This window comes from Microcebus murinus, chromosome X (genome assembly GCF_040939455.1).
Source record: "Microcebus murinus isolate Inina chromosome X, M.murinus_Inina_mat1.0, whole genome shotgun sequence".
Lineage (NCBI taxonomy): Eukaryota > Metazoa > Chordata > Mammalia > Primates > Cheirogaleidae > Microcebus > Microcebus murinus.
This window is the reverse complement of record NC_134136.1, coordinates 124,290,053-124,362,141: the sequence shown is the minus strand read 5'-3', so window position 1 is coordinate 124,362,141 and position 72,089 is coordinate 124,290,053. Positions and strand designations below refer to the sequence as shown.

Here is a 72,089-nt window from a genome sequence, read left to right as displayed (position 1 = left end):
TTGTTGGCGTATATGAATGCCTCTGATTTCTGTGTATTGATTTTGTATCCTGAGACTTTACTAAATTCATTGATCAGTTCCAGGAGTTTCTTGGTTGAATCCTTGGGGTTTTCTAGATACAATATCATATCATCAGCCAACAGTGAAAGTTTGATCTCTTCTGCCCCTATTTGGATACCTTTGATTCCATTTTCCAGTCTGATTGCTGTAGCCAAGACTTCCAGTACTATGTTGAACAGAAGTGGAGATAGTGGGCAGCCTTGTCTGGTTCCAGTTCTAAGTGTGAATGATTTCAATTTTTCTCCATTCAGTATGATGTTGGCTATGGGTCTGTCATATATGGCTTGTATCATTTTTAGGTATGTCCCTTCTATACCTATTTTCTTAAGTGTTCGTATCATGAAAGGGTGTTGAATTTTGTCAAAAGCTTTTTCTGCATCTATTGAAAGAATCATGTGGTCTTTGTTTTTGCTTCTGTTTATGTGGTGAATTGCATTTTTAGATTTACGTATGTTAAACCATCCCTGCATCCCTGGGATGAAGCCCACTTGGTCGTGGTGGATTATTTTTTTGATAAGTGTCTGGATTCGGTTAACTAAGATTTTGTTGAAAATTTTTGCATCTATATTCATTAGGGATATTGGTCTGTAGTTTTCTTTTTTTGTTGCATCCTTTCCTGGTTTTGGTATCAGAGTAATATTCGCTTCATAAAAGGTGTCGGGGAGGTTTCCATTTTTCTCGATGGTGTGGAATAGTTTGTGCAAGATACGTACTAGTTCTTCTTTGTAAGTGTGGTAAAATTCAGGTGTGAAGCCATCTGGACCGGGACTTTTCTTTTTAGGGAGATTTTTAATTGCTGTTTCTATTTCAGCTGTTGAGATTGGTCTGTTCAGGGAATCTATTTCTTCCTGGTTGAGCCTAGGGAGGCTGTGTGTTTCTAGAAATTTGTCCATTTCCTCCACATTTTCCAGTTTGTGTGCATAAAGATTTTTGTAATATTCATAAATTGTATCTTGTATCTCTTTGGGATCAGTTGTGATATCTCCTTTGTTATTCCTGATGGAGCTTATTAGGGATTTCTCTTTTTTGCTTTTCGTTAGCTTAGCCAATGGTGTGTCAATTTTGTTTATTTTTTCAAAGAACCAACTTTTTGTTTTATTAGTCTCCTGGATAGCTTCCCTGTTTTCAATTTCATTTAGTTCTGATTTGATCTTGTTGATTTCACTTCTTCTGCTGGGTTTGGGTTTGTCTGTTCTTCTTTTTCCAGCTCTTTGAGTCGTTTCATTAGATTGTCTATTTGTGATCTTCTTGTTTTTTGGTTATAGTCATTTATGGAGATAAACTTTCCTCTCAGAACTGCTTTAGCTGTGTCCCAGAGGAGTTGATAACTTGTCTCTCCATTGTCGTTTTCTTCATAGATCTTTTTTATTTCTGTCTTGATTTCTTCATTTACGAAGTAATCATTTAGTAGGAGGTTGTTTAATTTCCACGTTTTTTTTGTAAAAATGTGAGTTTCTGTTAGGGTTGATTTCTAGTTTTAGTCCACTGTGATCTGAGAAGGTACATGGTATGATTTCTATTTTTTTAAATTTCTTGAGATTTTCTTTGTGTCCTAAGATATGGTCAGTCTTAGAGAATGTCCCGTGAGCTGATGAGAAGAACGTATATTCAGTGGATTTTGGGTAGAATGTTCTGTAGATGTCTGTCAGACCCAATTGTTCTAGAGTTTTGTTTAAGTCCATTATTTCTTTATTAATTTTCTGTTTGGAGGATCTGTCTCGTGCCATCAGTGGGGTGTTGAAATCTCCGGTGGTTATGGAGTTGCTATTAATCCATTTGCTCAGCTCCAGTAAGGTTTGCTTTATGAATCTGGGTGCACCTAAGTTGGGTGCATATATATTTAAAATTGTTATCTCTTCTTGTTGAACTGTGCCCTTCACCATTATATAATGACCCTCTTTGTCTTTCACTACTTTTTTTGGTTTGAAAACTAAATCGTCTGAAATTAGAACTGCCACACCAGCCTTCTTTTGGCTTCCATTTGCTTGGAATATTGATCTCCACCCTTTTATTTTTAGACTATATGCATCCTTGCAGGTTAGATGTGTTTCCTGAAGACAGCATGTACTTGGCCTGTATTTTCTTATCCATTCAGCCAGCCTATGTCTCTTGAGTGGAGAGTATAAGCCATTCACATTTATTGAGAGAACTGATAGGGAAGGTAGATTACTGATCATTTTGTTGGGTTGGATGTTGTTGCTATGATTTCTGTCTTGAGCCATTGTAATATCTGGCCTTTAATATCTTTGGGTTTTGGTTGTTTTTATATTCGTGGGTTATTATTATGATGTTCCATGCGTAACACTGTTTTAAGTACTTCTTGTATGGCTGGTCTTTTCTTGGTGAATTCTCTGAGCCTTTGCTTGTCTGAGAATGTTTTTATTTCTCCTTTACATAAGAAGCTTAGTTTTGCAGGGAATAATATTCTAGGCTGGGCATTGTTTTGTTTCAAAAGAGTGAGAATGGGGCCCCAGTCTCTCCTTGCTTGTACAGTCTCATTAGAGAAGTCTGATGTTATTCGAATTGGCTTTCCCTTGTATGTTACTTGCTTCTTTTGTCTTACAGCTCTTAGAAGGGCCTCTTTAATTGAATCTTTGGTCAGTCTGATGACTGCATGTCGTGACGTCTTCCTGTTTACATTGAATCTCCCAGGGGTCCTCTGAGCTTCTTGAACTTGTTTATCAAGATTTTGAGCAAGGCCTGGGAAATTTTCCTCTATTATATCTTCAAACAGCTTGTCCAACCCTTGAGTGTTGTCTTCTTCACCTTCTGGTAACCCTATGACCCTCACATTAGGTTTTTTCACATAATCCCACAGCTCTTGTAGGCTTTGCTCTTTTCTCTTGTTTCTCTGCTCTATTTCTGTGACTGATTTATTTAATTGGTGGATGTTATCTTCAAGATCTGAGATTCTTTCTTCTGTTTGATCTACCCTTTTCTTGAGACTTTCCACTGTATTTTTTAGTTCCTTGAATTGATTCTTCATTTCCAGGAGTTTGGTTACACTTTTCTTCATTGTGTCTATTTCTTTTTCCATATCCTGGAGACTTTTTGTGGTTTCTTTGTGTTGGTTATTGAGTTGTTGTTGCAGCTGGGTGAGTGTTCTTATGATCCACATACGAAATTCCTCTTCTGTCATATTGGTTGCCTGATTTTGGTTGGTGTCTGTTTTTAGGGGGCTGGTGCTCCTCTTGGGGGTGTGTTTTCCGTTTGGTTCTTCATATTTCCTGATTTCTTTCGCTGATTTCTTCCCATGTCAATCAGTTGTTGTTTCTTTCCTTTAGGTTTTTGTTTGAGTATTCACACACCTTGTTTAGTTTCTGAGGCATTAGGTGGTGTCTGTGTGTGAGATTGGACCACTCCCTGTATATTGAGTCAGTGGGTGCCGTGGAAAGGCTGTGCAAGATGCCGTCCCTGTCAGTAGGTGGCGTTTGCTTGGAGGAACAGGCTATGCTGTTGATTTTGTGTCATGTTATCAGCTCTTGTTCTGTGCGGAGCTTGGTTGGGTAAGCCTGCCCTCAGGCTGTTAGCAGGGGTCAAGGTTCTGTTCTCTGCTTCCCGGAAAATCTGTCAGGGCGGGGCTGCAATGGTCCTGCTCAGCCACAAAGTCTGGGTGTGGGGGTGGGGCTGTCTTAGATCCGCATCCATTTCACAGTCTGCAGCGAGCCTCCCTTCTTTCCACCCTCCCATCCTCCGCAGCTACTCCTGGGCCTCTGCCAGCAGGTCAGACCACAAGCCACCAGGCCTCCCCGTACTGTGATGGTGGCGGGGAGTTTCCCTACGCATGAACACCACCTGGGCTGGGCGCACGGCCGCCTTTTGGGAGTAGGGTTGCCCTCTAGGATGCTGATCCGCCCCTGGAGGCACACACACCTCAGTAGGCTGTTCACATATAACCCTTCTGTGCCCCGGGCAGTGCTAGCCCTCGGTGCAGGGGATCTGGTCTGCAGGTCCGACTTCTGGGTCCCAGAGTTCAAACTGTATCCCTACCAGGGAGAGGATTTCCAGTCCCAATTCACCCACAGGGAGCCCAAGCTGGGTCTATGTCTCTCAGCCTCTGAGTCGGCACCGTTCTCCTGGGACACCGTGCCAGCAGCACCTGGGAGAGCTGGCGTGTAGGGAGCTCGCAGTCTGAGTTCCCCTGAGTCAGCTGTAGGGTCCCAAAAGGGAAGGTCCCATTTCCTGGAGGTGCCTCTGGCTGGTGGCTGTATTGTCTCTCTGAGCCGCCGCGGGTATGGTCTGCAGAGGGGAGGAGGAGGCAATATGGCACCTGCTGTGGGGCTCGGGTCTGTGCACATGGAGGTGCCCGGAGGAAGTTGGGAACCTGGTGCCACGTGTGCTACAGGCTCACTGCTGGCTGGCGGCAGCCGTCTCTGGGCTGGTGTCCGCAAGTCTCTCCACCTGCTGGGGAGCCCACCAGCAGTCCCAAATGCAGTGGAGTGGAAACAGCAAATCCACCTACCCTTCCCGGTGGTCTCCGGGCTGCTCCGGTGGTCTCAGCCTCCAGTTCTCCTCCGCAGCCTCCTCCTGTGGAGTCTCCCGGGGTCTCAGGTACCCCTCCTTCCGGCTCTCGACCACTGTATGCTCGTCTTCTTGCTTCTTTTTTCTAATTTCTGCTAGAATCTGTCTTTTCTACAATGACACTCTGTCTGGCAGTGTTTCTCGTCCGCCATCTTGCTCCACCCCCCATGTATAGGTTTTTAATTTCTTTGCATATTTCCTTTGAGAAGGTTAGTATGAGAATAACAATTTGTTTACATTTAGAATATACATATGTTTGATTCATCAGAGGTTTTACCTCCAGGGTTCTCTTGTGGTGGAATCCACCAGACACTACCAGAAAGTGTTTTATCAGTATTTTCTTGATAATTCTTTTCTTGATAAGCTAGCTGATGTACTGTATTTAGTGTACTTTAAATGTTTTTGGGCAAACGGCGCTATGAGAAGTGGAAGTCCCTATGATGACCGTACTAAAACATGACATTTTTACAAGATAGAGCTTGATATGATAGAAACTACATTGGGAGCTTGAAGTTAGACAGACCTAATTCCAGTTCTTACTCTAACTTCAGCCATGGTATTTGTCTGATGCTCAGTTTTTAAAAATCTGTAGTTGGAGATATAGATACTTCATAAGCATCTCCTATGAGAAGTCTTTCCTGACCACCTGGATTAAGAACCCTCTCCTATATCATGGTTTTCATACTTTATTGTACCTATGGCCACTAGACCACAAACTCTTTGGTGGGTGGGAACCAGCCTGAATTATTTCCATGAGCCTAGAGTCTAACAGGGGTCCTGAAACTTTTTAAACGGGGCCATTTCACTGTCCCTCAGACCGTTGGAGGGCCGTTGGAGAGTGCGGTGCACATTTCACACATGCGCACTGTGGGCCCGGGACGAGTTGGCTGCTAAGCAGGACAGGCAGCAGTGGCAAAAACACCCTGCGGGCCTGATAAATGTCCTCGGCGGGCCGTGTGTGGCCTTCAGCTGTAGTTTGAGGACCCCTGGTCTAGAACGTGGAATTTAGGATTTTTTTAAATGACTTAAATTCTCACTTCCCTTTTGCAAAATTACTGGTATCACTGCTTTCCTGACTTTTTTGTGTCATGATATATGTTGGCCTGTAATTCCCTCAGCTGTTCATCCAGACTCACACTGCACCTGTATTAGATGATTCTGTGACTTGCTTGATGTGAAGTAATTGATGCATATAATAAGCCCTCAGTAAATTTGTCAGAGGATTTGTTACTATAAGCCTGCTAATTTTATGTTGATTTGTTTCTCTAGATGAACAGCAAAGATGTTTGGGATTGCTCGAAAAGAATCATTGGTGTGAACCTAGTGATCAATGGAATTGTCAAGTACAGGTGAGCACTTCTGTGTTCCCAAGAAGACAGCTCATCTGGTTTTCCTCCTGTGTTGTGGGACATTCCTTCCCTGTCTATTCCACTGGCTCCTCTTGCTCTGGTTGTTGTACTGTTGTACGTGAACAGACTCTTAATTCAGCACCTATAGCCTTTTGTTGTGCTTTTTTGATGTGTCTGCCTTCATTGGACTATACTATCTTTGAAAGCAAAGACTGTTTTTCCTTACTTTTTGCATATCCTGCGTTTTAGACACTACTTGAAATATGGTTGGCATCACTGAAGGTTTTTTGATTGAGTTAATATTTTGTAATCACTGTGTGGCAAAACATTCCTCTTCTAATCTGGTGCTAGTAGAGTATATGCTGTCTTGGCACCATGTGTATCAGATGTTTCAGAAACATTTCAAGGCAGTTGTAAGATGTTTCAGGACAAGAATTATTACTCATATTTCTATGTCATACTACACAGTGGCTAGCACAGTTTTAAGATTATGCCATCACTTAGGGCAATGTTTTGTAGAATCAGTCCTTCATATAACAACTTTAGTGTTTTTGTACTGTTGATAATTTGCTTAAAATTTTAGTCAAAAAATACTGCTTGCTATAAAGTTGATTGTAAAAATAAATACAACAAACTTAAAATTGTGAGTTTTTATAAAAATAAATTTTGAAATGATATATAAATAATAGATTGCTTTGGCAATGCCCTAACCACTTCTTACATGTCATCTTAACATCTCTTTGAGGAAAACACTGCTTTTCTCATTTTAAATTCAATATCCTGTATTATTTGATGCCAGAGCCAACAAAGACTGCACTATTGGCAGTTTCCAAAGTTAATTATTTCATTTAGTTTGCCTGCGTTTCTTTTGCTTCTGTTATGGATTCAGTTGGCTACAGTTTTTATCCCTTTTCCAGAACACTCATTAGTGCCTCGTCCCACCTGGTTTCTGCATGTGAGAATGCAGAGAACTGAGAGAGAGCTAAATTTTTGTCACTTAGGAAGCATTTGGGAAAGAGGCCGCTGTAAGAGGAGAACACAAAATGAAGGATTTAAAAAGAGAGGACTTGGGTCAGCCTCCTCCATGAGAACAACTTCTTAAAGTTCTTTTTAAAGTCCTTAGAAAGGACGAAGATGTTTAGAGGAAATTTTATGGAGTTTTGCCATGGGGTGTATGATGTTAGCAGTCTTCCCCAGCTCCTAACAAAGTGCCCCAATTGGCTTTAATATGGTAGTTTGTTTTATTTTTCTTTTGCATTATAAAGCAATTATATCAGAAACAGCTTGGACTCCATTCTCATGTTAAACCCTTCTTCATGGTATCAGTGAAATCTATTGATTGTGCTCCTAAATCTTACATAATTTGAAATAAAAATACATCTTTCCAATTTATTGTATTTTAGGAGTGATATGGTACTTTGGTTATGTTTTTTGAAAAATTCTTATCTTTTAGAGAAACGTACTAAAAAATTTACAGGTGAGATGATATGCTACTAGTATTTGCTTCAAAATAACCTGAGGTGGGGTATGTGAATACATAGATAAAACAAGAGTGACTATTAATTGATCATTGTTGAAGCTGCGTGATGGATATTTGAGAATTCATTATACTCTTCACTGTACTTTTGTATATGTTTGAAATTTTCCATAATAAAAATTGAAAAAAGTGTTCTTCAGAGTTTACTTGTAGGCTCCATTTTTGTCTAGATTTAAGTATAGAAAGCTGGTCAGAAGAAAAATTCACAACTTAGAAAGGCTCATTCCTCCTCTCCAAAAACCTAGCTTTTGTTCCTGAGCCAAATTTATTGGCAGACTGCTTTTCTCTTAGTGTGAATTTCTTCTTGGAAACCCCCCAGTTCCACATGCAAAAAGACTTCATATACGTCATACATGACCAGAAAACTTTAAACCCTAGTGTTGGATATAAGTTTAGGTTCCAGATAGGACAACACACCTCTACAATTTATCTTTTAAAAAAAAAAAAAAAAAAAACCAAAATATTTTTTCTGACTACACAGTTAATACATTTTAATTTCATAAAATTTTGAAAATTTCAAAACAATGAATAAAAAATCACATATGATCCCTCTATTCAGAGATAACCAAGTTTGAGATATATATAATTTCCAGTCTTTTTTCTTTGCACATATAAACATATTACTCAAACAATGGTGGCACAGATGAGTCCCATCCACTAGAATATTTCCAAAAAATCTGTGACCTTTCATATACCATGCAGGCACCTTACCGTTCCTTAGAATTTTTTAGGCTAATGCTCAGGGCCATTATGGAGTTTGTGCTGCTTCTGCCTTGCACAAGTACAGAAAGCATAGAAAACTTGGGTCGGAAATCTACACCAGCTCTACTCACCTAATCCTGGTGTGGGGTGGTATAGGCCTGTTTTGTTTTTTGTTTTTGTTTCCTAATTCCCACACAACTTTTTGCTCACCAAACACTGAGGCTGGGAGTGAGGCATCAGTTCAGAGGGGATGCTCTTCTTAAAATCACACAATTGCAATGTATTGGCTAAAAGTAGGCCTGCTGGAAAAAAATCAGAAAAAAATTTGGTGTGTTTTTAAAAAAATAAATTGTAGAATGAGGAGTATTGCCTATCTGGAACCTGTTTTCTGGAAAGCTCCCTGTATCATCTCTGGCTCCTCAGCAAGCTACCATTGTATTATTTTTCTGTAGCCTCTGACCCCTATGAGGTTGCTGCTCCTCTGGGCACAGTGGTTTCCAACAGGTAAAAGGTTGCCACCACTCTGGACTCAAGGAAGGGGATTCTGCTCTCCTCCTTTTTTACCCCATATTGTGCCCTCACCCTTCCCTAATTTCCTACAGCACATCAGAGACCAGGCCATAATTTCTAATGAGATTTTTATGGAAGATTACCAGGTTATATGAGAGAAATGTAATACAAGGAACACAATTTACACCTGCTGCCCAGTATGTACTGGAAGGATCAGACCCTTTCTAGGTTCCATTGCTAGACTAGTTCCCTAATACAGGGTGACTCCAAATGGCCTAGAGAAATTCCTCTATCTGTGCCAGCCCCTATCACTACCAAAAACTGAAAGCGTGCAGTTTCAAGTTACGAACACCACGATTCCCATATTCAGGGAGGGGGAAAGCTGCTCCATCAACTCAATATCCAAGTAGCACTTGAGGTATCTCAAATTTATATTCCCACAATCAAGGATACAAACCTAAAATCAATGAAATGAATCAAAGGGCTAGAGTGTGGTAGGTTGGAGATGGAAATTCAGTTTTATCTTACCCCAAAGTTAATGCTCTTTAGGTTAAGATGAAGAGAAGAACGAGGCATTATAAGACTATCTTATAGTGAATTCAGGGCTGCTCCTCTTTCCGGGATGGTAGACATGGGGAACCAAAAAGCCCATCCATGGTCCAAGAAGATGCATTAACACTGGGCCCTGTGTAAGCCTTCATAGCAATGTGAGGAAGCAGATCAGGACCTCTGGGAGTTTAGATTTCTTTGCGACCAATACTGAAAGGATAGAGGGCTAAGGGTAGAGTTGGTAACAATTCTCTCTTCCTTTTGTCTATTTACTCAAAATTAGACCTCATTTCTTGGGTGTTTGAAGAGAAACAGTAGACTGCAAAGTCATTTTTAGATGGTTCTAGTGGTGGTATCACACTCCTTAGTGGACATTTTAGGAATTAGCTCAGTACTAATGTATTCATTTTTATTTTGAAAAAAATTATAACACTATTTTATATAAATTATTTGGTCTCAAAGTCAGATGGGGGTAGGTGGGGGAGATTCCATTAGTCCCAATTCAGATGAGAAAATTGAGGCTCGGCAAGTTTAAGTAAAATGATTTAGTTTACACTTCCATTAAGGAACAGAACTGGGATTAGATACCAGGTATGCAGAATGCTGTTGTTAACACACACATACACACACACAGCAGCTCTTGTCACAAAAATAAAAATAAGGTAACTGAGATGATGGATATTATAATTTGTTTCATTATAGTAACATTTTATCATCTTCGTGTATCCCATAATATGTATGCCTTACATATACACAATAAAAGTATTTATTTTATAGAGTCTTTATCACTATAAAATTTATTTTAAAAAAATAAAAAATATACTGATGTATTCTGTTTAGAGCAAGGAAATCTTTCCCAGGAACACCTGTTATCCAAGACTATTTGCAAGTAATTTTTTTGAATTCTGAATTAAATCTTAGTATAATTGATATATGAAGAGCCTTTATCATGTTTCATATGATAATTCTTCTGTCAATGAATGAAAATTTAGGAAATTTTTGAGTTTGTTAAGCTGTGTTTTCTCACCTAGCTTTAACCTGATAGATAAATAGGAAAGTATTTGCATTTATCTACTGTCTCCAACCTTATAACTGAGCTTTAGCTGTGATAAAGTTATTCAGAACTTTAGGCCAAGAATTCTGCTACCTCTAGGGGTATATGGGTTAAGCAAATCAGACATGGCCTCTGTCTTCATGGAGGTCTCAGTGTATTGAAGAGATATAATAAAACAAGAAATTCCAAGAGAATGTACTAAGTTTGTATATTATTATTATTATTTTTTGAGACAGGGTCTCACTCTATCACCTGGGCTAGAGTGCAATAGTGTCATCATAGCTCACTGCAACCTCAAGCTCTTGGGCTCAAACCATCCTCCTGCCTCAGCCTTCTGAGTAGATGGGACTATAGGCGTGCATCACCACACCTGGCTAATTTTTCTATTTTTTGTAGAGACAGGGTCTCGCTCTTGCTCAGGCTGTTCTCGAACTCTTGGCCTCAAGCAATCCTCCTGTCTCCCCCTCCCAAAGTGTTAGGATTACAGGTGTGAGCCACTGTGCCTTGCCATAGGTATTTTTTAAGATAGTAGGGAGGGATTTCAGTAGGCTCTGCTAGGTCATAGTAGGGGGAACTAACCTAATTGGGGGGAGGGGGAAGAGAAAAAGCTTCTTGGAGAAAATGCAATAATTTGACACCTGAAGAATAAATAGGACTTAGCCATGAGAAATAGCAAAAGGGTGTTCCACAAAGAGGAAAAAACAGGAAGCTAGATAAAGTATGGTGCTTTCAGGAATAAGAACTTGTTCATTATGTGTAGGATATATTCTGAGGATATAAAGAAGGTGGGATTTTCTAGAGATGAAGCTGGAGTAAGAAAAAGCCAGACTGTAGAGGGTCTGATATGAATTGTTCAGGGATTTGAAGAGAGGAGACATGACATACCAGTTTGAAGAGTGGAAAATTGAAAAGGAGCTAAGAGAAGGCTGTGGTAATAGTCGAGGTGAGAAATGATGGTGACCTCAACTAGGGTGTTGACCACGTTGATAGAAGTGGACACATTTAAGAAATATGTAGTGTACAAAGGAGCATGAGTTGATTAATTGGGTGTTAGAGATAAGAGAGAGGTAGATATCATGGGTATATATTTTTTCTTTTCTTCTTTCCTTCTTTTCTTTCTCCTTTCCTTCCTTCCCTTCCTTCCCTTCCCTTCCCTTCCCTTCCCTTCCCTTCCCTTCCCTTTCCTTCCCCTTCCTTCCCCTTCCTTCCCCTTCCTTCCCCTTCCTTCCCCTTCCTTCCCCTTCCTTCCCCTTCCTTCCCCTTCCTTCCCCTTCCTTCCCCTTCCTTCCCCTTCCTTCCCCTTCCTTCCCCTTCCTTCCCCTTCCTTCCCCTTCCTTCCCCTTCCTTCCCCTTCCTTCCCCTTCCTTCCCCTTCCTTCCCCTTCCTTCCCCTTCCTTCCCCTTCCTTCCCCTTCCTTCCCCTTCCTTCCCCTTCCTTCCCCTTCCTTCCCCTTCCTTCCCCTTCCTTCCCCTTCCTTCCCCTTCCTTCCCCTTCCTTCCCCTTCCTTCCTTCCTTCCTTCCTTCCTTCCTTCCTTCCTTCCTTCCTTCCTTCCTTCCTTCCTTCCTTCCTTCCTTCCTTCCTTCTTCCTTCCTTGGTTTCACCCTAGGAAGAGAAGGCCACCAGTGTCTCTTATGTCCCCACAGCCCCATGTTGCAGAAGTGCTATTCCAGGCAAGTTTGGACTAGAGGACTAGCTCCCAATTGTTGGGTGAGACCTCTGCCTCAGGTGTGACAGGCCAAGAACAGCGGGATCCCAATCTCCCCTGCCACAATTCATTTGTAGGGTAAAGTTTCTACATGAAGCTGAAATGACCAGTGGCAACCATCTCCCCTCAGTGCCCATTAGTAGAGTAGAGTGTTACTGCAGAAGACCTACTATACCCATCCTAAACTCAGGTCAAGCCCAGAGTTTCTGTCCAGGTGGAAAAGCAGGCCATAAGAACTAAGCACCGCCCTGAAGCGACTGAATTTATCTGAAACAAATACACAGTAAGTAGCCTATTTTTTAATGGGGTTGTTTGATTTTTTCTTACTGATTTTCCTGAGTTCTATATAGATTCTAGTTATTAGCCCTCTTAAGTGCATATATGCAAGTACCATTCATCAGGTGTCAGGCAGGAGGGAGGGGGAAGGAGGGGATGGGTAAATTCACACCTAATGGGTGCAGTATGCACTGTCTGGGGATGGCCACCTGTGTAGCTATGACTCAGATGGTGCAAAGGCAACATATGTAACCTCAATATTTGTACCCCTTTAATATTCTGAACGGAAAACAAACCAAAAAAGCCAAACCACAGTAGCTCTACCTGAAGGGACTGCATTTATTTGGAACTAAACCTGGGGAAGTTCTTGCCTAAAGTCATTGTTGAAAACAATGGGGATCTTAATGGTGAACAGTTAAAAGGGGCTTAGTGGCTCCCAACTGCTAAGGGCAACAAGGGAACAAAGCTATAAAACCATTAAACTAATATACATCTAAAGAATACTCCATCCAACAACAACAAAATATACCTTCCTCTAGAGTTCTTGTAACTAGCTCCAAAATAGATCATATGCTAGGCCATAAACATGCTTTAATAAATTTAAAAATATTGAAATCATATGAATTGTGTTCTCTAACCAAAATGGAATTAAATTAGAAATCAACAATAGAAAGAAATGTGGGAAACTCACAAATACATAGACATTAAACAACACATTCCCAAATAACCTCTGGATCAAAGAAGAAATCACAGTGGAAATTAGAAAATACTTCAGGATAGATGCAATCAAAACACCAAAACTTGAGATATAGCTAAGGCATTACTTACTGGGTAATTCATAGTTATAAATCTCTACAAAAGATGAGCAAATTAAACAGAAGAAAGGTAATACTAAAGATTAGAGTGAAAATAAACAGAGAACAGGAAACAATAGAGAAAATCAACAACACTAATAGTTGGCTCTTTAAAGTGATCAACAATCTGGATCATGTCCAAAATATTAAATAACACTTACAAGTCAATAAGACAAATTAGTGCTATTTAAAACTGGACAAAGAATTTGAATAGACTTTTCTTCGAAGGAATATGTAAGCAGACAAAAAACACATGAAATGATGTTTCACTAATAATAAAAGATTATTAGTTATTGGGGAAATGCAAATCAAAGCCACAAGGAGAAACCACTTTTCACTCACTAGAATGGCTCTAAACAAAAAGATTAAAAATAGCAAATGTTAGTGAGGATGTGTTGAAATTTGAGCCCTCATACATTACTAGGGGGAATATAAGATATTACTACCACTTTGGAAAACAATTTGGCAGTCTTTTAAAGTGTTAAACAGAATTACCATATGATTCAACAATTCCAATGCTAGGTATCTACCCAAGAGAAATGAAAATATATTTCACAAAAAGACTTTGTCAATGGGAAAAAAAGCCAAAGTCTCCTAAGTAATTTTAAAGAGATTTATTCTGAGCCAAATTTGAGGACCATGACCCGGAGCCACTGCCAGGAGGCCTTGGGCAAGTGGACTCGCTGTGGCTGGGTTACAGTTTGGTTTTTATACATTTTAGAGACAAGGGTTACGGGTAAAGCCATCAGTCAATGTGTGGGAGGCATACATTGGTTTGGCCCAAAAAGGAGGGCCATCTCGAAGGGAGGGGCTTCCAGGTTATAGGTGGGTTTAAAGATTCTTTAGATTGTAATTGGCTAAAGACATGAAGCTTTGTCTAAAGATCTGGAATGTTTTAACATAAACTGTTTACCAGAGATAAGCCACCATTTGTTGCAAATTGAGGGCCTGCAGGTTTGTCTTGCATACCCTTAGGCCTGTTAATGGGTTACAAAGGAAGTCTCCAAGAAGGGAGGGGGGCATGATAAGGCATGTCTGACCTCCCTCCTCCTGGCAGGCAACTTTGCCCTAGAATATTCCTTTTGCCACGAGGGGGTCCATTCAGTTAGCTGGTGGGGGAGTGAGCATTTTAGTTCACAACTTATACATGAATATTTGTAGCAACATTATTCACTATAGCCAAAAATGGAAACAATTCAAGTGCCCATAAACTATGAATTAAATAAAACGTAGTATATCCATATAATTGGATATTATTTGGCAATTAAATGGAATGAAGTGTTGACATGCTATAATATGGATGAACCTTGAAAACATTATGCTAAGTGAAAGAAGCCAGACACGAAACATCACATATCATATAAGATTTCCTTTATATGTAATGTCTAATATGGGCAAATTTATAGCATCAGAAAGTAGATTAGTGGTTGCCTATGGCTAATAGAAAGGGGAATGGGCATTGATCTCTAATAGGTACAAGATTTTTGGGGGAATGATGAACATGTTCAAAAATTAGATTATGATGCTTTGCACAGCCCCATAAATCCACTGACAACCATTAAATTGTATACTTTAAACATGTAAAGTTTATGGTATGTAATTATATCTTAATAAAGCTTTTAACCAAAAACATTTCTGGGATGAGCAGAGCATACAAAGCAGTCATCAAAATAAGGAGGAAACCAGGAGAAAGTAAAGTCCTACAATTGAGGGTATACAACATTTTAAGGAGGGAGTTGTGAAGAATATGGAGTGTGCTATAGTGGTGGCGACATAGTAGAAAAGATCATTAATGAGAACTGTCTCAATAGAGTGGCAGAATGGTAAGGCAGAGGGCAGTGGGCTGAGGATTGAGTATGAGATAAGGATCTGAATTTAATGAGTCTAAATAATTCATTCTATTTGAAATTATTTATTTGACTATGAAGGGAAAGAGAGAAATAGGATGGTAGCCCAAGGGTGATGTCAGATTGAAGGAAAGTTTTAATGCTTTCAAGGTGTCAGAGATTTGGGCACCTTTATTTGCTAATAGGGAGGAGCCTATATAACTGGAAAGCCTGAAGACATAGGAGGATGTGGTAATCTATGGAAGAAGAGCCTGAGGGGTGGAAGGATTTGAGATGCCAAGCTCAAAGAAGAAATTTGTCTTACATGGGAGGGGGGGGGAAGGTTACCTCTTCCACTGTACTAGGAGGGAAGGAAAAAAAAAGTTGAATAGGGTATAAGGAAGGTTGTGTTATGAAACTAAAATATGTTGCATCTCAGTTTCATTTCCTTTGAAGAGGTAAGAGGGTTATCCACTGAGTATGAGGTGAGAAAGTGTGAGTAATGTAAGAGGTTAAGAAGAAGGGGAACAGCACTGACATAGCTCTGTGGCGAAGAGGAAAGAGCTGACAGAGAAAACAGCAGGATTTCTGGGCAATAGTGAGGGTCCCAGGTGAGACTGGGAAACATCTGTATGGTGACAAATGGCTACAGACCCATAGAAGCTCTATTTAACATGATCATTTGTTATAGTCCAATACCAAACTAAACAAAACTCTACTGCTTCCACTCCAGAAGCAACACCTCCTTTGAATATATTTTATCTGTTATTTGAATTTTATACTTTACTTACTTCAGGAAGCTCACAATCCACATATCCAAAGTCTGTCTCATGACTAGTCCTAATAGCACTTTGCCAGAGGATGGGCTGTATATGTGTCTGATGGTAAAAGGCCATCAGATGAGATGGAGAGAAATATCAGACAGAAGGAGGTAAGGGAAGATCTGACAGAAAGGAGAACAAACTTAGTGATCTCAGGTCTTATCATGACTCTCAGTGTGGGGGCCACATTCTCAGCAGGGCAATCCAGGTTCCAGTGCTCTGAAGCTACTGCTGGGCTCCCCTGGCCACAGGAAACTAACCCTTGTTGAGGACCACACTTGAAAGATCAGATACCTACTGATTAGCAGTCCTGAGTAAGCCATACTACTTTACCATCTCTGTCATTGTCACAGTTTAGTGGGGGAATCAGACAGGTACTTCAAGGAGCTGCAGGATTCAGCAATAGAATTTTACTTTAGAGAAAATTCTAATCTATGAAGACACGCTATGGTACTTTTTCAAATTGGATTTGGGAAGAGACTATAATGGCATAATAACAACTACTATTTATTATTTTCATGTCCTGTGAAATTTGCAATGAACTTTGAATTATTATTTTTAATATATTTGACAAACATGTCAGTTGCTATATATCAGGCACTCTTCTATACTATTTAACATGTTAAGTAATGAATTTTCATTAGAATTCTGTGAGGCTGGAACTACTACTTAATATACCATTTTACAGATGAGAAAACGGAGAAGTTAAAATTTGTTTGCTCTCCTACAGCAAGTAAGGGGTAGCACTGAGTTTCAAACCCAGGCAATCCAACTCTGCAGGCTGTGTTCTCAACCACTGTGCTGTATTATGTCTTGTAATGTTTTAATATTATCAATAATGTTGGGTGAATGGAATCTTCAACACATAGAATATTTCCCAAGGTCACAGAGTTTATGTTCAGCAGAGCCAAGATTTGAGCTGAGTTTAGCCTGACAAAGACTATCTTCTTCCACAATTATCTCGTCCCACTTCATGTCAAGTACAAAGCATTAGATATTACTATGACTTATACATTTACATTTGAACCTGCCACCTTGAAAATCCTTCTTTCCCTAATACTTTCCCTTCTCCTGGGTTCCTTGTCTTGGTGAATGATACTGCTGTGTTCTCAATAACTAAAGACAGACTGACACTGCATCATACCAATACTCTATTGCCATTCCTTCTCATTTAACTTAAAGATGAAATTCCACTGTAAATGCTGCAGTTCCTTGATGTACATGTCTGACTCACTCACTTAACTGTGATTAAGATAGAGAAGGTGGAATGGCTTGTCTGTTTATGAGGAGGAACCAGTAGACAGGGAGAGGATGAAGACATAGGAAGATGTGGTAATCAATGGAACAAGAGCCTGCGAGGGCAAAAGGATTTGGGAGTACCTATGCTACCTACATAACTACACTGTGTACCCTGTCAGAGTCCTAGTAGTTATTTGTTTCCAGGGTTGTTTCACTACTAGACTGTGAGTTCTTTGAGGAGAAGAACCCTGCTTCATACATTTGAACCTCAAGTTCCTAGTGCGGTATCAGCATCATTTATTATGACTTCTTGAATGGGTTAAGTTTGCATAAACTCACTGGTATAATAAAATAGATTAAAGACTCACTTTTATAACTGCTTTGAAACTCCTTTTTATAAAATTTGCTTTTTCTGTGATTCATATATGTAGTGCATCAGAATATTCCCAGGGGGGTACATAACACATATGCAGCCCTTTGCAGTTCATGTATATTATAACACCTAATCCTCACACTATCTCTGAGGAGTACTTGTTAACCCAACATTTTACATAAAGGGAAACCAAGAAGCAGAGAGGTTAATCAACTTCTCTACCAAGGCATATATATTTGAAAATATACTATTCAGTTATACACACATACACTTACCTCCTTGGTTATTACAGTGTTTCTCACTATGGCCAGAGTATATAGAGTGGTGTATAGTATGGTGTATAGAGTGAAGGTAAAAAAAGAGAAGAAGATAGAGAAAAGCTTTTAGTTTTCAGTTTTTGATTTCTTTGTTTGTTTTCATTCTGGGATAATACTTATGAGACATTAAGGTCCAGATGCCCAAAAGCAGAGGGGGAAATCATTCAGGAGTGACTAGAAGCCATATTTCTGGAGTCTCATGTGGGGCACATTTTAAATTGGCCTTGTTTAAGTTAAAAATCTATTTGTACTGGCTAGAAAATGGTAATAGTTTAGCATATGTTTCTGAGCAGGACTTTTATAATACTCCAAGTCCAGTTTACATTGATGTGAATAGTCAGTCGGATGTTGTTTCAGGGGAGTAAATTTTAGGAGCTTTTTAAAAATCCACATTATACTGTTATTTGATTGTATTTTGAAAGGGCATTAGGTTAAAATTACTCTTAAGAGCTCTTACTTGAGGGGCGAGGGGGGCATGGGCAATATATGATATATGTAACCTTAACACTTTTACCCCCATAAATATGCTAAAAAGAAAGGAATCATATTAAATTCTATAGCTAAAATAAAAAAAAAGAGTAGGTAAAACAGGACAAAAGTAATTAGTACTCAAGGTTGAAGTGAACCATTTAGTATTTGACAGTCTGTAGAAAGGAAAGACATTTAGTTCTAGACGGTGTTCAGAATTCTATATAGCACCAGGGCCTAGTAGTTAGAACTCAGAGGAGCTGTAGTTAAACCAACAGATATAGAGTCTGTTTTTCTGACTTTCCTGTGGATCATAAAATGTAGCAGATCTTTAAAAAAATTTGAGAGCTGCAGCCTGTTAGCAATGCTGCCAGTCGGCCGGCCCGGAGCTCTGGAGTAGGTGAGCTTGCAGGCCAGGCCAAAGCTCTACTGTCGCACAGCGTGGGCCTCTTATTTACAGCCATGGGGGCGTCCATGCTGCTCTTGCGTGCAGTGATCATAGGGGCTTGGGCAAGGTCACTGTGGCGTCGCACATCACCCAACACTTCCATCTGAAGCACCTCTCCAGCGGGAACCAGCTCCGAGACAATATGCTGTAGGGCACAGAAATTGGTGTGTTAGCCAAGGCTTTCATTGACCTAGGGAAACTCTTCCCAGATGATGTCATGACTCGGCTGGCCCTTCACAAGCTGAAAAATCTCACCCAATATAGCTGGCTGTTGCATGGTTTTCCAAAGACACTTCCATAGGCAGAAGCCCTAAATAAAGCTTAACCGATAGACACAGTGATTAACCTGAATGTGCCCTTTGAGGTCATTAAACAACATCTCACTGCTCGCTGGCTTCATCCAGCCAGTGGCTGCGTCTACAACATTGAATCCAACCCTCCCCAAACTGTGGCCACTGACTTTGTGACCGGGGAGCTTCTCATTCAGCAGGAGGATGACCGACCAGAGACGGTTATCAAGAGACTGAAGGCTTATGAGGCCCAAACATAGCCAGTCCTGGAATATTACCAGAAAAAATGGACGTTGGAAACATTCTCCAGAAGAGAAACCAACAAGATTTGGCCCCACATATTCGCTTTCCTATAAACTAAAGTTCCACAAACAAACCAGAAAGCCTCAGTTACTCCATGAACAGAAATGTGTGTAACTAGTAAGATGAGCAAAACCTCCTTGTCCTTACAATTTAGAATCTTCTTTTTTTAAGACTCCAGCTTGTATGAATTCTTTTAAAATTATAGTACTTTTATTTCTACTGATTTTATACTGGATACTAAGGATGTGCCAAATCAGTCAGATACTAAGATTAATTTTTTAAAAATCATCTAGTGTGTCTTATCTAGTTATCTTCTATGGGTGTGCAATTCAAAAATATCAGAGATGTCTAAACTTTTAACTTCTGTTAGAACAAAATTAAAAGAGCAATTGGTAGTAATATAACCTTTTGTTCAGTAAGAATAAATGGTTGATAAAATTTCCATATTTTTCTGGAAAACTTTAAAAAATTATCTGTCATTTGGGGAAAACATCTCTTCAAAGGTTTTTGCATAGATTGATGCCAAAAAAGGTATTTCTAACATGGTGGAACATTGTTTTATGAGATACCATATCTATAAAATTCCAGAAAAAAAGCAACTGGATTTATAGATCTGTTGCAAGATACAAATAAGAAATGTATAAGCGAGGCATGCTGTATTTTGTTGTTAAACATACCTTCAGTTTACTCAGAATTTCAATTGGCTATAAAAATGTATAAATCAGCATACAGGAAAATATTACTTTAAGATGACTTGCTTTCTTTTGAAAATAGGTATGTATTGAGGGATATGATTTATGTCAGAAATTCAGAAATTGACATTACAAATTCTTGGCTAAGCACCAAAGTTGAATGAATTTTTAATGGAAAATGTAATTAAAGTCTTGTTTTTAGGTGTAATTCAAGTTAAGAAGTTTCAGTATCTACTTGCCAGGTTTTCTTTTTGATCTAAACATGTTCTGCCTTGATAATTCTAAGATATAGTAAAAGGAAAGAAAGGAAAGAAAGGAAAGGAAGGAAGGGAAGGAAAGGAAGGAAGGAAGGAAGGAAGGAAGGAAGGAAGGAAGGAAGGAAGGAAGGAAGGAAGGAAGGAAGGAAGGAAGGAAGGGAGGGAAAGAAAAAGAAAGAAAGAAAGAAAGAAAGAAAGAAAGAAAGAAAGAAAGAAAGAAAGAAAGAAAGAAAGAAAGAAAGAAAGAAAGAAAGAAAGAAAGAAAGAAAGAAAGAAAAGACGAAAGAAAAGACGAAAGAAAAGAGAGAAAACCCATGGCAATATGGAAAGTAAGCATATTTTGTCTTTAGCAAATAGAAAGAGATCAGGCATGCCAAGGGAGTATTCACTTGGCATAAATAGCAATCATAATTTAGTAAACAGGTGTATCAATAAAAAGAATGTATATGATAGGGTAACAAGGACCAGGACACTAAGTGAGTTTCCTGAAGGAGTTCTTTATTCCCAAAGAAATTAGTTTCTGGTGGCTTTTACTATCACTTTGTCTTAGGGAGAAAGAACTCTGCTGGAAAGTGTCATGTGAGCAGCCATTTACAAATATGAATCATTTTCAATTCCTTAGTGGGGCAACAAGGATGCATGCATATGTACTGTGACCTGGAGATGTGGGGCAATATGAGAGATGGAAGAAAAACCTATGTCTTTCATGGGATATTTACTCTTACTTGGTATTAAATCAAATGAACAAGCCCCGTACATGCTGTTAATTAACTGTCTTTGAGAATTTGGCACATTTTATTCCATGCACATACAAATGCCAGCAAGTACTTCTTATGTATCCTGGGAGGAGGGGGAGAAAAACTTATTTTCCTTTTCTTTTGATTTTTTAAAAATTTATTATTAATCTTTCAAAATGGATGAAGGCTTTTTAAAAGGATTACAGTAAACATTTCATTCTTTGTAAAACTTTCTTTTTTTCTTTTTATTTTTTTATTGCAGCATATTATGGGGGTACAAATTCTAGGTTGTGTATATTGCCCATGCCCTCCCTCCCCCCTCGAGTCAGAGCTTCAAGCGTGATCATCTCCCAAACGTTGCACATCTCACTCATTGTGTTTGTATATACCCATCCCCTCCTACCCCCTCTCACCCGCACGACACCCGATAAATGTTATTTCTATATGTCCACTGAGGTGTTGGCCCGTTAATACCAATTTGCTGGTGAGTACATGTGGTGCTGGTTTTTCCATTCTTGAGATACTTCACTTAGTAGAATGGGTTCCAGCTGTATCCAGGAATATACAAGAGGTGCTATATCACCATTGTTTCTTAAAGCTGAATAGTATTCCATGGGATACATATACCACATTTTATTAATCCACTCATGAATTGATGGGGACTTGGGTTGTTTCCACAACTTTTCAATTGTGAACTGTGCTGCTATAAACATTGGAGTGCAGGTGTCTTTTTCATAAAGTGACTTTTGATTTTTTGGGTAGATGCCCAGTAGTGGAATTGCTGGATCAAATGGTAGATCTACTTGTATCGCTTTAAAGTATCTCTATATTGCTTTCCACAGAGGTTGAACTAGTTTGCAGTCCCACCAGCAGTGTAGGAGTGTTTCTATCTCTCTGCATCCACACCAACATTTATTGTTTTGGGACTTATTAATAAAGGCCATTCTCACTGGACATAAGTGATATCTCATTGCAGTTTTGATTTGCATTTCTCTGATGATTAGAGATGCTGAGCATTTTTTCATATGTTTGTTGGCCATTACTCTGTCTTCTTTTGAAGAATTTCTGTTCATGTCCCTTGCCCATTTTTTGATAGGGTTGTTTGATTTTTCCTTCCTGATTTTCTTCAGTTCGAAATAAATTCTATTTATCATCCCTTTATCGGATATGTAGCTTGTGAAACTTTTCTCCCATTCTGTGGGTTGAAATTCAACACCCTTTTATGATAAGAATGCTCAAGAAAATAGGCATAGATGAGGCTTACCTAAAAATTATGCCAATATCATACTGAATGTGGAAAAATTGAAGGCATTCCCACTTAGAACTGGAATAAGACAAGGTTGTCCACTATCTCCATTTCTATTCAACATAGTGCTGGAAGTCCTTGCTACAGCAATCAGACAAGAGAGCGGAATTAAAGGTGTCCAAATGGGAGCAAAATAAATCAAACTCTCACTCTTTGCTGATGATATGATACTATACCTAGAAAACCCCAAGGATTCAACCAAGGGACTCCTTAAATTGATAAATGAATTTGGAAAAGTCTCAGGATACAAAATCAATACATACAAATCAGAGGCATTCATATATGCCAACAACAGTTAAAGTGAGAACCAGATCAAAGACTCAATTCCCTTCAAAATAGCAACAAAGAAAATAAAGTACATAGGAATATATTTAACTAAGGAGGTAAAAGACCTCTACAAGGAGAACTATGAAACACTGAAGAAGGAAATAGCAGAGAATGTAAACAGGTGGAAGAATATACCATGCTCATTGGTCGGCAGAATCAACATTGCTAAAATGTCTATATTACTCAAAGTGGACTAAAGAGTCAATGCAATCCCTATCAAAATACCATCATCATTTTTAACAGATATAGAAAAAATAATTTTATGCTTCATATGGAATCAGAGAAGACCCTGTATAGCACAATCAACCCTAGGCAATAAAAACAAAATAGGAGGTATCAATTTACCAGACTTCAAACTATCCTACAAGGCTATAGTAATTACAACAGCTTGTGACTGGCACAGGAAGAGGGACACTGACCAGTGTAACAGAACTGAGAAACCAGATATAAAACCATCCTCATATAGCCAACTAATCTTCAACAAAGCAGACAAAAATATACACTGGGGAAAAGAATCCTTATTCAATAAATGGTACTGGGAGAACTGGATAGCCACATGTAGAAGACTGAATCAGAACCCATACCTTTCACCTCTCACAAAAATCAACTCACGCTGGGTAACAGACTTGAACCTTAGGTGTGAAACTACTAGAATTCTAGAGGAAAATGTTGGAAATACTCTTCTAGACATTGGCCTAGGCAAAGAATTTATGAAGAAGACCCCAAAGGCAATCACGGTAGCAACAAAAATAAATAAATGGGACCTGATCAAATTAAAAAGCTTCTGCACAGCCAAAGAAACTGTCAAGAGAGCAAACAGACAACCCGAAGAATGGGAGAAAATTTTCACAAGCTAAAACTTTCTATAATGCCTTATTTGAATGTTAATATTATGTGTTTTCTAAAAATATTGTGAACTATTAAACTTATGAATTATCATTAGATTATCAGGCATGCATTAGTCTTTGTCAGAATAAAATTAAATTTTTAACTGAGGCTATTACTTTCTGTTTGGTGCCTCACAGGGTCTACTCCATCCCACCTTCCTTTTTGTTGTCCTGACATCTCATTGGCTTCTGAATGAGAGACTATGTTCTAATAAATTGTCTTAAAACAGTAAAAAAAAAATTGAATTAAGCAGAGTCACTGGAAATCTAAGTTATGGCAGTCAAGTAAAGCAAATGAGGTTTGGGTGTCTATCTTCACTGAGAATGAAAACTGGCTCAACCATTTACTAGCCATGTGATTTTGGCCAAGTTTCTTTACCTCCCTGATCTGCAGTTTTCTAATCTGATGTTGAGGATCATAATAGTACCTAGTTCATGAGCATTACCTTCCCTGAGAATTCTTTCATGGACACCTAGGCTGAGAGCCACTCTTCTGTTTCCCAAGGTCACCTGTGTTTATCTCTGTCATTGTTCTCCTCACAATTTCACTAAATTATCAGCCTACATGTAGTTACCTGTCTACATGTATGTCTGTCCACTAGGACAGTGGTCCCCAACCTTTTTGGTACCAGGGACTGGCTTCATGGAAATGTTGGAAATACTCTTCTAGACATTGGCCTAGGCAAAGAATTTATGAAGAAGACCCCAAAGGCAATCACAGTAGCAACAAAAATAAATAAATGGGACCTGATCAAATTAAAAAGCTTCTGCACAGCCAAAGAAACTGTCAAGAGAGCAAACAGACAACCCGCAGAATGGGACAATTTTTCCATGGATGGGCAGGGGGAGGGGGGATGGTTTCGGGATGATTCATGTTCATTACATTCATTGTGCACTTTATTTCCCTTGTTATTACATTGTAATATATAATGAAATCGTTATACAACTCACCATAATGCAGTATCAGTGGGAGCTCTGAGCTTGTTTTCCTGCAACTAGATGGTCCCATCTAGAGGTGATGGGAGACAGTGACTGTAAATACAGATGAAGCTTTGCTTGCTCCCCTGCCACTCATGTCCTGCCATGAAGCCTGGTTCTGAACAGGCCATGGATGGGATGGGTACCAGTCCACAGCCGGGTATTGGGGACCACAGCCCTAGAACACAAAGTTGTTGAGGGACAAAACACATCTTGAGTCATCTCTGTATCCCCAGAAACTAGCACACTGCCCAATATTTACTAAATGAATTATTGTAACATTTGCTACTTGCTCAATAAAGTACAGTTATCATTATATTACTTTTATCTTTATTGGAAAATATACATGAAAAAACCAAAAGTAGTCAGTAACATAGAAAGGGGGTGGCCAAAAAATGTCCAGTTGACATTAGAAACATCTATATTCAAAATTCTCTTCACCTGCGATTTCTATGTCCTTTATTTCATGTTTATATTTTTTGGAAACTTCCATTCCTGACTTCTTGACTTCATAAAGAACTTTGGACAATCCATTATTCTCTTTCCTTCAGTTCTGATCTTATAGTAGAATGGCATTAGATAATTTACTGAATAATGATAAATTACTGATAAATAGTGATTCATGTACAGAGAAGTTCCATACAGATGGTATTTGATTGAATGCATGGTCAAATGAATAGAAGTCTGCCTAAACTATTTTATTTTGAGAAGGGATACTTTTCAGTACTACCTGGATCCAAGGATGTGGACCCAATGATCAGTTGAATTGTCAAATATAGATGAGTGCTCTCACATGCAAAAGGACATAGTTACCCTGATTTTTAATATTTTGGCCATTCCCCTTTCTATTTTACTGACTACTTTTGGTTTTTATCCCTCCTTGCATGCTGACTACTTGCACAGATTTTTAATTCAGCACCTAGGGCAGTTTTCTGTGATTTTCAATATACATGTCTGTCTCCCACACCTGACTATAAAACCCTTAAGGAAAAGAACCAGGTTTTATTGTTCCTTGTAAATCCAGCATCTAGGACACTGCCTGAATAATGCTAGGCATCACTGAATTTTTATTTTATATTTTAAACTCTTTATTTAAAAATAATTTAGGATTCACAAGAAGTTGCCAAAATAGTTCAGGCAATGGGACTTCTGGAATGGTGGTTTGAGGAGCTCAGCAAATCCTTTCTCCCAAGAGAAACATCTATTAAACTGGACAAAGCCTTTGGAGATCAAAGGGCTTAGAACTAATTGAGAAACTTTTATTTAACAAAATCTACTGAAACTCAGTAGGAACAGCAGAAAACTCTGGAATTAGAGCCAGGGGATGTACCCATTTTCCACCCACTGACTCATCCTCATTTTGTTGAACAACTATTTCAGTAAATTCAGCAGCTGAGCAACAGCAGCCGAGTGGCAGCTGCCATCTCCTCTGCAACATGGATGTTGCAGAAAAGCTCTTCTATTTGGTTCAGCAGTCCAGTGGCAGTTCCCATTTCCCATAGGTGTATATGTCAGGAAAACATGATTGCAAACAACCCAGCAACTCTCCCCACAGAAGTAGAAGAGAAATAAAACAGTTTTATTATTGAATAGGCATTAAACCAAAATGTGATGTGCATGACAGGCAATGTGCTAAAGAGATTGCAAACACATAAAGAAATCTCACCTTATTATATAGCCCAGGAAGATACAATCTATTACCTACATGTTTTCAAGATAAACAATGACTAATCCTTGAGTAAGAGGACTTAGCGCCAATTGTTACACATAGTTCATCTAAAATGCACTTGGTAATTGGGGTAGGCATTTGTCTTTGCTAATTGCCTTTTCCCACAGGAATTATAAAACTTCTCATATTTCTGTGACAGGTAGGTAGTTATAATTTGAAGGCAGACATCTAAATTAAACTCCCAAGGAGATAGGGGTACTATCTTCCTTGATGTTTACATTTCAAAGAGATGGCACCCAGGTCCTTGAGAAAGACATTGCTGGGTTTTAAAGCTGGCAAAATACTTATTTAGCTTTGTTAAAAAGACAAAAATTACAACAAATCTAGTTATAGATTTAATTATATTTCATTAAATATTTATGATTCATAAATTAAATCAGCCTCCATTCTACAAAATAGACTGAGAGCTCCCCTTGGGCAATGGCAAAACAGTAGGTTTTTTAAGGTGGGAACAAGAAAATAGAATAATAGGGGAAAAAAGCTGATTTGTTAATATCAGATTACTTCAGCTTACTTTTTTTTAAGCGTTAAAGCGGAGGCGACTTCCTTATTATGCTGACTGAGGTAGACTGGAATCTTCTGTTTTCAGGAAAAACTGGTCTGTTTTGGTATCTATCTGCTTCTGTAAAGTTTCAGTTTGATTATGTGGTATTTGGCATCAGAGACTCTATTTTGTTTTAGTCTTGTCTGTTTGGGCCTAGTGCAGGAGCTCAATCCAAAACAATGGCCTCCTATAATTTCTGTGTAACAGAATTTTTAAAAGATTTACATATATCTCAAAGGAACAAAAAATTCATAATTAAAAGTTGTCTAAAGCAAATGCTGTAAGAAATGGAACGGAGGGAGTTTCTCTTCCTTTTTGTGCCATGGAAAATTTATTTTTTTCTCATTTTGCATTTATATTTACCTTTATACCTGTTGTGGAATGTCTATACTGGGCAAGTGGTAGAAGCCAAGTAGCAACACCAGCCTACACACTCACCCCAGCTCCCACTTCATAATGAAGAGGTTCTGCCCAGGGAGAGGAGGGTCAGCCAAGAAGTATTGCTGGCCCTGCATGAGGGGGTCTGACACCATTTCGATCAGAGCATGGAAGAATGTAAGGACCAGGGCACTTCATAAAACAATAGAGCAATAAGTTAACAAGCAGTGTGATATCAAAAGAGGCTAATCCACCTGAAATATAAAAGGGTGTTTGATGATAGAGGTGGTCAAAGAGGGCCCTGCTGAAATCATAGTCATACAAGAGAGTGCACCTGCCCAAGTCAGCACATTCTCAGGAATGACTAGAATGAGAAATTATGAGCTATGAGAAACAACCCCTTGGCTGATTGAGAGGCTGATTCGTAAACTGAGAAGGCACTCTCCAAGCCACACACTGACCTAACACAAAGGGAGGAGAAATCCTTGCTGGTTCAGGGAACTTAAACATAACCTCTGATCAATTAATGGCTGACCACTAAGCTATACTGACCCAGGGACAACCCCTAGATAGCAAGTCTTAAAATTTTTTTGAAAAAGTAAAAAAAAAAAAATCTGAGCAGGAGATATCAGAGCTGCACTGTGCAGAAGAAATAGATTTCACAGAATTAGTCTAACCAAGTCACTAAACAAATGAACAACAATAATAACAACCAGTCCGAAAGGGGATATATCAAGAGCTGTTACAATATATTATCTAAAATATCCATTTTCAACAAAAAGTTAAAAGATGTGTAAAGAGACAGGAAAAGTATGACCTATCACATAAAAAAACACCAGGCATTAGAAGCTGCTTTTGAAGGGGGAAGATGTTAACTTAGCAGGCAAAGGCTGTAAAATATTATGAACATGTTCAAGAACTAAAGGAAAATATTTTTAAGGGATTACAGGAGGGCATGATGACAATGACCTATTGAATAAAAAATATCAATCAAAAATAGATATTCTATAAAAAGAATCAAATAAAAAAACCCAGAGAGGCGGGAGGATTGCTCCAGGTCAGGAGTTTGAGAGCAGCCTGAGCAAGAGTGAGACACTGTCTTTACTAAAAGTAGAAAGAAATTAGATGGACAACTAAAAATATGTAGAAAAAAATAGGTGGGCATGGTGGTGCATGCCTGTAGTCCCAGCTACTTGGGAGGCTAAAGATGGAGGATCACCTGAGCTCAGGAGTTTGAGTTTGCTGTGAGCTAGGCTGACGCAACGACACACTATCCCGGGCAACAGAGCAAGACTCTGTATCAAAAAACAAACAAACAAAAAAAAAAAAACAGAGTCAAATGAAGTCATAAGAGGTGCTCAGGGTGGATCAAGATGGCGCATGAGAAACAATGCCAGACAGAGTGTCTCTGCAAAAAAGACAGATTCTAGCAGAAATTAGAAAAAAGAAGCAAGAAGACAAGCAAACAGCAGAGGAGGGCAGGAAGGAGGGGTACCTGAGACACTGGGAGACTCCACGGGAGGAGGATGCAGAGGAGAACTGGAGGCTGAGACCACCAGAGCAGCCTAGAGACCAGCAGCAAGGGTAGGTGGATTTGCTGTTTCCTCTCCCCTGCATTTGGGACTGCTGGTGGGCTCCCAAGCGGGCGGAGAGACTTGCGGACACCAGCTCAGAGACGGCCGCCACCAGCCAGCAGTGAACCTGTAGTGGACGAGGCACCAGGTTACCAACTTCCTCCGGGAACCTCCGTGTGCACAGACCTGAGCCGCGCGGCAGGCGCCATATTGCCTCCTCCTCCCCTCCGCCGAACCTAACCACGGCTGCCCAGAGAGACAATACAGCCACCAGCCAGAGGCACCTCCAAGAAACGGGACCTTCCCTTTTGGGACCCTACAGCTGACTCAGGGGAACTCAGACTGTGAGCTCCCTACCTGCCCGCCCTCCCAGGTGCTGCTGGCACGGTGTTCCCAGGAGAACGGTGCTGACTCAGAGGCTGAGAGACATAGACCCAGCTTGGGCTCCCTGTGGGTGAATTGGGACCGGAACTCCTCTCCCTGGTGGGGATACAGTTTGAACTTTGGGACCCAGAGGTCGGACCTGCAGACCAGATCACCTGCACCAAGGGCTACCATTGCCCGGGGCACAGAAGGGTTATACATGAACAGCCTACTGAGGTGTGTGTGCCTCCAGGGGCAGATCAGAATCCTGGAGGGCAACCCTCCTCCCAGGAGGAGGCCGTGCGCCCAACCCAGGTGGCGTTACTGTGCAAGAAACCTCCCCACCAACAACTCAGTCCGGGAGGCCTGGTGGCTTGTGGTCTGGCCTGCTGGCAGAGGCCCAGGAGTAGCTGCGGACGTGGGGAGGGTGGAAAGAAGCGAGGCCCGCTCCAGACTGCGGGTCTCAGAAAGCCGCACCCCCCACCCCCAAACTTTGTGGCTGAGTGGGACCATTCCAGCCCCGCCCTGAAAGATATCCCTGGAAGCAGAGAACAGAACTTTGACCCCTGCTAATGGCCTGAGGGCAGGCTTACCCAAACCAGCTCTGCCCAGAACCAGAGCTGATAACAGGACACAAAATCAACAGCATAGCCTGTTCCTCCAAGCAAACGCCACCTACTGACAGGGACGGCATCTTGCACAGCCTTTCCATGGCACCCACTGACTCACTATACAGGCAGTGGTCCAATCTCACACACAGACACCACCTAATGCCTCAGAAACTAAACAAGGTGTGTGAATACCCAAACAATAACTTAAGGAAAGAAACAACAACTGATCGACATGGGAAGAAATCAGCGAAAGAACTCAGGAAATATGAAGAACCAAACGGAAAACACACCCCCAAAGAGGAGCACCAGCCCCCTAAAAACGGACACCAACCAAAATCAGGCAACCAATATGACAGAAGAGGAATTTCGTGTGTGGATCATAAGAACACTCACCCAGCTGCAACAACAACTCAATAACCAACACAAAGAAACCACAAAAAGTCTCCAGGATATGGAAAAGGAAATAGACACAATGAAGAAAAGTGTAACCGAACTCCTGGAAATGAAGAATCAATTCAAGGAACTACAAAATACAGTGGAAAGTCTCAAGAACAGGGTAGATCAAACAGAAGAAAGAATCTCAGAGCTTGAAGATAACACCCTCCAATTATACAACTCAGCCACAGAAATAGAGCAGAGAAACAAGAGAAAAGAGCAAAGCCTACAAGAGCTGTGGGATTATGTGAAGAAACCTAATGTGAGGGTCATAGGGTTACCAGAAGGGGAAGAAGACAACACTCAAGGGTTGGACAAGCTGTTTGAAGATATAATAGAGGAAAATTTCCCAGGCCTTGCTCAAAATCTTGATATACAAGGTCAAGAAGCTTAGAGGACCCCTGGGAGATTCAATGCCAACAGGAAGACATCACGACATGCAGTCATCAGACTGACCAAAGTATCAACTAAAGAGGCCCTTCTGAGAGCTGTAAGACAAAAGAAGCAAGTAACATACAAGGGAAAGCCAATTCGAATAACATCAGATTTCTCTAATGAGACTGTACAAGCAAGGAGAGACTGGGGCCCCATTCTCACTCTTTTGAAACAAAACAATGCCCAGCCTAGAATATTATTCCCTGCAAAACTAAGCTTCGTATATGAAGGAGAAATAAAAACATTCTCAGACAAGCAAAGGCTCAGAGAATTCACCAAGACAAAACCAGCCCTACAAGAAGTACTTAAAACAGCGTTACGCATGGAACATCATAATAATAACCCACGAATATAAAAACAACCAAAACCCAAAGATATTAAAGGCCAGATATTACAATGGCTCAAGACAGAAATCATAGCAACAACATCCAACCCAACAGAATGATCAGTAATCTACCTTACCTATCAGTTATCTCAATAAATGTGAATGGCTTAAACTCTCCACTCAAGAGACATAGGCTGGCTGAATGAATAAGAAAATAGAGGCCAAGTATATGCTGTCTTCAGGAAACACATCTAACCTGCAAGGATGCATATAGACTAAAAATAAAAGGGTGGAGATCAATATTCCAAGCAAATGGAAGCCAAAAGAAGGCTGGTGTGGCAGTTCTAATTTCAGACGATTTAGTTTTTAAACCAACAAAAGTAGTAAAAGTCAAAGAGGGTCATTATATAATGGTGAAGGGCACAGTCCAACAAGAAGAGATAACAATTTTAAATATATATGCACCCAACTTAGGTGCACCCAGATTCATAAAGCAAACCTTACTGGAGCTAAGCAAATGGATTAATAGCAACTCCATAATCGCCAGAGATTTCAACACCCCACTGATGGCACCAGACAGATCCTCCAAACAGAAAATTAATAAAGAAATAATGGACTTAAACAAAACTCTAGAACAATTGGGTCTGACTGACATTTACAGAACATTCTACCCAAAATCCACTGAATATACGTTCTTCTCATCAGCTCACGGGACATTCTCTAAGATTGACCATATCCTAGGACACAAAGAAAATCTCAAGAAATTTAAAAAAATAGAAATCATACCATGTACCTTCTCAGATCACAGTGGAATAAAACTAGAAATCAACCCTAACAGAAACTCACATTTCTACACAAAAACGTGGAAATTAAACAACCTCCTACTAAATGATTACTTCATAAATGAAAAAATGAAGACAGAAATAAAAAAATTCTATGAAGAAAACGACAATGGAGAGACAAGTTATCAACTCCTCTGGGACACAGCTAAAGCAGTTCTGAGAGGAAAGTTTATCTCCATAAATGCCTATAACCAAAAGACAAAAAGATCACAAATAGACAATCTAAAGAAACGACTCAAAGAGCTGGAAAAAGAAGAACAGACCAACCCCAAACCCAGCAGAAGAAGTGAAATCAACAAGATCAAATCAGAACTAAACGAAATTGAAAACAGGAAAGCTATTCAGGAGATTCATGAAACAAAAAGTTGGTTCTTTGAAAAAATAAACAAAATTGACACACCATTGGCTAAGCTAACAAAAAGCAGAAAAGAGAAATCTCTAATAAGCTCCATCAGGAATAAAAAAGGAGATATCACAACTGATCCCAAAGAGATACAAGATACAATTTATGAATACTACAAAAATCTTTATGCACACAAACTGGAAAATGTGGAGGAAATGGACAAATTTCTAGAAACACACAGCCTCCCTAAGCTCAACCAGGAAGAAATAGATTCCCTGAACAGACCAATCTCAACAGCTGAAATAGAAACAGCAATTAAAAATCGCCTTATAAAGAAAAGTTCCGGTCCAGATGGCTTCACACTCCAATTTTACCACACTTACAAAGAAGAACTAGTACCTATCTTGCAGAAACTATTCAACAACATCGAGAAGAATGGAAACCTCCCCGACACCTTTTATGATGCGAATATTACTCTGATACCAAAACTAGGAAAGGATACAACTAAAAAAGAAAACTATAGACCAATATGCCTAATGAATATACATGCAAATATTTTCAACAAAATCTTAGCTAACCGAATCTAAATGCTTTCAAAAAAATAATCCAACATGACCAAGTGGGCTTCATCCCAGAGATGCAGGGATGGTTCAACATACGTAAATCTATCAATAAAATTCACCACATAAACAGAAGGTAAAACAAAGACCACATGATTCTCTCAATAGATGCATAAAACGCTTTTGACAAAATTCAACACCCTTTCATGATACAAACACTTAAGAAAATAGGCATAGAAGGGACATACCTAAAAATGATACAAGGCACATATGACAGACCCATAGCCAACATCATACTGAATGGGGAAAACCTGAAAGCATTCCCACTTAGAACTGGAACCAGACAAAACTGCCCACTATCTCCACTTCTATTCAACATAGTGCTGGAAGTCCTGGCTACAGCAATCAGAGAGGAGAGTGGAATTAATGCTATGCAAATAGGGGCAGAAGAGATCAAACTTTCAATGTTTGCTGATGATATGATATTATATTTAGAAAACCCCAAAGATTCAACCAGGAAACTCCTGATAAATGAATTTAGTAAAGTCTCAGGATACGAAATCAATACACAGAAATCAGAGGCATTCGTATACGCCAACAACAATCTAATTGAGAACCAAATTAAAGACGCAATACCCTTCAAAATAGCAAGAATGAAATTAAAGTACCTAGGAATATACTTAACCAATGAGGTAAAAGACCTCTTCAGGGATAAGTATGAAACACTGAGGAAGGAAATAGCAGAGGATGTAAACAGATGGAAATCCATTCCATGTTCGTGGATCGGCAGACTCAACATCATTAAAATGTCTATACTACCCAAACTTATCTACATATTCAACGCAATACCTATTAAAATCCCATTAGCATTCTTCACAGATATAGAAAAAATAATTTTACGCTTTGTATGGAACCAAAAAAGACCCCGAATATCAAGAGCAATTCTAGGCAACAAAAACAAAATGGGAGGTATTAGTATGCCAGATATCAAACTATACTACAAAGCTGTAGTAATTAAATCAATATGGTATTGGCACAAAAATAGGATTATTGACCAGTTGGAACAGATGTGAGAATCCTGATATAAAACCATCCTCATATAGCCATCTAATCTTTGACAAAGCAGACAAAAACATACGCTGGGGAAAAGAATCCCTTTTCAATAAATGGTGCTGGGAAAACTGGATAGCCACTTGTAGAAGGCTAAAGCAGGACCCACACCTTTCACCTCTCACAAAAATCAACTCACGCTAGATAACAGACTTAAATCTAAGGTATGAAACTATTAGAATTCTAGAGGAAAATGTTGGAAACACTTTCCTAGACACCGGCCTAGGCAAAGAGTTTATGAAGAAGTCCCCAAAGTCAATCACAGCAGCAACAAAAATAAATAAATGGGACATGATGAAACTAAAAAGCTTCTGCATAGCCAAAGAAACAGTCATGAAAGTAAAGAGACAACCTACAGAATGGGAGAAAATTTTTGCATCCTACATATCCGATAAAGGGCTAATAACTAAAACATACTTAGAACTCACGAAAATCAGTAAGAAAAATTCAAATAACCCTATTAAAAAGTGGGCAAAGGACTTGAAGAGAAACTTTTCTAAAGAAGACAGAAGAATGGCCAACAAACATATGAAAAAATGCTCGTCATCTCTAATAATCAGGGAAATGCAAATCAAAACTACAATGAGATATCATTTAAGTTCAGTGAGAATGGCCTTTATCAAAAAGACTCCAAATAAAAAATGCTAGCATGGATGTGGAGAGAGAGGAATACTGCTATACTGCTGGTGGGATTGCAAACTATTTCAACCTCTGTGGAAAGCAATATGGAGATACCTTAAAGCGATACAAGTGAATCTACCATTTGATCCAGCAATCCCATTGCTGGGCATCTACCCAAAAGATCCAATGACACTCTACAAAAAAGACACCTGCACCCGAATGTTTATAGCAGCACAATTCATAATTGCAAGGCTGTGGAAACAGCCCAAGTGCCCATCAATCCAAGAATGGATTAATAAAATGTGGTATATGTATACCATGGAGCACTATTCAGCTCTAAGAAACAATGGTGATATAGCACATCTTATATTTTCCTGGTTAGAGCTGGAACCCATACTACTAAGTGAAGTATCCCAAAAATGGAAAAACAAGCACCACATATACTCACCGGCAAACTGGTATTAACTGAGTAGCTCGTAAGTGGACACATAGGTACTATAGTAATAGGGTATTTGGGAGCGGGGAGGGGAGAGGGGGGCGGGTATACACATATATAATGAGTGAGATGTGCACCCTCTGACGGATGGTCATGCTGGAAAATCAGTCTTCTGGGGGGTGGGGGGAAAGGGCATTTCTTGAAACCTTAAAATCTGTACCCCCATAATATGCTGAAATAAAAAAAAAGAACCTATTAAAATTCAAAAAAAATATCAGACAAAATACATTTAGGTAAAAATATGTTGTTAGAGATAAGAAGGGATATTTTATAATGATACAAGTGTTAATCCATCAGGAAGATACAACAATGATAAATATATATACATATAACAGCAGAACACCAAAATATATGAAGCAAAAAAATGACATAATTGAAGAAAGAAATAGACAATTCAATAATAATAGGTCAGAATTTCAATATCCCGTGTTCAATAATGGGTCGAATATCTAGGGAAAAGATTAACAAGGGTATAGAAAATTTGAACAACAATATAAACCAACTAAACTTAATGCATATCTATAGAACATTTTACCCTCCAATAGCTGAATACATATTCTTCCTAAATCCACATGGATCATTCTCCATGATAATGCCTAGGCAATGCCATAAAATCAGCACAATAAATTTAAAATAGTTGAAATTATACAGATATGTTCTCTGATCATATTAGAATGAGATTAGAAATCAATAGCAGAAGGAAATTTTGTAAATTCAAAAATAGGTGGAAATTAAGCAATGTGCTCCTAAATAACCAGTGGGTTTTAAAAGAAATCACAAGGGAAATTAGAAAAAATGTTGAGATGAATGAGAATGAAAACAACATACCACACTTACCGGATGCACCTGAAGTATTGCTTAGAAGGAAATTAATTATTGTAAGAAGGTTCTCAAGTCAATAACAACCTTTCATCTTGATAAACTAAAGAGAGAAGAGGAAACTAAACCAAAGCAAACAGAAGGACAGAAAAAATGAAGATTACAGTGCAAATAGACTGAATAGAAAATAAAAAAATAATAGAGAAACTTAATAAAACAAAAAGTTGTGTCTTAAAAATGATCAACAAATTGACAAACCTTTACTAGACTGACCAAGAAAAAAAGAAGACATTAATTAATAACACTAGGAAGGAAAGAGAAAATAACACTAACAAACTTATAGAACTTAAAAGTATCATAAGACAACCTATAAATAACTGTATACAAACAAATTACATAACTATGCTACATACAACAAAAATGCAGTAATCCCATTCTCAGAAGAGGCAGTAAAGTTGTTGAGTAATATTTACTCTTCTCCTGATATCCCATAACTTGAATACCATGATGTAAAATTAGCAATACTTAAATACTGATAAAAAGTCAATAGATCTTGTGTTACATGATAAAGAAATAAGAGAAGAAAGAAAACAAAGATAATATATGGGTTCTTGGAAAAGATGGCAGATGAGAAAAACCACCAGCCAGAGTGTCTCTGAAAAAAAGACAGATTTTAGAGGAAAGTGAAAAAAACAAACAAGCAGACAAACATACAACAGATGAGGGTCAGAAGGAAGGGTACCTGAGACTATAGGAGACTCCACAGGAAGAAGTGGAGGAGAACTGGAAGAATAGAGCCCCCGAGAAGCTTGGAGACCAGCGAAAAGGGTAGGTAGAGTGGTTAACTTCCCCTCCCTTGCATCTTGGACTGCTGGTGGGCTCCCCAGCAGTTGGAGAGACCTGCTAACACCAGCCCAGAGACGGCTGCCACCAGTGAGTGGTGAGCCTCTTTGGGATGGGGACACCAGGCTCCCAGCACCCTCTGGGCACCTCCCCACACACAGATGCGAGTCTATCGGCAGCCACGATATTGCCCCATTCTCCCCTCCCCATTCCCTGTCTGCGGCTGCTGAGAGAGATAATTTGGCCACCACCCGGAGACATCTCCAGGGAATGGGACCCTTCCTTTTGGGGCCCTATAGTATACTGAGGGGTACTGAGACTGTGAGATCCCCACCCACCAGACCTCCCAGGTGCTGCTGGCCTGGTGACTCCAGGGGAATGGGACAGATCCTGAGGCGGAGAGATATCAATCCAGCTTGGGCACTCCATGGGTGACTTAGGACCAGCATTCCTCTTCCTGGTGGGGTCGAGATTGAATTCCGGGGCCCAGGGGTCAGACCTACAGACCAGATCCTATACACCCAGGTATCAATCACATTACCCAGGAGCATACAAGGGATATTTATGAACGAGACTACTAAGGTGTGTGTGCCTTCAGGGGAGGATCAACGTGCTTGAGGGGCAACCCTCTTCTGACGGGAGGGCTGTGTGCCCAGTCCAGGCTGCGATCCTGGGTAGGGAACCACCAGGTCCTCATCATAGCCAGGGGAGACCTGCTGGCATGAGGTCTGCCAGCTGGCAGAGGACCAGGAGAAACCACAGAGTCGGGGAGGGTGGAAAGGAGCGAGGCCTGCTCCAAACTGCAGGTCTTGGACAGCGCAAACCCCACAAGCAGACTTTTCGGCTGAGTGGGGCCATTCCAGTCCCTCCCTTTGCCCAGAAGCAGACAACAGACCTTTGATCCCTGCTAACAGCATTTGTGGTGCTTTAGGGCAGGCTTACCCAACGCAGCTCTGCCCAGACTCACTCCCCCACCTGCCCCCAGTGAGGTGGAGAATAAGGACACACCTGGAAGTCCCAGGGAACCACCCACCACCTGAAGCACAAGAGTGCCTCTCCAGAGGAACAAGAGCTGATTACAGGACCCAAAAATAACACTATAGTCAGCTCCTTCCAGCAAGCACCACCTACTGTCATTCTGCACATTCTTTTACTGCATCTACTGACTCATCATACTGGGTGTGGTTGAATCTCAACCCCAAATACCACCTACTGGCTCAGAGACTAAACAGCATGTGTCATTATGAAAAAGAAAATCTAAAGGTAAGAAGTAACAATTGATCCAGATGGAAAGGAATCAGTGAAAGAACTCTGAAAGTATGAAGAATCAAACAGAAAGCACACCCCCAAAGAGGAACAATGGCTCTCTAGAAATGGACATCAACCAAAATCAGAACACTAAAATGACAGAAGAATTTTGAACATGAATTATTAGAAAACTCAATGACATGCAAGAAAAAAATGGATAACCTACACAAGGAAACCACAAAAAAAAATCCAGGACCTGGAAGAAAAATTCACTAAAGAAATTGAAATATTAAATAAAAAATCAACTGAATCCCTGGAAATGAAGAATCTATTCACGGAACTACAAAACACAGTGGGAGAAAGCCTCAAGAACAGGGTAGATCAAATAGAAGAAAGAATCTCAGAGATGGAGGATAACACCTTCCAATTAAATAAGTCAGTCACAGAGATAGAGCAGAGAAATAAGAGAAAAGAGCAAAGCCTACAAGAAACGTGGAATTATGTGAAGAAATCTAACATGAAGGTTATGGAGATTCTTGAAGGGGAAGAAGAAAACACACAAGTGTTAGATAAGATATTTGAAGATATAATACAGGAAAATTTCCCAGACCTTGCTAAAAATCTAGATATCCAAATATAAGAATCAGGAAGATTCAATGCAAACAGGAAGAAATCACGACATGCGATCATCAGACTGACCAAATTTCAACTAAAGAGGCCCTTCTGCGAACTATAAGATGAAAGAAACAAGTAACATACAAAGGAAAGCCAATCCGAATAACACCAGACTTCTCTACTCAAACCTTACAAGCAAGGAGAGACTGGGGCCCCATTCTCTCTATTCAGCTATAAGAAACAATGGTGATATAGCTCCTCTTGTATTTTCCTGGATAGAGCTGGAATCCATTATACTAAGTGAAGTATCTCAAGAATGGAAAATAAGCACCACATGTACTCACCAGCAAATTGGTATTAACTGATCAACACCTAAGTGGACATACAGGAATAACATTTATCGGGTGTTGGGCAGATGGGAGGGGGAAGGAGGGGATGGGTATATGCATACATAATGAGTGTGATGCGCACCATCTGAGGGATGGACATGCTTGAAGCTCTGACTCTGGGGGGGATGGGGGAAAGGCAACACAGGTAATCTAAACATTTGTACCCCCATAATATGCTGAAATAAAAAAAATTTAAAAAAGCAGAATCTACATTGAAACCAGAGATTAAAGATACTAAGAACAAAGCTAGGAAATGTTATACATCTAGCCCATATACACATACATGCATGTTTCTATAAATATCAAAATTGAGTACTAAAATAGAATATAACAAAAATTTTTATGTGACAAATCTTAATATTCTGCTTTATAAAATTATGTGGGTATCATATTTACATTGCATGTTCTAAATAATTTTTAATTTCCTAAGTATGGTATAAAAAAACTGGTTTATTACCTAATAGTATTTGGTAGGCAAAATAAATTAAAAGAACAATAATTTTATTCTTGATTTTGTATAGGATATGTTATTGCATAAAAATCTTTCAAGGAATTTAATTTAATAGATTGTTTAGTTTCCATGACTTTGTGAAGTGTTGAATGTTTCTATAGGAATTGAACTCATAGAAACAACCCAAGTGCCCGTCAATTTAATGAGTGGATTATTAAAATTTGGTATATGTTTACAATGGAATATTACTCAATTCTAAGAAATGACAGCAAGCTAGAACTGCTTATATTATACTGGATTAAGCTTAAGTCTATTATCCAAAGTGAGGTGACACAAGATCAGAAAAATGGGCTCCACATGTACTCACCATCAAATTGGTAATGACTGACTAACACTATGGTGCTCAAATGGTGGTGGTATTCACCGGGGATTCGGGGGTTAGGGGGGTAGACCCACATCTGAGGGATGTGGTGAGCACTGGTGGAGGGGAAGGGCATACCTCTAACCCTTGCTAGGGAGAGGCAAAGATATAAAATATAACCAAAATGTTTGTACTTTCATATTTTCTTGAAATAAAAAAAAGAAAAAATTTATTATAATAGTAAAGCATCTCCTATTAGTCAATTACATGAGCTTCAGTACAACTTTTGGGAGATTGTTTATGCTACTCCAAATTATTACTCCTTATTTCTTAGAGAAAGTTTTGGGTAGATGGTATCTGGATAAGTGACAGATCTTGTTTGTCTAACTGTCATTACTTTGGGCTTAATAAGAGCCTGTGTTCAATGTCACAGGAACCATAACTTGTACTAGGATGGTATATACCCTGTCCTTAAATTAAAATTGTGGGTAGCTTATGATGAATTGGATTCCCTAAAATATAATGAATTGTATTCATAGCAAGAAAATATTCACTCATTAAAATGTGACCAAATGTATACAAACAAACAAACAAAAAAACAAGAAAGTGAAAAAACATTCCTCAGAATGGGAGAGATATTTGCAAATCATATATCTGATATGACACTTGTATCGAGAACACATAAAGACCTCTAAAAGTCAATAATAAGATGACAAATAATACAGTTGATAAATAGGCAAAGGATCTGATAGACATTTCTCCAAAATGGCCAATAACCATATAAAAACAAGTTCAACATCATTAATCATGAGCTTTGACATAAATTAAAACTACATTAATCTTTATTTTAAAAAAACCCATTAATCATTAGGAAAATGAAAATTAAACCACATTGAGATGTCACCTCACATCCACTAGAATGGCAATGGAAATTAATAATAATAACAATAATAATAAATGGACAAAAAATGTGTTGGTGAGAATTTGAAGAAATAAGAACTCTCACACATTGCTGGTGAGAATGTAAAATGGTGCAGCCACTTTGGAAAACTGGCAGTTCCTCAAAATGTTAAACAAAGATTTACCATATGAACCAGCAATTTCACTCCCAGGTATCTATGTAAGAGAAACAAAAATACAATCCACAGAAAGATTTGTATATAAGTGTTCATAATAATAATCAAACATTCAAATAACTCAAATGTTCATCAATAGTGGATGAATAAAAAAAGGTGGTACATTCTATTTGCTACTACTACTATTTATCAATAAAAAGGATTAAATTACTGATATTTGCTGCCACAAAGATGAACATTTTACTTGTGAAAAATGAAAAGCCAGTCACCAAACACCACGTACTGTATTATTCAATTTATATGAAATACCAATGATATACAAATCAATAAAGACAGAAAGTAGATTCTTGGTTCCCTAGGTCTGGAGTAAGGAAATGGGGAAGTGACTATTATAAATAGGTATGAGGTTTTGTTGGGAGGGGATAAAAATGTTCTAAAATTAGATTATGGTAATGACCTCACAACCCTGTAAGCACACTAAAAACCATTGAATTGTACACTTTAAATAGGTAAATTTATGGTATGTAAATTATTTCTCAATAAATCTATTGAAAAAATAGTACAGAGTTCCTATGTACCCTTGATCCAGATTTCCCCAATGATAACATTTTACATATCCATGGTACATTTTCAAGAAAAGGAAGAAAACTGACATTGGTACAGTACTATTTACTAAATTATAGAACTTAAGATTTTACCAGATTTTAAATGCATTATTTTTTTTGGTGTACAGTACTATGAAATTTGATCACATTTATAAATTTGTGTAACCACCTCCCAAATCAGGATACGGAACTGTTCTATCACTATGAGAAAAACCCTTCTTTGTGTTGCTCATTAATAGTCAAACCCTCCTCCCAACCCTAACCCTTGAAAGCCACTGGTCTATTCATCATTATAATTTTGTTATTTGGAGGATTTTATATGAAGTCATACAGCATAAAATGTTTTGAGATTGGCTTTAGCCACTTAACATATCTTTGAAATCCATTCAAGTTAGTTGTATATACCAACAGTTTATTCTTTTTTATAGATAAGTAGTATTTTATTGTATGGATTACCATACTTTATTTATCCACTGACCCACTGAAGGACATTTGGGCTGCTATCAGTTTTGGGCTAATGAAAATAAAACTGATACAAACATTCATATACAGGTTTTTATGTGGATATACATTTTCATTTTTCTTGCATAAATACCTAGGATTGTGAAAGCTAGGTTGTACGGCAAGCTTATGTTCAACTTTATAATAACATGCCAAACTTTACAAGAAACTGCAGAGTAGTTACACTAGTGCACATTCCCAATAGAAATATATAAGAGATCCAGTTGCTCATTATCCTCAAAAACACTAGTGTGTGTGTGTGTATAAAATATATATATCATATATGGTATATACATATATGAGTTTCCTTTTCAAGAGGACAAAAATGTTCTAAAATTAGATTATGGTGATAGTTGAACAACCCTGTAAACACAAATAAACAATTGAACTGTACATTTTAAGTGAGTAAAGTTATATTGATAAGGGAAACCTTCATCTGTTACTTAGTACATCAGGCACCAGAGACCCCCACCCCTCAAGGAAGACCCACATCAGCATAATGCTGTTTCCTGGCCCATCAACTAGTCTATGCCTGGCATCAGCATAACACTACATCTGTTGCCTGGCGCATCAACATAATATTAACCTATTGCAGGACACATCAACTAACCTACACCTGGTACCCTACCCCTCAGACCACCCAAACTTAATAAAAGTGGGAAAAATCAGGTAGACGGTGCCCAGAATTTGGTGGTGAGTCCCTCTGAGCACGCTAGCAAAATAAACTTTGATTGTCTGATTCTCCGTGTGCCGCTCGGTTAGTCCTCAGGACCACATGCTGTACCACTTGCTGTAACATTTTGGTTCCCTGACTGGGAAAACCAACTGCACTGGCCCCATGAAGCCAGTTTGGGGCCAGGCACGGCGACCGGTGGGACCTCGGTGACAGAAAGGAACCAGCACCAACGGCCGTTTTGCGGAATATCTTCACTCCTCAGGAGCTCTCCTGGGCTGCAGGGTCCTGAACTCGCATGGACACGCCGGAGGGAAGGAAAAGTCAAATCAGGTCTGGCATCAGACCAGGTAAGGCCCCGGGACCTGTCTGAGTCAGGCCTGTCAGAGGATGGAAGAGGGGCTTGATCACCTCCTGAGCACAGGGAATCCCCAGGGTGGGAATGTGTAACCTCTGCCTGTCTGAGTGAGTGAAGAGTGACTGTTTGTGGTTCCACGGCTACGGCTACAGAACCTGAGTGGGTCCTCATGTGCGGTTCTGCAGCGGCGTCATATGGAGAATCAAAGTTTATTCCCCGGCGTGCTCAGAGGGGCCTCGCCACCAAATTCTGAGCACCGTCTACCCAATTTTTCCCACTTTCATTAAGTTGGGGTGGTCCGAGGGGTGGGGTACCAGGTGTAGGTTAGTTGATGTGTCCTGCAATAGGTTAATATTATGTTGATGCGCCAGGCAATAGGTTTAGTGTTATGCTGATGCCAGGCATAGACTAGTTGATGGGCCAGGAAACAGTTAGCATTATGCTGATGTGGGTCTTCCGTGAGGGGTAGGGGTCTCTGGTGCCTGATGTGCCAAGTAACAGATGGGGGTTTCCCTTATCAGCAGCACAGGGCTTTGAGGCAGGCAGACCTGAGGTTGAAAAGGATTCCAACACTAGCTAGCTGTGTTTTCTTGAGCAAGTTGCTTAACATCCATTCATTCCTTAAAGGAATGTGTTATTGAGTGCTTGAACATACTGGGAAATATTCTCTGTTCACTCCTTATCTGACAAACGGTGATCATAATAGTGCCTACCTCCTAAACAAGCCCCCTACTGAGACCACATGAATTAAAAGGGCCCATTTCTGTTTCCCCAGCATCTCCTGTTCTCACAGCTTTCCTGCTTCCTATCTCAGGGGTACTGTAATTATTGGTGTGTCTCTCTGTCCATTAGACTGTAAACTCTTTGAGCCTGGGACCAACCTGAGTCATCATGTGTGCCTGCAGTGCCTGGAACCTAGTGCTCTGGAGGTACTTGGGGAAACATTATTCCATGAAGAACATTATTACATATAAAATGTTCCAATAAAGTTTAGATGTTATTGTACTGGTTATTTGTTAGTTGGTAATAATATATGGTAAACAAGTGATCAGAGGACATCTCTCAACTCCAATTTTCTTCACTAAGAGAAGGAACTCTGTCTTTCAGCTTCATGCTTCTCCCAACTTCCAGTGCCAGTATATTCTTAAATTCTTGACTTCTTCAGGTATCTGAGTATACCTTTTACTGTGTTTCCCCCCAAATAAGACAGGGTCTTATATTTATTTTTCCTGAAGAAGACACCCACCCTAGGGCTTATTTTCAGGGGGTGTGTTATTTTTTTAAAGTATGGTACAGCAATCTACATTTATTCAAATATAGTTAAGTCATTTTCTTCTGGAACATCATCATAACTCTCCAAACTCCAAATTCCATCCTGAATTTCTTGTAACTCTATTTCCTTTAGAACCATTGGCCCCAGTCTCTCATGTCGAGCAATAGAGCTCTCACAGGGCAGATGAGAAGGGCTGCTCATCTTCTTTACCGCTCTGAGAGGAAATGCATGGGTTGTGCAGATACACTGCGTAGCCACGCCCATCACTACATACTTCTTGGCCTTTTCCTGCTCTGCCCACTGGTTCTCTTCTGGGGCATACTTCGGTTCTTTGGGCCACTCGGGTGCCAAGAAGGACACAGACGGGTGGTGGCACCTACAGAACCATAACATCTTTATCCCCAATAAATTAGCATACTCACTGTGTCCGGAGATCACACCCTGACTCACTTAGGGAAAACAGCCCTCACGCAGCTGCTCGCCTGGTACTACTACATCGCCAAACTTACATCCATTGCTGCAGCAGTCAGTGCCCGCTGCCAGACCTGTGCTAAAAACAATGTAGCGGTCAGGCCGAGACCCACCCCAGGAATTCAGTACACTGGAACCTGTCCGTTCGAGGATGTGGAAGTAGATTTCACAGAAGTAAAACCATGTCAGGGCTATAAATACCTGCTGGTAGTGATATGCACCTTCTCAGGCTGGGTGGAGGCAGGACCGAAAAGGCTAGGGAAGTGGCAAAGCTTCTATTGAGAGAAATCATCCCCAGGTATGGTCTGCCACTCTCCTTTGGCAGTGACAACATAACAAGCTTCACTGCGGAGGTCATGCAAACCCTCACCAAGGCACTCGGAATCAAATGGAAACTACACACAGCCTACAGGTCACAGAGCTCAGGGAAAGTAGAGTGTATGAACCGGACCCTCAAGGCCACTCTAGCAAAGCTATGTCAGGAAACACAATTACCCTGGGTAGACATGCTAAGCCTAGCCCTGTTCAGAGTCAGGTGCACACCAGGGCCCAGAGGATATTCACCCTTGGAAATCCCGTTTGGTAGACCTCCCCCACTCATCAAGAGATTAAGGGGAGCCATTAGACAACTAGGGGAATTGAATATAAACACACACCTCCAAGCCTTAGCCAAAACTATGCGCCATATCCACCACACCATCCTAGAGAAAAAACCCTGTCGCCCTGGGTCTCCCTGTCCACCCCCACCAGCCTGGGGATCTAGTCTGGGTAAAGGACTGGAAAAGAACACCCCTAGAGCCCACCTGGAAGGGTCCCCATACTGTGATACTAGTTACTCCCACTGCTGTTAAAGTTGCAGGTATCACTGTGTGGATCCATCACTCCCAGGTGAAAAAGGCTGAGCCAGGCAACAAAACTGATCTCTGAACTGCACATCAGGACCAGCAGAACCCACTAAACATTCTGCTTAACCATGTCCAAAAGCGGACAGCCACACCCAGGACTGAACAGGAGTAAATGGGACCGCTGGCCCTGGCCCTCATTGGGGTTGTAGTGACTCTACTGGGGATCGGACTCTTCTCGGTAGCTCTGGGAGATTGGACTGGACTGCAGAGGGCGTCTCTAACTGTGGTATTTTGGCTCATTATAGATGTCTACTCCTGCCTCAGTCCCTACCCTCCTCCTGGTTGGGGCGCTCGCCCTAACAACTGTGGCAGAGAAAGCCTGCCCTGAGGCTTGTCATGCTAGGACTTGTATTTCCTCCACTAATGGGATTACTGGAGGCTTCTGGACCACAGGAGGTTTCACAGTCTGCACCTACATGCCAAAGATGTGTTATTCCATCTCAGGTGTGCCACAGTGGGGAAAGAAATACTGGACTGGCACCATTGCAGGCCCCTGCATATTGAGCATGATTATAAAATTCGTAGACAACTGTAACCTGGATAGCAACAGCACACAACACCACACAACTTTCCACAGAAGTTGTACTAATTTGCAGTCCCACCAGCAGTAAATGAGTGTTCCTATCTCTCCACATCCACGCCAACATTTATTGTTTGGGGACTTTTTGATAAAGGCCATTCTCACTGTAGTTAAGTGATATCTCATTATGGTTTTCATTTGCATTTCCCTGATGATTAGAGATGTTGAGCATTTTTTCATATGTTTATTGGTCATTAGTCTATCTTCTTTTGAAAAGTTTCTTTTCATGTCCTTTGCCCACTTTTTGATAGGGTTATTTTATTTTTTTTCTTGCTAATTTTCCTGAGTTCTATATAGATTCTGGTTATCAGTCCTTTATCAGATGTGTAGCATGTGAATATTTTCTCCCATTCTGTAGGTTGTCTGTTTGCTCTCATAATAGTTTCCTTGGCTGCACAGAAGCTTTTTAATTTGCACTAGAATGTTTATAGCAGTAAAATTCACAATTGCAAAGATGTGGAAACAACTCAAGTGCCCATCAAAACATGAGTGGATTAATAAAATGAGGTATATGTATACCATGGAGTACTTATTCAGCTTTAAGAAACAATGGTATAGCACCTCTTGTATTTTCCGGATAGAACTGGAACCCATTCTACTAAGTGAAGTATCCCAAGAATGGAAAACCAAGCACCACATATACTCACCATCAAATTGGTATTAACTGATTAACACTTATGTGCACATATAGTAGTAACATTCATGGGGGTTCGGGCAGATGGGAAGGGGAGGAGGGGATAGGTATATACACACCTAATGGGTGCGGTGTGCACCATCTGGGGGATTGATATGCCTGGAGCTCTGACTTGAGTTGGGAAAGGCAAGATACATAACCTAAACATTTATACCTCCGTAATATGCTGAAATAAAAACACATTAAAAAGACACCAAAATCCTTAAGAATTTCAAGATGGCAACAATGTAAAATTAAAGCAAGCAGAGGCCTTTGTAGCTGCACTGGTCATATGCACATGAAACCAGCCCTGTACAGTATGGTAGCTGATCATGGCAACTTCAAGGGAGAGACATCTGAAGATCTTGTGGGTATTTTCTGGTTCCTCCCCACAGAGTAACCCTGGGGTGAAAGCTGTGACCAGCTGTGAGTGGTGCAATTCACAGCTGTTTCTGGGGATTGGGCACCACTGAGACACAGGGACACAAAGGGAAGCTACAGATAGGGCACACAAATTCCCAAGAAGAGGCCTGTAATGTTGCTGTTATTTTCTAGACCTGCTCGAACCTCTAGGTAGATCAGTCTTTTCTGCACTATAAGTTATAACCTCCTGCTATGATCTTTTTCACATGTGACTTTGTATTAATATGGTTGGGCTGGAATTTTTCACCTTCCATATGAAGTTTGGGTTTATGAGTAATTTTACACAATACAAAAACAACACCATTTCTTAGAATAAATAGCAATAGACGAACATATCTAAACCATCACTTTCACACTTGGCAACATAGTAATACTCTGTGCAGAGGCACATCATGTAGTTTGCTTCACAAAGGAAGTTTATAACCTTGCAAACGATCATGACAGAGTCCACAACTCAATTAGTCTTTCCTTCATATTATATCTTATGTTACCTCTGTTCCTCAATATCCTCATCTATAAAATGGGCTCAATCTGCTTCCTAAAGTTGTTTTGCAGATTGAATGAGTTAGTGTATATATGAACATTAAAACAATACTTAACACATATAAGCATAAGATGATTTTTACCTGTCATATCTGCATGTTAGGTAATGGATAAAGGCAACTTGCAGTTGATAATGTTAATCTCAGGTATATTCCATTCATCCATTAAAATGAGTATTCCAAATGAGTTAATATGCAAATAATGCCTGGAGGAAAACTACTGTTCTCAGAAGCATTCACATAACTATCTCAAGTATAAATTTGTTAAATTCCTAGGGTTTGTACCTTTGAGGCTCAATCCTTTGTTTTTTACATTTTTGTACAGTGGTCCCTGGTATTGGTAAAAATGTTGGTCAATGGCCTGTGGAAATGCTTTCATATTTTTAAGTACTAAGTACAATAAAGAATTTCCCTTCCCATTTTTGAGACATCCAATTTGGTTTTAAAATATTGTTATTTTGAAAAGATCAGTAAAGTGTTTAGAGTCTCGCTGTTGTGGTCAGAAATATCTGGGTATGTGATCATAATCCTAACCAGAGTAAGAACCATCTTTACCAGGCACTCACTATGTGCTAAACGTGGTTGGAAGCACTTAACATACACCATCAATTTTAATCCTTACTACAATCTAGGAGACATGCATTCTTAGTGTGCCAAATTGACAAATTGGGAAATTTAGGATCCTAGGTTAATTATCTTATTCAGGATCACACAGTGAGTCAATGAGAAAACCAGAATTAAAACCCAGGAATTCTGACTCTGAAGCTAACTAAGCTCTACTAGCTATGATATTTTGAAAATCACAAAATTGCTGTGAGCCTCCATTTCCATATCTCGGAAATGGGAATAAACATAAGCCCTGTAATGCTAGGAGGTTGTGAGACTACATTAAAATTGTCTACTTCTTGTCTTAGTTTTTGGATATCTATAGATTTATTCAAGAAAAAGAAATATAACAAAGTGAAAGCTTTCAAAATATGTGTTCTCAAAAATATTTTCTTTAGTTCCAAAGATTTTTAGTGCCACACTCAATAGTTTTTTGTTCTCATTTCCTATTTTAATTCTCTTTTTCCATTTTACTCCATTAGTACAAATGATGGATCCCACTGTGTTCTTTAGAAAACTACTAAAGGGTACACATTGTTGTCAGCAGACACCGGGAAAGTATCTAAGGAGGAGATGGCACATTTTTCAAGGAGTAAGGACACTTGGTGGTAGAGATTCTGAGAAGATGGTGACAGCAGTGGCTATACAGTTCTTCAATCCCTTCAAACAATTGTGTAAAACTGGAGCAACTAGAGAATAACAGTAAGATGCATGGGTAACATTTTAAACAAATCTAGGTTACAGGATATCACTCCAAACCTCCTAATGTAAGTGGATAAGGGCAAACCACCAACACCCACATTAGATACAGGATATCAGCTGTGTAGAGGAGGAAATAGAGGTAACAGCACACACAGCATCTGACTAACCTGATAATAGCAGAACCACAAACTAGCCAACTCACTGGAAAGAGCAGCTGAAATTAGGAGGATTTTTCCTTTCTTCAATACCAGGCAAGTGTAAGAGGCCCAGCTTAAGAGGCACTAAAGGTACTGGAGCAGTATAGCCAGGTGAACTCTCCAAACTGACACCTCAGAGCTCCCTTCTCAGACAGAAGCCCACAATTATGAGAAACTGCTGGAAATGGAATCACAATTTAATAGGAAACACACAAGAAAGACTAAGAAATGAGAAAGTCCAAACCTGTGATTTCTACATATGTCCACACACATGGCTATGAAGCACTTGAAATGTGGCTGGTCAGAATTGACCTAAGTGTAAAAAAGTGTTAGGTGTAAAAGCTCTAAGTGTAAAATACACACCAGATTTCTAAAACTTAGGAGGAAAAATATAAAATATTTCATTAATGATTTTCACATTGGTTACATGCTAAAATAATATTTTAGATAGATGAAGTTAAATTATTAAAATTAATATATTTCTTTATACATTTTTAAAATTTGGATACCAGAAAATTATAAATTACATGCGTGGCTAGCATTATATTTCTACTGGGCAGCACTCCATATTGCTGAAGTTTGAGATGTCTGTTAGACATCTCAAGTACAGAAATCAACTAGGCAGCTGGATATACATGACTGGAGTACCACAGAATGGGTAGGAGTAGATACACAATATTTTGATTCAACAGCTTAAAAAAAAATTTAAAGACATGAACCTAGGTGGGATTTCCTAGGAAGTAAATGTGTGTAGGGAAAAAAGACCAAAAACTGAGGCCTGGACACTCCAATGCTCAGAGGTGTACAGAGTGAGAAAGGTCCCAGAGAATGTGTGCTGAATACAAAGAAAGCAGCCTCTAAAGACTAAGGAATAACATCTATCAAGAAAGAGGGAGCAATGAACTGTGTCAAATGCTGCCAAAAGGTCAAGTAAGATGAAGTTTAAGAAGTGTCTACTGCATTCTGCAATTTGGAGGTCTGCTGTGTGATTGAATTTGGTACTTTCATGAGAAGGGAATATGGGGAGTACCAAAGGTCAAGAGAAAGAAAAAGAGCTATGGTCAATAGGGGCTATGCAGATTTTGGTATGGTGTGCTTAAGTTAAAGACATTGGGCTGGGCATGGTGGCTCAGGCCTGTAATCCTAGTACTCTGGGAGGCTGAGGCGGGAGGATCGCTGGAGGTCAAGAGTTCAAGACCAGCCTGAGCAAGAGCGACACCCCGTCTCCACTAAAAATAGAAAGAAATTAGCTGGACAACTAAAAATATACAGAAAAAATTATCTGGGCATGGTGATGCATGCCTATAGTCCCAGCTACTTGGGAGGCTGAGACAGGAGGATTGCTTGAGCCCAGGAGTCTGAGGTTGCTGTGAGCTAGGCTCACACCATGGCACTTTAGCCCAGGCAACAGAGCCAGACTCTGTCTCTGAGGAAAACAAACAAATGTATCACCAGTTATTCCAAAAACCAAATTTATACTCTCTGTTCACAGTATGATATATGCCCATGCAGTTCCCACCAAATATGTACTGTACACACACACAAACACACTCACTCACTTTCAGATACCTGCTCACAGACCAGACTACAATTATTTTTATAATGGGATTATCATTCACATAGCTTTTCATTTAATATATGACCATTTCCCATGTCAATCTTTAACTTTGAATCACCCCTCAGTCCCCTTCCCCCCTTGACTTCAGTAGCCCTGTTCCCAACACACAAACTCTTTCTTCTGTAGAGACTGAGACCCTCCTGCCTTCCACTCCTGACCCCTGCTCTCCCCCCTCTTCCTGATCCTGGGTCTTCCTCCCAGCTTCCCTACACCCACCTGAGTTATCCTCCACCTTTCCCCTCTCATCACACTTGATCATGCTCTTTCTGCCTCATTCCTGACCCTGGGTATCTCCACTATTTCTCCTTTTCTCCAGCCACTGTGTGTTAAACCCTGCCCCCTTTCCCTGTCTGAGTTGCAAATCACCTGTGTTAAGAGGGTATATAGTTCCTAAGTGGGAACTTCCTGGACAGAACTGAATTTCAGACAGTGGGAATAAATGACTGCTAGGATGGTATTTTATTCCTTCTCCTTTCCAAAGAGTCAGCTAACATGCTAACAACTTCCTTTAATCCTCCTATGTGACATAGGATCAATGGTTTTTTGGAACACAAAAAAACTCCACATTTTTAACTGAAACTGACATTTTTATTTTATTCATTAAACACATTTCATTATAGAAAGGCAACTTGGAAGAGAGAAATCTCAGCTCAGGGGCAAAGGCAGGTCTTCTTCAAGAAGGTGGCCTGGAATCAAGGTCTGAGAGAAGGTAAAGTGCTGGGTGGTGGAGTCATGGGGAGGAAGGCTTCAAAACCTCTTAGGAGGTTGGTTAATGGCCAGAACTTTGGGAGACTTAATAGGTAACCACGTAGCAGGCAGCCTGTCCACACAGTGTGTGGATGTTGATTCCTTTTGCAGGCCTCGGAGGATGCTCATATAGGGTCACAACAAAGGCGGTTTAGGGGGGTGAGGTGTGCTCCCTAGGTCGGCCTGCTCCTCTCCACAGACCTCAGGGAATCAAGCTCAGGAAGCAAGGCACGCCTAAGGCTATCAGGGCTAGGAGTGGGGATGGAGCTCAGGCCTAAAAACTTAGGGGAGGAAGAGGAACTCTGGCCAGGAAACGTAGTAGGGGACGAGGAGGGGCTTAGGCCAGGAGACCTATGGGGAGAGGAGCTGGAGCATGAGCAAGAGCTCTCACCACTCTGGTTAAGGATAGGATAGAGCCTACCAGGAGGTGAGGGTGAGGAGGCACGCATACGGACTGCATGCCAACTAGGCTGGGAAGCAAGGCTTGGGACCTCAGGATCAGGAGAGCTTCTATTGCTCCGAAAGACAAGCCTTTGTAAGGCACACCCAGGGGGGGAATGAGGATTCCCGTCAGCTGACTCAGGCAGAGCGCGGCTGCTGAGAAGCGTTGACCTTCGCTGGGTAGAACATCTCCTAATGACAGGGCCTGGCGTCGTGATAGTGGTGCGAATTGTTGGGCTTGATCTTGCTGTGCTGCTGCGGAGGACACGACCTGGCGGGGTGCTGTGGCTTTGGCGGGCAGGGCCTGGGCCAGGTGCAATGCCATGGAGAGCAGGGCCTGGTAGGTTAGCCCGGCTGCGGAGAGTAGGGCCTGGCGGGCTGGCGCGGCTGTGGAGAGCTGGGCCTGGCGGGCTGATGCGGCTTGGACTGCAGTGAGCAGTACCTAGAGGGCTGCCCTGGCTGCGGGGAGCAGGGCCTGCAGCACATGCACGGCGTCGGACAGCAGGGCCAGGCGGGGTAGCGCGGCTTTGGACGGCTGGACTTGGCAGAGTGGTGCAGCTTCGGCGTTGGCGAGCAGGGCTTGGCTCAGATGCTTGGCTGTGAAGGTCAGGGCCTGCTCTGGCTGCTTGACTGCGAAAGGCAGGCCCTGGCCGAGATGCCTGACTCCACGTGGAAGCCTGGGAGTGGCGGCTGCTGCTGGGCTGAGACCTTGGAGAAGATGGCGACAGAGGCTCAGAATACTGAGGCCTGGGAGCCACAGGAAACAGTCGGCTCCCGGGAAGCTTCCGAGCCTGGGCAGCCGGGTTGCGGTGGGGCTGCTGACTACGACGGTTTTTCCTGGGACTCTTGGTCTGGGCCGGGTGCCCGCTGGGCTGGCCAGTGCCCTTCAGGGGTGGCTCCACAGCAGCCAGGCCGGCCTTCTCGGACACCACACGTCGAAGGTCTGCGTGAGGACTACGACTGCCCTGGAGGTCAGAGCGCCTCTTAGCCTTCACACACTCCATGGAGGGCAGCCCCGGGCCTTCATCGGGGACGAAAATGGCGGCGGCGGCTGCATCTGCTGGGCTACTGCTCAGGGCGCCTGATGGAGACGCGTCACTAGCGACTGCGTGGACGACAGCAGCAGACTCCTGATTGCCTACGCTGCATTCGTCACCAGAGCCGAGGGCAGCCTCATTCTTTGGCCCTCCAGGCAATTCGCCCTGCCGGTGCTTCTCCTCCTTCTCCACGTGTGACTGGGTGGCCATAATGCCAGGTTCTCACTCAGAGACTGAAGAGCGCGGCTGCTAGTGTGGCGCTAGTGGGACCAGTGTAAATCTTGAGAGCTATTATAGAATGAGGAAGGGGGTGGAGCCTGGCCACTCCCACCTCTGATTGGTGAGCTGGCTGTCACCTGACACTTCTCTTCCCTGAGCCCTCCAACCAGTACCCGTCTGGCGTTAACCCAGTGGGTGTGCCCTGCCCCTCGGGACCAGCCGTGGCCCAGTCAATAGTGCGAAGCTCTCTGTCCTCAAACCGGATCCCTAGAAGTGCCTGTGTGTGTGTGTGTATGAATATGAATATATATATGATTATATATATCATATATATATAATCTTCTACTTATTGACTTATTATCCTCTAGGATCTCAAACTTTTTGAAGTCCCTCCCTTTAACTCCATTGGTATCTTCAATACCCTCTCCTTTCTCTTTCCCTCTGTTTCATTTAAAAAGTGTAAATGATGTATGAGCTCATAGAAAAAAATCTGAAGGATGATTTTTCATTCTTTTCATACTTAATCTTCTGAATGGTTTCAATGAGCGTACATCACTCTTGTACTCAGAAAAATACAGCTATTTGCATTTTTGAAAACAATTATTTAACATTTATATGTTCAATTAAGTTTTAAACTATTGTAAGAGATTGGGCTTTCTTATATATTATTGAATAGGACTATTAATTTATAGTAGCTTCCCAGATGAAAATGTGATGATATGATGATACATATAATATAAAAAGTCTTATGTGAAATCTATGTGATGCTACAATTCTTCCTCCAGGCATCAATTCTAAAACAAAAACTAAAACAAAACAACAAAACCTTCATATATGTTATATGCTCAAAGATAATTTTTATAGCGTCATTTATTTTTTAAACTCTGAAAAGACCTCAGTTTCTAGTAGGATACTGGATGCCCATAGAATAAATGTACATAGCTTTTACAGGATATTTTTGAAAAACGTTTAATGCCATGGGAAAATGGCTATGATATTCAAAATCCTATATAATGTACTGGACCTACTGATCTATATTTATACTTATATATTTATTTTTCCATATATCTAGCTATTATATTTCATTCACTGTAGTACAGTTCTCAATTAGGAGCACTTTGCCCCATGGAGGAAATTTAGAAATGTCTGTAGACTGTCACAACCAGGAAGGGAGAGTGCTACTGGCTTCTAGTGTGTAGGTGTCAGGGATGCTGCTCAATCCCTTCAATGCACAGGAGAGCCTTCAACAACACAGACTTATATGGCCCAGAATGCCAATAATGTCAAGTTTGACAATACTTGCAGTAGGGCATTTGGATAATTCAGAAAAGTTTAAGAAAATTTAAATCACAAGCAATCCTACCAGTGATTGATAATTATTGTTAGAAGTTTGATATGTGTATGTATTAAGCCATCCAAAGCAATCTAGAAGAAGAAGAAATTTGAAGGACTTTCACTGTCAGATAGCAAAGCCAACTATAAAGCCATAATAATTAAAACAGTGTGATTTGTGTACAAGGATACTTTGTTATGCAGTAATAGATAAAGATACATATGCCTCTATCTATTTAAAGATAAATAGACCAATCGAACAAGAAAAGAGTCTACAAACACACATCCATATGTGATCACCTAATTTACAGCAAAGGTACCAATGCAGTGCTTGGGGAGAAAGACAATCATTTAAGTTAAGTGGAGCTGGACTAATTGGATATCCAGTTATGTGGCAAAAATAACTTTGGCCCCTAACTTACACCATACACAAAAATTAATTCCAGAAGATAAAGCTTCTAGAAAATAATTCACATATTTTGATGCCCTTGGAATAGATTATAATATTGGAACCCTTTAATGAATTATTATCGGAATTATTAGGGTATTATTAAAGGAATTAAAGGGAATTAATTTTAATTATTAAAATGATATAATTTTACTTTAATTAAAAGAATTTTAATTATTAAAAGGAATTAAAGGGTATTATTATCGAGTATTAATATCGGAACCCTCTAATGACTAGAGGGTAATAAAACCCTCTAATGATAAAGGAAAATATTAACTACATACACATGTGCACATACACAGACATTCGGAAAATGTCTTACATAAAGAATAAAATGAAGAAAAAAGTAAATGCAATTAAACCCTGGCACAATATTTCAATAGGCACTTCACAAAATAGTATACTCGATCAGTAAACAAATAAGACTGCTCAAACTCAGTCATCAAGAAAATGCAAATTAAAATCACAATGAGATATTAGTAAATATCTACCAGAATAGCCAAAATGACTACCCATGTGAAGAGTTGGAGAGGGTATAGAGGAACTGGAACTCTAATTGCTGGTAAGAGTATAAATTGGTACCGCCACTTTGGAAAACTGGCAGTGTCTATTAAAGCTGAATTTATGCATTTTCCATAATCCAGCAATTCCATCTATGTTAGTTTTCTATTCCTGCATAACAAATTACCACAAATTTAGTGGTTTAAAACAATGTCCATTTATTAGCTTAGAATTCTACAGGTTCAGAATTCCAGGCATGGCATAGCTAGGTTCTCTGCTCAGGTCTCACATGGTGAAATCAGCGTGTGATATCAGTCAGCCAGTCTGTGTTTGTTTCCAAGGGCTCAGAAGAGGAATACATTTCCAAGCTCATTCATGTTATTTGCACAATTCAGTTCCACTTTTAGCTCCTAGAGGCCTCATGCAGTTCCTTGCCACATCAACTCTTCATATTCCTCCTCATACTTCCAATCTCTCAGGAAGGGCCCAGGCCATCTTAAGGTCTCACCTGATTAGGTCCGGCCCACCCAGGATAACTTTATTTCAAGGTCCACTGATTTGGGACCTTAATACATGTCTAAAATCTCATTCCCATACAGTGTAACATAATCACAGGAGTGATATCTCATCATATTCACGGACTCTAATCATGCTCAATGGGAAGAAGTTATATTAGGTCAAAGGTCATTAGAGGTCATCTTAGAATCCTGCCTACCACAGTCTGCCTTCTGGCCCCCAGTGGTTTCGTCTTTCCCACATACAAAATACATTCACCCCATCCCAGATTCTCCAAATTTCTCATCATATTACAGCATCAGCTCAATTCCAAAAGCTTATCTGAATCTCATCATCTAAATCAGGCATGGATGAGATTACTGGGTATGATCCACCTAGTAAAACTCCTAGGCAAAATTCATCTCCAACTGTGGACTAGTGACACTAAAGTGACAAGCTATCTTCCCCCAACATACAATAAAGGGACAAACATAGGATAACAACTGTAAACATTCTGGTTTAATATGGGAGCAAATGAAAGGCAGAAAGGAGTTAAGAATTGAGAGCAGTTTGGAAATCCAGCTGATTTCTACTAACAATCTGTCCAAGGCAATTAAGGCATTTTCTAAGGTGATTTAGGCTTTCTCTATCATGCACCTCAAAATTCTTCCAGCTTTTGCCTACAACTCAGTTTCAAAGCCATGCCCACAGTTTTAGATGTTTGCAGTGGCTGCACCTCACATCCAGGAACCAACATCTATACTGGTTTTTATCGGTGTGGGTCAAACCACTACACTCTTAGCAGCTTAAACCAACACTCGTTTACTAGCTCACAGTCGTGAAGGTCAGAAGTCTGTGCATTGTGTGAGTGCCTTCTCTGCTCAGGGTATCACAGGGTGGGATGCTGCTGGACTTGCCGTGCTACTTTCTAGAGTCTCTGGGAAGAAGCCCTTGCATACCCTTCCATGTTGTCAGCTGAATTCAGTGCCCGGCAACAGGAGGACTGAGGCCCCCTTTCTCCTGCTGGCTGTCAGCAGGGGGCAACATTCAGCGCCTAGAGGACACCTGCAGTTGCTTGTCACCTGGCCCTCTCCAAATGCTCTCTCATGCTTCCCATCTCTCTTTCAGCAAATACCTAGGCCCTTGTAAGTGTTCACCTGTTAGGTCTGGCCCACCTATCTTAAGGGGAGTTGATTTGTGACTTTAATTACATCTGCAAGACCCCTTTTGCCATGTGATGTAATATAATAATGAGAATGATATCTCGTTATATTCACAGATTCCACACACACCCAATGGGAAGAGTTTATACAAAGACAAGAGTCATTAGGGATGATCTGAGAACTCTGCCTACCATATAAAGTATATATCCAACAGAGATGCATAAACATGTTCTCCAAAAGACATAAATAAGGATGTTCATAGTAGCATTATTGTGAAATAGTCACAAACTAGAAACAGTCTAAATGTCTATCAACAACAGTTGAATGAATAAATTATAGTATGTTCATAGAATGGAATACTATACGACAATGAAACAAAACCCCTACATACAACCAAATGGACAGATCTCAAAAGCATTAGTATTGAGCAAAAGAAACCAGGCATAAAAACATACATGATTTATAATTCTGTTTGTATAAAGTGCAAAAAACAGGCAAAATAAATCTATAGTGGCATAGGTCAGAATAGTGTTTAACTTTCAGTATAATGACTAGGTTGGGGCATAATATAGGTTTCTGGGGTGCCAGTAATGTTCTATATCTTGGTCTTGGCACTTGTTACATGCATGTTTTCCCTTTGTAAAATATCATCAATTTGTTGTCCCTTATGATTTATGCAGTCTTCAATTTAAATTTTATACTTCAATGAAAAGAATGCTAACAAAAAAGAAAAAAAAAACTTAAGGGCACAGAAAATTGACAGAAATATACTTCAGACTCACAATCTCCTATAGTCAAGTCTAAAATAAAAAATGCTTTGAAAAACAAACTTAACTTTTCCTGACTCATTTGTCCATAAAACCTGACCTGAACTGACATTAGGCTATTTGGTAGACAATAACTAAGAAAGACTGTAGAGAGTTTGTCAGATTGATTGAAATTATTGAATTCTTTGTTCAGCCCCTCAGACGATATGATTTTTCTCCTTTGATCAATTGATATAATGAATTAATGAAAATATTTCCTAAGATTGCACCATGCTCTCATGAGTAGGAAACTACCAGGATGTGGTAGATTTATATACTGTTGAATTTTATGCACTTAAACTTTATTGATAAAAAATAAAATGTACATTAGTGAGATAGATCCACATCTATGTGTGTGTGCTTTACTCGCTCCTCTTCCATGTTTTGGAATCAGGGCTTAGACATCATTAAATAAGTTTGTAAGATTTCTACCTTTGCTTCTAGCTTCTATGTCACTTTTTATTGGCTTAGGAATCTGTGATTCCTTAAAATAACTGGATGTTTGTATGTAAACCTCCTTGTACTTTTATCAGTAATTTTGACTCCCAATCCTAGTGCAAGAACACCACTATTTTCTGGTAAAGGTGCGGCTATTAAAAAATGTGTAGAGGAAGAAAGTACTGTAAATAACATCAGATGGACTTGGGAGACTGTTCCACTTCCACCACTTACTTAGTGTGGGACTTTCAACAAGTTACTGAATCATTTGAGCTTTATTTTCTTCACTTGGGAAATGGGACTATAGTCTCCTCCCTTGCATTGTTTCCCCGCAAATTTAGCAAAGTGCAATTTTCACCTTATTAAGCCAATTAATGTTCAAATCTTCTGGGATGAAGAGTAAACATGCATATTAATTTACAAATATTCACAATTAACAGCAACAGGTGAGAGGTAATAAATGTTTTAGGAACTGTATATATTTCTGAGCATTTGTTTAATCTTCTTGAAATTCTGTTAGTATTTCTATGTATTTTTCTATGTAGAATTTCTACAGATCATTTCTACATAAAATGCATTACGTATTCTCTAATTTTCTCAAAATAACATACATACATGGTCTTAAAAGTTAAATATTAACTCTAGCCTTTAATGAAAGCAGAAATTATTTGATTCTAAATCCACAATCGCCTCCACTCCTGCTATGGCTCCCTGAGACAACTTCTTTCAATATTTTTTTTTTGTTTCTCAGGTATTTGCCATGCTATTTATACATCATAGTCTTATACTATACTGATTGTGGCATACTGCAAAAATGGCCACAAGTAGGACTTCTGGTTTAAGCTCTTTTTACAACAAGAAAAAAACTGAGCAAATTGAAGCACTGGCTTTGTAAAAAACCCATCAGAGAACTGAGGTTGCAGGTAAACCCCCACCCTGAAGGATAGACAGATTCACAGTCACAACCGAGATCTACTTAACTGGAGCAGTTGCCTCTAGAGCCATAAACTTGAGTGGTAAATTTGCTGAATTTCTTGGGGCTGAATGTGGACTAGCATGAGAGTGAAGGGGCCTCCACATGTTCAGGAAAACGTTCTGGAAACGTTTACCTTCAGGAAAACGTTCAGCCGCGTGGCAACACGGCACCCCGCACCTGCTGCATAAACTGTGCAGCACGGTCCGTGTTGGGTAGGTACCTGATGATGCTCTCCCCCCTGGAGGAGCGTGAAGCCGTAGGTTGCTAAGTAGAAGTGCAGATGTTGCTTCTTCCTCCACAACCTGCAGCTGTTATCCAGGATTCACAGGTCTGCAGGACTTCAGACCTCAAATTGAACCGCACTGCAGTGGCATCTCCCTGTGTAGAGCACCAGGCCAAGGCACTCGAAAGTGTCCAACGGGAACTTAGCGGCGCCCTAGCAGCTGAGGCCCCACGGCTTCCTCAGCTTCTCCTCCGGCCTGCGCTGGGCGCGCCCAGATCTACCTCATTGGCGGACGCCGCGCAACCGCGAATTTGGAGCAGCGCGTATGGCTGGGGATCTTTAAAGCCAGCCTCACCAGCCTGCTAGCTTCCTTTTGGTAGTGGTCTTTGCTGCTGCCAAGCTCCTGACCCCGGCTTGGACAAGAGGCTGCTGCGCGCTCCTGGACCGGGTGATGAAGGTGGCTGTGGTGGGGGCGGCGAGAGTGGGGAGCAAGGGGTGCAGGGCTCCCTGGGTTGCTCTTCGCTGCGTGGTTGGGTGGCAGTTCTCTTTCTTATCCTGCCCTTGGCATTCTCAGCCAAAAACACAAATCTGGCCAAGTAGTGGCCCTGCAGCGCTGGGGGTTGCGGGGTGGGGGGTTAGGGGAAGGAAGGTTTCAAATTCTAAGAATTTACTGGGTTGCTTGTTTGCACTATCAAGATTGGCCACTTGTTGAAAGTGAGTACACGGGAGGAGATCCTGCCTTTGATTTTAAAATGGCGGCTTTATTGGTGTAACTTGTTGGCTAACTGTATTTGCAGCCGGTTCTCTTAAGTGATTTTTACGTTGTCCACACATACCTGGAGACTGACTGTACTGCAGTCCTTGTGTGCGTTGGCATTAACTCCTGGGCTTTCAGTGCTCATTTTGTTACATACATGGAAATAGTACTCAAGTTCTCTGGTCCCCGTAATCTCATATGAAAAAAAGGAATAATATATTCCAAATTTAGCGGGGAGTAAATGCAATAACATATTTGAAATATTTAATACAGCAAAAAGAAACTGGATTATTATATATGTGTGTAATTTCTAAACTCATTTTCTAATAAGTTTTAAAAGTTTTCGCTGGATTTATTTTTTAGGTTTTTGTGCTAAGATTCATAAAGTGTTCTGAATGCTGGATGGATAAAAGCCAACGTAACTTGGTCCTTTTCTTCAAGCATCTCACAGTTGAGTGTGGTAGGCAGACAGACAAATTACATGAAATGGCTTAAAGTGAAGAATTAGAAGTCTTTCAGGAGTATTGTGAGAAAGCATAGAGAGACACAAAGGGAGAGGCTGCAGACTGGGATGGACTGAGGATGAGTGGCCAAAGAAGAAACAGGAAACCTAAAAGAGTTGTTTAGAGTGAGAGAGGTTATGTAACTTGCTGAAGGTCACACAGCAAGGCAGAAATGGGTCCAGGTTTCAACCCTGGAGTGTCTGGCCCCAGTGCTCCATGCAGTTTGCATTACCTTGAGCTCACTCTTATGACAATGTCACTTGTTTTTATCCCCAGCCACCACTTCCAGGCCGTGCTTGCCTCGAAATTGTTAAAGAAGTTTGCCAAGTACAGTGAATAAACTTATTGGAAGACATCTTCCAAGGAAAGACTGCTAAATGCTTGAAGCATTATTAGAAAGAATGACTTAAGTGGCAGGACAAGGATTGGAATACAAGTGTGTCTTATTTGACTCTAAGGCCCATCTCATTTCCACTACATCTGTGAATGCATAATATTAATCCACTTTCATTTTTATTCTCTTTACCGAGACTGAAAATTCACCAAGATTGAGAGAGACTTTTAAGTAGAGTTTTAGAATTATATTTTAGTCCTTAGGGTTTATTTTTCCTAACTCAGCTATACTCCACTTAGTTTCTTTGTGAAAATGCATAAATGTTCTTTATTTGGCATATGTCAATTATTAGTAACAACTATTATTTACTCAGTGACTATTATATGCTTATATTACTTTTGAAATAAGTAATATTATGATCCCTGTTTTATATAATAGTAATTGCTAACTTTACTGATCATTTAACATTTGCATAGTGCTGTTCTACCAGATTTCATCCCATTTAATCCTTAAAGAAGCCCTAAGAGGGGAGAATTATTACTAAGCTTATTTTTCAAATGAGGGAACTGAGGAACAGAGAGGGTCACAGAATTTCCCATGGACACACTAGAAGTTAGTAATGAAGCTAATATGAATCAGGTAGCCCGACCCCAGAGTGTGAGGTCAACTGACTACATGGAAGGGGAATGGGAGCTTTGCTTGGCCCTTTAGCTCTGAAGTTGCCAGCAGAAATTCAAATCCAGGTATGGGTGATTCTAAATCCCCCTACTCTAATCCCCCTGTTCATCTCCCTCACTTGTGCTCTGTAAATGGTTGCTCCTACTCTACTTCATTCATACTGTAGAGTGAGCAGATGTTTATTAAACACCTGTACAGTGCTGGTAGAGAGAAAAATCAGAGAAATAGTTCTTTCTCTCAAAACTCTTGCAGTATATTGGGAGAGACAAACACATAAAAAGATAATTAGAGTGTGGTAAAGGAAGACTTTCTGTAAGAGGTGGCACTTCAGCTATGTGTTAATGGATAAGCAGAAGGTATATATGGAAAAGGGATGCGGGGGAAATTCAGACAAAAATAATTGTATGAGCAATGGCTCAGAGATTGCAAATAGAATGGTGTGTGTATAAAGGGGAGATACAATTAACATGTGTTAAATATGAATGGAAATGGTGAAGGGAGGTGATTTTAGGGAAGTTAGCAAGAGTAAGATTATGAGGAGCCTTGAATGGCATGCTAAGGACACAAAAACATATATCATGTCACCTCTGCAATAACTTTCCTTCCCAACTCATATTCACAGCATTTAATAACTTTCTGAGGCTAGCTAACAGAGTATAAGAGGATAATATTTATACTTAGGGGGTGGGGTAGGGCATTCAGAAGGAATGAGCGAGCAGGCAAGAGAGAGTACAGGTAGGGGTTACCTAACGGAGTGGTTGATATCAGGGTGGCAGAGAAATAAGATGTAAGAAAGAGAATGCTGATTTACTGAAATCTTCAGCACTGGCTTCATCCTTAGGATGGTCCTGCATGACTATAGAAGTTCCAAGCCTCACATCTGATGAGCATGAAAGGGGTGTGTGTGTGTGGGGGGGGGTGTATCAGTGAGACAGAATGAACCTGAAGTGAGTTCTATTTCTAGATCTATATTGGTATAGGGTGGAAAAACTACTGGTTATGGTGGCCTAGGAACCAGAGGATGGGGTGGGAGAGAGCTGACTTATATTTAATATATCTATATCTTTATTTTTCCATTAATAGCATGAGACCAAAGATATCCCCAAACATGCCTTGCAAACCAGTGTTTGGAAGGGAATTTCCAATGTTTGTTTCCATCCTTGACCAACAACCACCTTTTGAGCTACACATTCTCTTAGTAGATATGGCAAGTCTTGGTCTAACTCTGATCTGGGAGACAGTCTTAATTTTTTCAAGTAGACATATATAAAGTTATGCAAATCATAAGTGCACAAGCTGATTTTTTTCTTTGCAAAGCTAACACATTAATGTGACCACCATCTACGTTAGCAGCATTACTCACAATAGTCATTAATTTGAAATGACTCATATGATTATGTTGCTACATAACAATTTATCCCAAAATTTAGTGGCTTACAAATAATCTTTTATTATCATTCATGGTTTCAGGAATTCAGACAGGGCACAGCTAAGATAGCTATTTCTACCCCATGATATCTGGGCCTTAGCTGGGACACTCCAGGCTGGAGGCTAGAATCATCTAAAGGATCATTCACTCTGCAGTTGAAATTAAAAATACAGTACCATTTACATTAGCATCCCCCCAAATGAAATACTTAGGTATAAATCTAGTAAAAGATATGTAAGGTGTATATGAGAAAAACTAAAGAACTCTGATGAAAGATATCAAAGAACTAAATAAATAGGGAGATATTTCATGTTCATGCATAGGAAGACTCAATATTGTCAAGATATCATTTCTTCCTAACTTGATCTATAGATTCAATGCAATCCCAGTCAAAATCCCAACAAGTTATTTTGTGACCATCAGAAAACTGATTCTATGGAAAGACAAAAAAACTAGAATAGCCAATATAATACTAAGGAGAACAAACTTCAATTAACAAACTTCAGCCCTTGTCACAAAGCTACTGTGATCAAGAAAGTATGATATTAGTGAAATAATAGACAAATAGATCAATACATTAGAATAAACATACACAAGTATTGTTTGCTGATTTTAGACAAAAAAAATTCAGTGGAGAAAAGATAACCTTTCCAACCAATTGTGCTGGAACAACTGGATATCTATATGCAAAAAGAAAGAAAAAACAACTCTAGACACAGATCCTAAAGCTTTCAAAAAATTAACTCAAAATGGATCATAGACCTAAATGTAAAATGTAGAAAGATAACACTTCTAGAAAATAGAGGAGAAAAATCTAGGTAACCTTGGGGTTGGCGATGACTTTTTAGATGAAACATCAAAAGCATAGTCCATGAAAGAAAAACATAGTAAGTTAGACCTCATTAAAATGAAAACTTATGCCCTGTGATACAGACTGTTAAGAGAATGGAAAAAAAGCCACAGACTAGGAGAAAATCTTTGCAAAACAAATATAAAGTGTTGGTATCTAAAATATAGAAGGGATTTAAAAAACAAACAGCCAAATGAAAAATGGGCAAAATATCTGAACAAACACCTCACCAGAGAGGAAATACAGATGGAAAATAAGCATAAGAAAAAAAAATGTTTAGCATCATATGTCATAGGAATTGCAAATTAAAACAACAAGATACCACTTACCCGTATTAGAATGACTAAAATCCAAAACACTAACAACACCAGATGCTGATGAGGATGTGGAGAAACAGGTACTGCCATTTGTTTCTGTTGGGTATGCACAATGGTATGGCCACTTTAGAAGACACTCTGTCAGTGCTTTCAGAGCTATTGACTTTGGCTCCATATCCTTGTTTCTGTTGACTTGAAATGAAAAGAAAATTACTTGAGTTGTCATGAGATTAAAAGAGATACTGTAGGTAAAATGCCTGGTAAACATTTTGACCATCAGTCAATGGGACATATCATGATTATTTACTTGATGCTATTAAAAAAGAGGAGATCAATTTATCTTAAACTGTGGCCTGCTTCCACCTCTTGGCTATATATGCTAATAATGCTGCTGTGAACATGGGTGTACAATTATCTCTCTAAGACTCTGCTTTAAATTCTTTTTTAAAAAATTGCATATATTTAAGGTATACAACATGATATTTTGATGTACATATGCATCATTAAATGATTATTACAGTTAAGGCAATTAACATATCTATCATCTTTCATAGTTATCTTTTGAGTGTGTGTAGTAATAACATCTAAAATCTGTCTTAGCAAATGGCTGGTATACAATGCAGTATTAATAACTATAGCTATCATGCTGTACATTAGCTCTCCGGACTTATTTACCATCTGTAACTGCAACTTTGTTGAGTTTTATTTTTGAGCCACATCTCCCCAATCAACCTTATCCACTACCTCTGATAATCACCATTCTACTCCCTTTCTATGTATTCAATGTTTTTAAAGATTTTTTTTTAGGTATAAGAGAGATCATCTTGCTTTAAATTATTTTCATCATATACCCAGAAATGGAGTTACAGGATCATATGGTAATTACATTTTTAATTTTGAAATCAACTACCTTACCATTTGCCACAGCAGCTTCACTATTTATATTCCCACCAAAAGTACACAAGATTTCATATTTCTCTGCATCCTTATCAACACTTGTTATTTTCTGTTTGTTTTTTGGTATTTTCTTTATTTTAGCATATTATGGGGGTACAAATGTTTAGGTTATATATATTGCCTTTTCCCCACCTGAGTCAGAGCTTGAAGCATGTCCATCCCCCAGATGGTGCACACCACACCCATTAGGTGTTAATATACCCATCCCCGCCTCCCACCTGCCTGACACCAGATGAATGTTATTGCTATATGTGCACTTAAGTGTTGGTTAGTTAATACTAATTTGATGGTGAGTACATGTAGTGCTTGTTTTTACATTCTTGGGATACTTCACTTAGTAGAATGGGTTCCAGCTCTATGTAGGATAATATTAGAGGTGCTATATCACCATTGTTTTTATAGCTGAATAGATTCCGTGGTACACGTATACCACACTTTATTAATCCACTCATGTATTGATGGGCACTTGGGTTGTTTCCACATCTTTGCAATTGTGAATTGTGCTGCTATAAGCATTCTAGTGCGATGTCTTTTTTACAGAATGTCTTTTGTTCTTTTGGGTAGATGCCTACTAATGGGATTGCTGGATCAGATGGTAGTTCTACTTGTATCTCTTTGAGGTATCTTCATATCACTTTCCACAGAGGCTGTACTAGTTTTCAGTCCCACCTGCAGTGTATAAGTATTCCCATCTCTCTGCATCCACACCAACATTTATTGTTTTGGGACTTTTTGATAAAGGCCATTCTCACTGGAGTTAAGTGATATCTCATTGTGGTTTTCATTTGCATTTCCCTGATGATTAGAGATGTTGAGAATTTTTTCATGTTTGTTGGCCATTAGTATATCTTCTTTTGAAAAGTTTCTGTTCATGTCCTTTTCCCACTTTTTGATAGAGTTGTTTGATTTTTTCTTGCTGATTTTCCTGAGTTCTATATAGATTCTAGTTATTAGCCCTTTATCAGATGTGGAGCATGTGAATATTTTCTCCCATTCTGTAGGTTGTCTATTAGCTCTAGTAAATTTTCAATTAAGTTATTGTTTTTTCTCAGTTCCAGAATTTATTTTTGGTTCCTCTTTTATATTAATAGTTTCTATCTCTTTGTTGGTATTCTCATTTTGTTCATACGTAATTTTCCTGATTTTATTTAGTTGACTGTTCTCTTTTAACTTATTCATCATCTTTAACAAAATTGTTTAAAATTCTTTATAAAGTAACTCAGAGGGCTCTGTTTCCTTAGAATTGGTTTCTGGAGATTTATTTTGTTCCTTTGAATGGGCCATATTTGCCTGTTTTCTGGCATGCACTGTAATCACATTTGAAAAAAAAAAAAAACAGCCATGTCTCCCAGTGTTTACTGACTGATTTTTGTGCAGGGGAAGATATTAACTAATTAATCTATAGAGGCTCCTAGATTCTCTCAAACCTTTTCTGGGAGTACATCTTCCCTGGACTTGTCCTGTTATTCCATTTCCAGGTAAATACAGTTGATTTTAAATATATTATTTTCCCTAAGAGATTTACTAATGCTGCTTCTCTGAAGCCTGTGGTTTCTATTGTATTGCTCTTTCTATAATCTCTTGCCCCCGGATGCCTGTGGGACTGCAGACTCCATGAACCTCCAATGCTCTGGCACCTGCAACTGCTTTCAGTGACCTCTGACCTGGTATCTGAACTATGCTATCCTTCCCATCAGTGCTCTGAAGCAGGTGAGACAGAAACCAGTCTCTCAGGCAGTACCTAAACAAGCAGAATATTTCAAGCAAGTTTTAGTCTTTCCCTTCTATCCCAAGGGAAGAGCTGGGAAAATTGTGTGCTTTCCTACTGATCATGCCATGATGCACTTGGGAAGGGGTGAGACAAAGGCAAGCAGTAGGCCATGACATCTGCTACCATTTTGGCTACAATTTTTTTTTATTAATTAGGAATTCACTTGGTTTCTGTAGCTTCTAAACTGGTTTCTAGAGTGTTCAAAAAACTGTTTTGGTATGTATATCATTTGTAATTTATTGTCTTTATGAAGGAACAAAAGCCTGGAGGTTCTTAGACTACCACCTTGCTGATGTCACTTCAGCTGTATGTTTTTAAATTTTTAATTAATATAGATACATACTAGTTGTACATATTAATGGAGTAAATGTAAAATTTTGATACAAGCATATGGTGTGTAATGATCAAATAATATAATTGTGACATCTGTCACCTCAAATGTTTATCATTTCTTTATGTTAAGAATGTTTATAGCAACACAATTCACAATTGCAAAGATGTTGAAACAACCTAAGTGCCCATCAATACATGAGCAGAATAATAAAATGTGGTATATGTATACTGTGGAGTTCTACTCAGCCACAAAAAACATTTGTGATCTAGCACCTCCTGTATTATCCTGGATGGAGCTGGAGCCCATTCTACTAAATGAAGTATCCCAAGAATGGAGAAACAAGCACCACATGTACTCACCATCAAATTGGTATTAACTGACCAACACTTATGTACACATATGGAAGTAACATTCATCGAGTGTCAGGCAGGTGGGAGGGGGGAGGAGAGGATGGGTATATACACACCTAATGGGTGTGGTGTGCACTGTCTGGGGGATGGGCACACTTATGGCTCTGACTTGGGCGGTGCAAAGGCAATATATATAACCTAAACATTTGTACCCCCGTAATATGCTGAAATAACAAAATAATAAATTTAAAAATTTTTCAGAAGAATAAAGAAAAGAATATTCTGATTCTAAAATTTTAGTTATTCTGAAACATACAATAAATTATTGTTAACTATAGTCATCCTATTATGCTACCTCCTATTTAACTGTATTTTGTGCCCATTAACCATCTCTGCTCTATCCCCCTCTCCTTACTACGCTTCCCATTCCATTCTATTCTCTATCTCCATGAATTTAATTGTTTTTACTTCTCACATATGAGTGAGAATATGCAATATTTACCTTTCTGTGCCTACCTTATTTCACTTAATATAGTGTCCTCTAATTGGATGTGTGTCATTGCAAATGACAGGATTTCATTCATTTCTGTGGATGAGTAATATTCCATTGTATATATATAAATTTTATTTATCCATTCATCCCTTGTTGGACACTGAGGTTCATTTTATATCTTGGCTATTTTGAATACTGCTGCAGTAAACATAGGAGTACAGATATATCTTTGATATACTGATTTCCATTATTTTGGTTATATACTCAGCAGTGGGATTGCTGAATCATATAGTAGTTATATTTTTAGTTTTTTGAGGAACCTCCATACTCTGGCCCATGGTGTTATATTAATTTACATTCACATCAACAGTATATGAGGGTTCCCCTTTCTCCACATCTTTACCAGCATCCATTATTACCTTTTTGATAAAAGCCATTTTAAGTGGTGTGAGATGACATCTCATTGTAGTTTTGATTTGCATTTCTATGATGGTTAGTGATGTTGAGCATTGTTCCATATACCTTTTTGCCATTGTCTTTTGAGAAATGTCTATTCAGATCTTTTGCCCATTTTTAATCAGATTATTTGAGTTATTTTTTTCCAACTCAGTTGTTTGAACTCTTTATATGTTCTGGCATTAATTCCTTATCAGATAGGTAGTTTGAAAATATTTTGTCTCACTTTGTTGGTTGTCTCGTTGTTGATTGTTTTCTTTGCTGTGCCAGGAGCATTGTAGCTCAATGTAAGCCCATATACCCATTTTTACTTTGGTTTCCTGTGCTTTTGATCTCTTACTCAAGAAATCTATGCTCAGACCAGTGTCATAGAGTGTTTCCCCAAAGATTTGTTTTTGTAGTTTTATAGTTATAGGTTTTATATTTGAGTCTTTAATTCATTTTTATTTTATTTCTGTATACGGTAAGAGACAGGGGTCTAGTTTCATTCTTCTGTATATGGATATATAGTTTTTCCAGTTCCATTTATTAAAGAAACTGCCCTTTCCCCAATGTCGGCTCTTGGCACCTTTATTGAAAATGAGTTGACTGTAGACATGTGGATATATTTATGGATTCTCTATTCTGTTCCATTGGTTGATGTGTCTGTTTTTATGCCAATACCATGCTGTTTTGGTTACTTTGGCTTTATAGTATAATTTGAAATCAACTAATGTGATGCTTCTAGCTCTGTTCTTTTTACTCAGGATGGGTTTAACTATTTTGTGTCTTTCATGGTTTTATATAAATTTTAGACTTATTTTTCTCTGTTTCTGTGAAGAATGCCATTGGCATTTTGATAGGGATTGCATTGAATCTGTAGATTGCTTTTGGTAGTATGGGCATTTTAACAATATTGATTCTTCCATTCCATTAACATGAAATATCTTTTCATTATTTTGTGTCCTCTTCAATTTCTTTCATCAGTATTTTTTGTTTTTTATTGTAGAATTTTTCACTTCTATGTATTTTGTGACATTTTATTTGTAGCTATTATTAATGGGATTACTTTTATGGTTTCTTTTTCAGATTGTTCGCTGTTGACATATAGAAATGATGCTGATTTTTGTATGTTGATTTTATATCCTGCAACACAACTGAATTTTTAAAAATCAGTTTTAATAGTTTTTTTTTTTTTTCGTGAAGTCTTTAGGTTTTTCCAAATATAAGATCATATCATCTACAAAGAAGGCTAGTTTGATTTCTTCCTTTCCAATTTGGATACCTTTTATTTATTTATTTATCTTGTCTAATTGTTCTGGCTAGTACTTCCAGTACTATATTGAATGAACGTGTTGAAAGTGCCATCCTTGTTTATTCCAGATCTTAGAGAAAAGGCTATAGTAGCTCTGGGTTTGCCATATAAAGTTTTATCATGTTGAGGCATGTGCCCTTTTGCCATATATAGTTTTATCATGATGAAGTATGTGCTCTTGGTACCTACTTTTTTTGAGAGTTTTTATCATTAAGAGATGTTGGATTTTATTGAATGCTTTTTCAGCATCTATTTAAATGATCATATGGTTTTGGCCTTCATTCCATTGATGTGATGGTTCATATTTATTGATTTGTGTATGATGGACCATCCTTGCATCCCTGGGATGAATCCCAGTTGATCATGATAAACGATCTTGTCAATATATTATTTAATTTGGTTTATCAGAATTTTGAGGAATTTTGAATCTATGTTTATCAGGCATACTGGCCTGTATTTTTTGTTGTGTCTTTGTATGGTTTTGGTATTAGGGTAAAACTGGCCTCATAGAATGAGTTTGATAGTATTCCCTCCCTTATTATTATTATTATTATTATTATTACTACTATTTTGAATAGCTTGAGTAGGATTGGTATTACTTCTTCTGAAATGTTTGGTAGAATTCAGCAGTGAAGCAATCAGGTTCTGGGCTTTTCTTTGATGGGAGACTTTTTATTATGGCTTCTATCTCATTTGTTTTTATTGTTTATTTTGTTATTTTAGCATATTACGGGGGTGCAAATGTTTAGGTTACATATATTGTTTTACACCATATGAGTCTGAGCTTCAGTTGTGTCCAACCCAAGACGGTGTGCGCTGCACTCATTAGGTGTATATCTATACCCTTTCTGTCCTTCCCCCTTCCATCTGCCCAACACCCAATGAATGTTACTATATGTGCATATAAGTGTTGATCAGTCAATATCAATTTGATGGTGAGTACACGTGGTGCTTGTTTTTCCATTTTTATGATACTTCACTTAGTAGAATGGGCTCCAGCTCTATCCAGGATAATACAAGGTATCTTTACCTGCCACAGAGGTTGTACTAGTTGGTGGTCCCGCCTGCAGTATATGTGTGGTCCTATTTCTTCACATCCATGCCAACATTTATTGTTTTGGGACTTTTTGATAAAGGCCATTCTCACTGGAGTTAAGTGATATCTCATTGTAGTTTTGATTTGAATTTCTCTGATAATTAGAAATGTTGAGCATTTTTTCATATGTTTGTTGGCTATTAGTCTATCTTCTTTTGAAAAGTTTCTGTTCATGTCCTTTGCCCACTTTTTGATAGGGTTGTTTGAGTTTTTTCTTGCTGATTTTCCTGAGTTCTAGTAATCATGTCTTTATCGGATGTTTAGCACGCAAATATTTTCTCCCATTCTGTAGGTTGTCTATTTGCTCTCATGATAATTTCCTTGGCTGTGCAGAAGTTTTTTACTTTGATCAGGTCCCATTTATTTATTTTTGTTGTTGCTGAGATTGCCTTTGGGGTCTTCTTCATAAATTCTTTGCGTAGGCCAATGTCTAGAAGAGTTTTTCCAACATTTTTTCTAGAATTCTTATAGTTTCATGCCTTGGGTTTAAGTCTGTTATCCGCCATGAGTTGATTTTCTTGAGAGGTGAAAGGTGCGAATCATATTTCAGTCTTCTACATGTGGCTATCCAGTTTTCCTAGCCCTATTTATTGAATAAGGATTCTTTTCCCCAGCGTATGTTTTTGTCTGCTTTGTCAAAGATTAGATGGCTCTATGAGGATGGTTTTACATCTGGGTTCTTAGTTCTCTTCCACTGGTCTATGCCTCTGTTCTTGTGCCAGGACCATACTGTTTTGGTTACTGTAGCCTTGTAGAATAGCTTGAAGTCTGGTAAATTGATGCCTCCCAATTTGTTCTTTTTGCTTAAGATTGCTTTTGGTATATGAGGTCTTCTCTGGTTCCATATGAAGTATAGAATTATTTTCTCTAGATCTATGAAAAAATTATGTTGGTATTTTAATAGGGATTTCATTGACTCTCTAGATCACTTTGGGTAGTATAGACATTTTAACAATGTTGAT

General features: G+C 39.4%; 2 protein-coding genes and 1 pseudogene across 2 annotated transcripts in view; 2 read left to right on the top strand and 1 right to left on the bottom strand.

The window, feature by feature from the left end:
- Positions 1 to 7,506, top strand: part of NUDT11 (nudix hydrolase 11) — a 12,980-nt gene extending 5,474 nt beyond the window's left edge. Inside the window, exon 2 of the mRNA XM_075999447.1 lies at positions 5,851 to 7,506. Within this exon, the coding sequence (XP_075855562.1) occupies position 5,851 (1 nt within the window). The 3' untranslated portion in view covers positions 5,852 to 7,506. The remainder of the gene's footprint in view (positions 1 to 5,850) is intronic.
- Positions 7,507 to 18,624: 11,118 nt separating this feature from the next.
- On the top strand, positions 18,625 to 19,301 carry LOC105881494 (GTP:AMP phosphotransferase AK3, mitochondrial pseudogene; annotated as a pseudogene).
- Positions 19,302 to 51,602: 32,301 nt separating this feature from the next.
- On the bottom strand, positions 51,603 to 53,117 carry EZHIP (EZH inhibitory protein). The gene has a single exon (XM_075999187.1). It carries the CDS (start codon positions 53,115 to 53,117, stop codon positions 51,603 to 51,605), a length of 1,515 nt encoding a protein of 504 aa, XP_075855302.1.
- Between the last annotated feature and the right edge of the window lie 18,972 nt (positions 53,118 to 72,089).

Excerpts from the sequence above, each read along its gene's own strand:
- EZHIP (XM_075999187.1), bottom strand. The coding sequence starts at position 53,117 with ATGGCCACCCAGTCACACGTGGAGAAGGAGGAGAAGCACCGGCAGGGC.